Consider the following 72,089-nt stretch of genomic DNA (forward strand, 5'->3'; position numbering starts at 1 on the left):
ATAAAATAACTTATTAAAAGAAAAATTGGATAAAACTTAACGACATAAATGAAAAATTGTAAAAGTGTAATAAGAAAACGAAAACTAAAATAATCTAATAACTAAAAAAAATAATAAAATTTGAAAATAATAAATCAATAAGAAATAAGAAATACTATCCAAAATAATATAGGGTGATTTTACAATGCACCCCCTTAAAAGGGATGTACTGATGCACCCTTAACTTATTTCGGCATCCAAAAAATTTTTTAGTCTAATTTTTTTTCATATTCATGTACGTTATAGCTATTTAAGATATCCTACAAAATTTTAAAAAATTCGAAATAATTTACAATATAGAAAACAATGTTTAAACAGTCTATTTTACACGCGTATAAAATAAAATAGTCACGCGTGCAACACACTGTTTGAACATAATTTTCGGCGTGTTAAACTTTTCCAAATTTCTTAAAATTTTGCAGGATGTCTTAAATAACTATAACGTACATGACCATGAGAAAAAATTTGACTAAAAAATTATTTCGGATGCTAAAACAGATAGGGGTGAATCAATATATCCATTTTAAGGGGTGCATTGTAGAATTTTCCAATAATATATATACCTTAATAACTACCAATACTTATCTCATAAAAATCTACCAACATAAAAAGTATTCAAAAATTGCAAAGATAACTGCATTATTCCATCAAAAAACCAAGTAATGAAATAATATAATAAAACAAAATAATTGCTAAAAATTATATAAAATAACTTTCTTGCTAAAATTAAGCAACAAAAACTGAAAAAAAAAATATTTAAAAGATAAAAATAAATAAATAATAATTAAAAATAAAATGACTGTCGCAAACCGAAAAAGGTTAAAGACACCGGAGGATACACCGCAACCGCCACACCACCACAAAGTCCACAACCTCCGTCGACCACCATCACCACACCACCGCAAAACCACCAACTACACCAGATCAGTAATATTTATCGTCGAAAGCACGTAATCGTTGCTTTGATATTTATCACTACTGCCACTATTTATTCCGACTTTGTAAAGATGACATCGTTGATAGCTTAGATGGAAAAGTGGTTGTTCTTAATTTTAACACTATCCCATTTGAGGGTCTGATCATCATCACCAATCTCCTCGCCTAACGCCACCTTTGCACAAACTATGCCGTACCGTAATCTAGTTCCCATTGTCACTATCTCTCTCTTGCCGGCACTGGAAATTCTCTCCGTCGTTAATGGCGGGTTTTAAGCAAATTTTATGGAAGAATAATAATTGGAAAAAAAAAAAAGAAGAAAGCAGATCTTGGTAAGTTTTTTTTCTGAGAGAGAAAAATGGGAGCAAGATTCGGTTTTTTTTAAAGCAAGTTTGAATGGGTTTTGTTCTTACGAAATAGAAAGGATATTTTTAAGAATAGAGTGTTGTTTTTTTTTGTTTTTTTTTTTTTTTTTTGAAAGAAATGGAGCCCGCTAAGAAGACAGAAAATCAATGATATTACAGGGGTCATCTCCAATCCAAATGGCTACTTCATCTAACCCTAGAGCCCAGTGAGCTAGCTTATCAGCCAGTGTGTTAGCCTCGCGATTGATATGGGAGAGCCGAGCAGCAGGGAACTGAGATAAAGTATTCTTGATTTGTTCAATAATGTCACCAAAAACCGAAATATCTTCTTTATGGCTAGACAGAGCATCAGTAATGGCTTTGCAATCTGTTTCCACCTCATGGACTAAAAAGTGCTCGTTGATACACCACTGAAGCACGGTGAGGAGGGATTTTCCTTCCAAGGTTGGGACCGAGCCTCCTCCTGAGTGAGGTTGGGCAATGGCAGCAACTACCAGACCATCGCTGTTTCTAATGATACCTCCGAAGCCCGCTTTCCGGGTGGCATGTGAAATTGCTGCATCCACATTTAGCTTGAGAAAACCCGCAGCCGGAGGAGACCACGAAGTAGGGGCTGACATCTGGCTAGGGCGAGAGGATGTAGCGGTCCGCTGGGAGGAATGGTAGTCTTCTAGGAAGCTTTGAGCCAAGCTGAGAATCGCATGATCTGGGTCGTGAGCTTGATTCTTTAGAGCTTTGTTCCTGTTAAACCAGACAAGCCAAGCAGTACAAAGAAAAATCTCTACATCTTTTTTGGTCAGAGAAGTGTAAATCATATCAGCGACATCATGAAATAATATTTCTAAAGAATTAGCAAAAATGTAAGGATAAAATTGCGTACCTTTCCAGACTCTTCTAATGCTCCGACAGTAAAACAATACATGAGTGACCGACTCTTCCATTCCTCCACAATGGTCACAACCCAAGGAAGGAATGATTTTCCTATGAGCTAGGTTTTTGGCTGTGGGGAGGGTGGAGTTTGTGGCACGGAAAGCAAAATGTTTTACTTTGGCAGGAAGGGAAAGATGCCACAAATTTTTCCACCAAGGAGAGGGATTAGAGGAGGAGGGGATATCCGGAGGGGGTGAGGAAGACAGGCTGACATGGTAACCTGATTTGGCAGAATAGATACCAGATTGGGAATATTCCCAAATGTACTCATCGGGGCAAGGGTTGAGGGGAAGGGGAATGGAGAGGATCTGCTCAACCACATGAGGCGGAAAGCATCTTTGCAAGCTAATTAAGTCCCAAGATGAAGAAGGCAAAATGAACGAGGAAACTTTGTCAGGGACAGGGGAAAGGGTGGGAACCTGACGGAGACCCGGGATCCAATGATCGCGAGTCGTGAAGGTGTTCTGCCCATTACCAATTTTGGAAATTAAACCTTTGTGCAACAACTCTTTTCCCCAGCAAATGCTACGCCATACAAAAGAGGGAGAGTGCCCGGTCGAGCTATCCAAAAAGGATGAGTGAGGAAAATACCTAGCTGACAAATTTTTTGACACCGTTGAGTTTGGCTACTTGAGGATTCGCCAGGCTTGCTTAGCTAGTAAGGCTTGGTTGAAATGGATCAGGGAACGAAAGCCTAAGCCACCTTCCTTTTTGGATCGACAGAGTTTTTTCCAACTTTGCCAGTGAGTTTTGGGGCGGTTATTATCATTGACACCCCACGAGAAGTTGGCCATTACGGATTCGAGAGAATGACAGGTGGCTACCGGGAGGCAGAAGCACGCCATCGAGTAAGTGGGAATGGCCTGGATGACAGATTTAAGCAGAGTTTCCTTTCCTCCTTTTGAAAAAACTTTATTCTTCCAATTATGGAGATGACCCCAGACCTTGTCATGCAGATAATGGAACAGTTGCTTTTTCGTTCGCCCAATATGTTGAGGAAGGCCCAGGTATTTTTCGAAGGAAGACCGTACCGGGATACCCATAAAATCGGATATCAAAGTTTGGTCCCTAAGCTCAACATTTGGGGAGAAATACAAAGAGGATTTTTGGAAATTAACTTGCTGCCCCATGGCCCGCCCATAGGCCTCGAGCACCTCTTTAATGATATTGCAGGAGCTAATGTTGGCTTGACAAAAAAGGAAACTGTCATCTGCGAATAGGAGGTGAGAGATAGCTGGGGCTCTTCTTGCAACTTTAAAGCCTAAAAGAGTTCTCCTTCTTTCATGTTGGTGCAAAAGGGAAGAGAAGCCCTCCGCACACAGCAGGAAGAGATAAGGGGAAAGGGGATCGCCCTGGCGGATACCCCTGGAAGGATTGACACTGCCTAAGACTTTGCCGTTAAGGTTGAATTGGAAGGAGGCAGTGTAGATACAGGCAAAAATCAGATGGACAAACCGTGGAGGGAATTGGAATTTCCTGAGAATAGCTATTATGAAAGGCCACTCCACACGGTCGAAAGCTTTAGCCATGTCAAGCTTGATCGCCATCCATCCTTTTTTTTCCCGCGTCTTAAGCTTGATGGAATGCGCAACTTCCTGGGCTATAATGATATTGTCAGAGATGAGTCGGCCCGGGAGGAAAGCACTTTGGTGAGGTGAGATAAGGGAATTCAGAACAAGTTTCAGCCTATTGGCTATAGTCTTAGAAATGATTTTATATATGATATTACAAAGACTGATAGGCCGAAACTCGGAGATACACTTAGGCTTGTGGACTTTGGGAATAAGAGTGATGAGGGTGTTATTCAGAGGGGCCACATTTGCATTTCCATTGAGAAATCTGGAGGCCGCTTCAAGCACGTCTTTCCTAACAACATGCCAGTTGGCTTTGTAGAAGTGAGAATTGAAACCGTCGGGGCCAGGGGCTTTGTCAAGGGGAAGTTGAAAGAAAGCTTTCTCAATTTCGTCCTGGGAAAAAACCTCACTTAAGAGGGATTTGTCTGAGTCAGAGAGAGAGCAGCTAATTCCTTCCAGAGCTATATTCACATCAGAATCGGTGGGGTTTGAGGAGGTGAAGAGCTGATCAAAATGAGACTCAATTTCTCGAATAATTCCATCCTCATCAGAGACCATGCCACCATTTGCCGTATGGAGTTGGTGAATTTTATTCGTTTTTTCCTTTGGGAGGCAAATCGGTGGAAGAACTTCGTGTTCTTATCTCCCTGAGCCAACCATTGGGTACGAGAACGCTGTTTCCAGTAAGCTTCCTCCTTGTAGAGTAAAGCATCAAGCCGAGATTGGAGATCTTTAATGGTCTCTATAGTGCGGCTGTCCCAAATAGGAGTGGACCGGGCTAATTCGAGCTCTTTCTCTAGCTTACTGATTTGCTTTTTGAAGTTGAATTTTTTTTTGTGATTCCAAGTGTTGAGCTTCTGAGCGCACAAAGATTGGGTGGCGATGAGATTAGGTATAGCTTCCTCCGCGGTTGAGGGGTTGGACCAAGACTGATCAAAAATTCTATCCCAGTTCGGGTCCTGAAGCCACACATTCTCAAAAAGAAAACGCTTACTATGGGTACTGGGCCCCGTTCCCGGACTGGGAGAAGTGACTAATTCCAAAGCTCTGTGGTCAGACCCGAAGAAACCCAAGTGGTTAAGAGCGGTTTCAGGAAAAAGATTTGTCCAAGAGTTGTTGATGATCCCCCAGTCCAACCGCTCTTGGATATTCTTTGGATGGGCCACATTGTTGTTCCAAGTGAGAGCGGGCCCCACGGGGTCAATCGGGGAAAGATTAAATGAGTCCAATAATTGCCTAAAATCCAAGGAAGGGCCCCTGTCAGGATTACCCCCTTTTTTGTCATGGGAGAAGAGGAAAGCATTAAAGTCACCAATGAGAAGCCAAGGGTCACGAGAATTATCCCGACCGATTCTTTTGAGGATTTGCCAAGTATGAGGTTTAAGAGAATCAACGGGAGAGCCATAAAAGCAAGTGAGGTGAAAGGAAACATTAGTAATGGCACACGACACATAACAATCAAAATGACTAATAGATTGAGAACATAGAGAAACTTTTACATCATCAGTCCATAACAAAAGTAAGCCCCCGCTTCTACCAACCCTAGGAATTTCTAATCCCGAATCAAAATGGAGCTTGGTTTTCACATAATTGATAGCATTCTTTACAAGCCGAGATTCCATAACAAACAAAATAGAAGGACTACTAGTAGATACTAAACGGGAGAGGTTCCGGAATGCACGATCACTCCCAACTCCTCGTGCATTCCAGCTCACAATCTTCATGGGGGCGGGCAGGCCTGCTCAAAGGCACAGCCTGTCATACTAGTAGAGACATCGTTGGCTTGTGGAGTGTCAGGGCGGGAACGCTTGATTTGATGCCTTAGTTCCTCATTGATCATCTCGGTCTGCCTTTTGAACTTGTCTTTTGAATCAGGCTTGTTCCGTTTCCTTGAAGCTTTCGAGCCCGAGGGGGTGGCCGTTCCCGGTTGATAAGTGAGATTCATTGCTTCGAGTTTTTTGCTGGTGTCCAGGACGGGAAGGTTGTCAGGGAGAGGAACTTGACAGTATTTGGAGCTGGTGGAGTTGGAACTGCTAGAGTTTTGGGGTGTGATAGTGTGGCTCGGATTAGAGATAGGAGAAGCTTTTTGGACGCTAGAGTTACTCATTGTGGCATTGAGGAGAGCGGTGTATGAGGGGTTGATGGTCTCTGTTTGGATGCCGATGGTTTGGATAGCAGTATTTGAGCTTGCATAAACATCAGGTTGGGCCATGGGAGGAGGATCTTGGGTGTAGGGTGTGGGGCCGGATTTGTATAGGCCCACTTGTTGGGATTGGCCGTGGGAGGGCCCTTGCTCGAGAGTGGCATAGGTGGGAAATGGAGGGGAGTTCTCCGGGGGGCAACGCAAACAGCACTAGCCGGATTGGAGGTCATGAAAGATGCCACCGGGGGGTTTGTGAAGTTAAGCTGTTCATTGCATAACAAAGCATTAGTTGTAACCTTAACTTTACCCATGATAGTTTTGATATCGTACCTTAGTTCCGGGGGGAACGGGGCTTCATCGTAAGCTTTCATGTAATCCATACACCCTTTGTTGTAGCTATAGCCCATTCGGCCACAGAAAAAGCAGATGTCCGGGAGATTTTCATATTTCAGTTCCAACCAGACCACTTTGTTTATGTCGGAGAAGTGGATAGGTAATCCCCGTGGTAAAGGGTGGGCTACATCAAACATGACTCGGAGCCGAAAGTAGGGACCCCAAGTTTCTCGAAGCGAAGGCCGGTAAATTTCCAAGAGGTGGCCAAGGGAGGATGAGACAAGAACCGCCAGTTCCTCAGAGCGTTTGAGGAAAGGTGTATTAAAAACTTGGACCCATAGAGGAAGTTTCAGAAGGCTATCTCCATTGAGAACATCCAAAGAGTTCGGGATGTCCATAAGGATTGCTTGGTTGAGATAAGTCCAAGGTTGCTGCAGCAAAACCCGGCGCCTATCTCCGTCACAGCCAAACTCAACAAGAAACAAACCATTGGATCGGTCAGTGATGGTCACGGGATTCCGAGAAATGTTATTCCAATCCTTGGTCATTTTTTGCATGAAGTTTTTGCGGTTAAAGGATTTTACCGTATGGACTTTGACAACCAAGAATAAAGGAATGTGTTGGATCTCGGAATCGGGGGTGTTGGTGGGGGCAGGCTCATGGAGAGTTTGAATGGTGCATTCAGTCTCTGTGAGGTTGAGAGCAACAGAAAGAGATTTGGTTAGCTCATCCATGGTGCAAGTGAATAAGTAGTGACTGAGATCAAATGAGATGATATTAATACAATGGAACCGAGTGGGTAAGATAAGAGAACAACTATAGGAAGCCTGAAAAATTATACTGAGCAGGATATAGTGAGTCAGGGATAATGGCAAACCGGTTTGTGGTTGGACAGTGATATTCGAAAGACTGGAAACAGGGTAATTGCAAGATAATGGCCTATGAACTATGGGGAAATATTGGCTAGAAGATTGCAACAACTGAGTAGACTTGAGACTAGTACAATACCATAACTGAAGCCTTGAGATATCAAAGGGAAAGTTTGTGAAGACAGTGTGCAAAACTGGACTCGGCTGGGTTAATTGGCTAATATAGTGACTGTAGTATATATATAAACTGTAGTAGCTATTATTGGAAAGTTTTTGCAGAGAATAAAACTTAGTGATGATAGGGATATATATGCAAAGCCACATGGATGTTCTGCACTTATATAGGAGAGGAATTTTGGGATAGTTATGAACAGATTTGGTAACTATCACATCTATAGCATTTACTATCAAACAGAGTTGCTGCACAAAAGGATTTCGCATAGTACCAGGCATATCACAATTGCAGTCTAAATTTAATGCTGAATTTTGAAAAACTTGGACAAAAAGAATTAAACCCTTTCTGGAAATTAATATAAAAACAATTTTCTTACTCGAAATCCTTTTTTGGTATCGATTTGCCTCAGATAATTTAATGGGAAGCCCAAATTTATATCCAAAGTACCCTAAGAAAAACCCATTTCTCTGATGGGATTTGACAGTGAATAGGGAAAAAGGATCAAAAGAGTTAATACCTGTAAGAGAGTGATTAATGCATGTACGGTTCGATCGTCTGGGAATCTGGCCGGAGTTATGGTTGATACAACTGGAGTGGTTGAGGCGGGTCGTTTTGGAGCAGTTGAGACGGCTTGAACGCGTCGAGCTGCACTGGGTGTCGTTGGAAGATGGATCGGAGCCACCTAGATCGAGGGATCTGGGGATTGGCAAAGGTTCCACAGAGTGGGAACGCGAAGGAGATAGGTGTGAACACATTGCAGAGGAGGAGGGAAGCCTGTTCAGACTTTGCATGTCGAGAGGGAGAAGAAGAAGAGTCTGGAAGTTTCGCCTCTTTTCAAACAGAAGTTGTACATAGAGTGTTGTTTATTACTTAAAGATTTTAACACTAATTTTGACCAAAATAACTTGAAATATAATATTATACTTTAATTAATTTTGATTCTAATGACACTGAAAAAATAACAATAATAAAAAAGAAGTTATAATAGTTTAAGGGCTAACTCAAATAAGTAGTCTAAATAATTAGGCGAGTTAAATTTTTTTTTTAATAAGATGAGTTATAATTAAATTTTCATAACTCGATATTTATATTAGATTGATTAAAATATATTAAATTTTTATTAACTTGATTAAACCGAGCGATATTCATCCTTCCGTGAAAGTTCGTTTATATTTTTGAAGATTATACTATATATGCACCTTATAAGATGTGTTTCCACTTCAAAATATATACTTAGAGTTAGGGTCATCTATATTATTACTATTTAATCAAAATTTTAAATTTAAATAAATTTTATGTTAAAATATTTCAACAAAAAAAAATTAAATAATAAAAAAACAAAAACAGAAGTGTAACATCTATTACTAAATTAATAACAATATATCGTATCCTATGTATTTTAATGTGTTAAAAAACAAGTTTCATAAATAATGAAAATTCTAACAAATATTTAAGTGAAAATGATGTTATTAGGTCACCTAATTACTAGGATAGTAATTTTATGGGCTAGTAATTAGACTATATTTTAAATGGCAATGTATATAAATGTGAGGTAGTAATTAAATACAATTTTTTTTTTTTTATTTTTGTAAAATAGTAGGTAATAATATTATTTTATAGAGGAAATTACAAGTTCTTATGATAACTATGGCACATTTAAGTTTGACCAATTTATATGGTATTTTTTATTTTTTTATTTTTAGGTCTTTTTATGATATTTGATATGCCATATATATGTAAATTAGGTTTTCAAATCCCATGTTAAATGTTTTTATTTGTTTAGGTAGTTTTATTTGTCACTGATATCGAAAAAGTCACCGGAGTTTGCTGTCGGTACCAAAAAAATCATTGGAGTAGCGGTCAGTGTCGGAGAAGTCGTCGGTGTTGCTGCCGACGCCGGAAAGTTTGTCAGAATTGGCATTGTCGCCAGAAAAATCACTGAAAAAATTACCAAGAAACTAGTCTCTTGAAGAAGAAACCGGTTTCTAGATGAAGAAACCGGTTTCTTGATGAAGAAACTACTTTTTTAGTAATTTTTTCGGTGATGATGCCAATTTTGACGACTTTTTTAACACTGGCAGCTACTCCGGCGACTTTTCCGGGATCGACAACAAACTTTGAAAAAGTCGTCAAAATTGGCATAGTCGCTGAAAAAATTACCAAGAAACTGATTTCTTGATGAAGTAACCAGTTTCTTGGTGATTTTTCTGACAATAATGCCAATTTTGACGACTTTTTTGGCGTTGGCAGCAACTCCGTCGACTTTTCCGACACCAGCAACTACTCCGGTGACTTTTTCGGTACCGATAGCAAACCTTAGGAAATTCTTCGGAATTGACATTGTTGCTGGAAAATTACCGAAAAAACCAGTTTCTTGATGAAGAAATGGTTGTTTGGTATTTTTTGTGATTTTTTCGGCAATAATAACAATTCCGATACTTATTCGACGCCGGCAACAACTCCGGTGACTTTCTCGGTGGCGGTAGCAACTCCGGCGACTATGCCGATTCTAATGACTTGTTTCAGTTAACTTTATTGTTTAGCATTTATATTTCGTTATGATTTTTCATAGTGTCAAATCTGGTTTCACAGGGTTCATAAGTTCAAAACTGGTTTTACAGGTTTTAAGGGTTTTGTAATGAGGTTGCTCTATTTTATGATGTTATTGTATATTTTTTATTTTAAGTTTCTTTTTATTATTTTGTTTCTAGGTTTGAAACTGATTTTCACACTTATATTTTATTTTAGATTATTGTTGTGCGTTTTGTATTGTTTGTTTATATTTATGAATATTTTTTTTGTATTTCTTTCTCCATTTGGTTGATTGATGAAATAGGTTTCAATTATTTTTATTATATATCATTTTTATTTTGTTTTCATAATCTTTATTATTATTGTGTGTTCCTTGATGAAGAAACAAATTTCTTAGTGAAGAAACCAGTTTCTTGGTGATTTTTTCGGTGATTATGCTGGCGACAATGCCAATTCTGACGACTTTTTCAACATCGACAGTAACTCTGGCAACTTTTCCGACACCGGTAGCTACTTCGGCAACTTTTTTCAACACCAACAACAAACTCTGGAATAGTCGTCGAAATTGATATTGTCGCCGATAAAATCACCGGAAAAATCACCAAGAAATTTCTCTGTGATTTTTCTGGTGATTTTACCGGCGACAATGTTAATTCGAACGACTTTTTTGGTACTGGCGGCAACTCCGGCGACTTTTTCGGTGCCAGCAGCAAACTCCGGTGACTTTTCCGGTACGAGTGACAACTCCGGCGATCACTATAGTTTCATTTGTTTTATTTTTTTGAAAAAATAAATATGAAGAGAATTTTAATATTTTTTATGGTAATTCAATTAAATTTTTATTTTTTATGAATCTTAAATTCATATTTTCTTTTTAATGTTTTATATGGTTTTTTTTTTTTTTAAAAAAAAAACTATATTTTTAATTTGATTAGTCAAAGAATCTCATATTTAGTGGCATTTACTTTTTATGTTATAGTTCTCATAACCTTAATAATTTTTCTCATACCTATTTTATAACTAATTGATAACTCATAAATAAAAAATTATTTGTAATGCTTTGTGTGTGTATTTCGAGTTATTTTCTTTCCTTTACAGCTGATGGTAAGAAGTTATTGAATTTTGTTTGAGCTTTGATAAGGAACATAAATTAAAAGAGAAATTGCAGTTTTGTGCAAATTTTACTGCAACAAAAGTAGCAAGAGCTGAGGGCTTAAAATAATGTAGGAAAATAGAATGTGAAATCTCATTAATTGAGGTGGAGATAAATGACAGAGGTGGTGAAAAATAAGTGACTTATAGCTTATGTCTATTAAGGAGGAGGAGACCCCTAAAATGCTCTCTAACTGAGCTTTCTTTCTAAGAAGAGAATAGAGAATTGTTTCAATTGCTCTGAGTATCATATTAACTACTCTCTTGCCATGGATCCAACCGGCATCAGTGGCATCTTTGAAGACACAATCCAGCTAACTTCGGAGGACATAACATTCAGTCTAAACCCAGGCGAAGTTGATGAACCTCAAGAGTCAAACAAAGTTCTCTTGGTCAAGATCATCAGTAGGTATAAACTGGGTAAGGCTCCCATACAAGGCTCGCTAAAATTGTCGTGGAATGCTATCAAAGGTTGGAAATGGAAAGAAATAGAGGGTGGCATCATTCAGTTCACGTTTGCCAAACGAGAAGATGCAATGAACGTACTAGCACGTCGCCCTTGGTTTGTTTGTGGTGCACTTCTGGTCCTAATGCCGTGGCCTGCTTGGCTCACTCCGGCCGAGATTAGGTTTGATAAAACCCCTATTTGGGTTCACGTGGAAAGTATTCCACCTTTCTACTGGAACCTATCCAATCTGAAAGAGATTGCTGCGAAATCATCTCCTGTCTATGAACTGCCGCCTGGAATTGACGATGCTATTGGAATGAGCACCTTGAGATTCAGAGCCACCAGTGATTTAAATTAGCCTCTATTCTCAGGTTTCTTCCTGAGAAGGCAGAAACTCAAGGATTTGTGGCTACAATACAGATATGAAAAACTCCCGAAGCTTTGCTTCAAATGCGGCATTCTCACTCACGATCAAAGCACATGCTTCAAGCCACCAACTGTAGTCAAAGACACTATGGGAAACTATTATCCTTTATATGGAACATGGCTCAAGAATGATGCTCAGGAAAAATCTACATTTTCATCCCCTCTACCAAAATGGTTCCAGGACTGGGTACTTCAAAAACAGCTTGGGAAAGATCCGGTTCTCTGTAACCAGTTCAAGATTCAGAAAGCAATTCGTAATGGTGAATCTGATGAGATGAGGGAAAGCAGAATTCAACTCCCCTCTAAACACAGAATCGTCTCCGACGACGACAGAGAAGACCAGGACGGAGGGGAACCAGCGCAAATCATTACCCAGTTACCCTTGGTTTACCTGCCGGGCATAGGAGAAATTGCCCCTTATGGTAATAACAACAAAACGGTACTAATCCAAGACCTCATTGATGCAGCAGAACCCTCTAATCCCATAAAGGACGGCGTGCAAAGCAACACAACAGACTGTACACTCCAGATTACACAGCCTAACGGCTCCAAAATTTGAAATGCTCAAAAAAATATTACCTCTTCAGGAAACACAAAGTCGTATGCTGGGAAAGAGACCCTGCGAAATACTCTTCAAGAGGATCAACCTAGCAGCGAAAACGAATCAAACAGTACTCCCTCAGGAGTGAAGAGTCAGAGTTCGGCTAGTCAAGACAAACCACAAAGAGACTCGACATACTTCAACCCTTCGTATAGTGTCTCCCCTTTGGGCTCCCAAACCCAATTCATAAGCTGGCCCTCCAACGAATGCTGGGCCCAACCGAAGGCCCGCGAGTTGTTAATGGGCTCCCTCACAGTGGATAAGTTCCATAGGGAGCCTACACTTTTCAACCCACTGCTTAGCATTGATGACTTTCGAGTAGAAGAACATCTAAAAGGCCCACGCAAAAGGAAGTCCTCTGATGGTTTTTTATTTAGCCCACCTTCGAAGCCCATAAATCAAACATATCGTGAATGTGCCAAGGAAGGAGCCACGTTGATAAGAACTTCCTGTGAGAGCCTTATCACTGAAGAGCAACATACTGCCACTGAAGAACAGGCAACACAAAACCATGCCTCATTCACGACGGGCCATGATATTGATACAAACATGCCTAAGCAAAGAGGAAGACCTAGGAAGAATTCAACTGGCAATTCGAGCAGTGGGCAATCGCTGAAGAAGAGGGGAAGACCACCCAAAAACCAACAAGTCCTTGCGGCTAATGCAAAACAATTCAAATGGAGAAACTCCTCCAAAGCGAAAAATGGCTACAACTCTACAATTAAACACCATTGGGAGGGCAAAACTATTGACTTGAAGATAGATCTTGACAATCATTTTGTGGTGATAGAGAAAACCAATCCACCAAAACCTGCCTGCCATATCCAAGAGCTGGAAGAAGATGAACATGAAACGACTGAAACACCATCTGTTAGCAACCATGTGGATTTTTGCTTTGGGGCCTCGGAGACTTGCCCGGAAAGGTCTCCACAATCGCCATGAAAATTTTAGCCTGGAACTGTCGTGGTCTCGGGAGTTCCACGACAGTTCGACAGCTGACGGCTTTAATCCGTCATCACAAACCCGAGATGTTACTGATAGCTAAGGCAAGAATACCATTACAGAAATTTAACTTGATCTGTAAAAGACTGCATTTTGAGGAAGTCGTATATGTTCCCCCTGTTGGGCTGTCTGGAGGATTGGGGCTCTGCTGGATGAAAGGAGTCAAGTGCAACATCACTTCATATCACAAGTATGGAATCCTGGGAGAGATTTCATCGGACCCCCCAGGTGTGCAGTGGAATTTCTTTGGTCTATATGGTCCTCCCCATGAGAAAGACAAAGAGACTTTCTGGAAGGAAGTTGGAGACTTCGCCCTAACCACCCCATCCCCTCTTCTTCTAATGGGTGATATGAATGGTACCCTCTGTGACGCGGAATGTATTAATTATGCTAGAAGAAGCAACTCTGCGAGATACGCTTTCGATTTCCGTCGTATGGTGGATCGTGCAGGGTTAATTGACTTGGGATTCATAGGGCCGTCTTTCACATGGGTGAAGAGTAGCAAACAACCCGCAGATGGAAAGTATTTGAAACGAGCCAGACTAGATCGTGGGCTTGCGTCCACAAACTGAAGAATTTTGTTTCCTGATGCTGTACTGAATCATCTATCGGCTTCCTCCTCTGATCATCGGCCAATCCTTCTTGATACACATGGAGGATACAAAGGAAAGCGTCGCCCTTTTAGATATGAGAACATGTGGGTAAGAGACCCAAGATGTTACTGGGTGGTTAAAGAAGCTTGGGCGAAGAGGCTCCATGACAATCCAATGGTGAATTTCCATAGGAAAGCCAAGCACACACGACAGAAACTTAGCCAATGGAACAAAGACCAATTCAAATAGGTGAGTTTCCAAGTGAAGGAGGCTAACTCAAACCTTCTACATACTGAACATTCCACTCCGGATGATGTCAATGCCATTGAGGTGGCCAGGCAATAACTACAGGAAGCTTTGCTTAGGGAAGAGATTCACTGGAGGCAAAAGTCTAGAATTAAATGGATCAAAGAGGGCGATAGATGCTCAAAATTTTTCATGACTTCCACCATAGTTCGTCGAAGGAAAAATTTCATTCAGTGCATAAAGGATTCGGATGGAGGTCAGTGGATTAGAGACCAAAAGGAAATTGCAGAATGCTTCCTTAAGAACTTTCAAGACCTTTTCAGACAAGATCATAACTGCCTGACTCCCCAACTCAGTAATCTCTTCGATAGGGTCATCACACACGAAGAGAACATGATGCTAAATGCCATTCCCAACCCAGACGAGGTGACTGCAGCAATCAATGAAATGGGGAATGATAAAGCTCCTGGACCGGATGGGTTTCCAGTAAGCTTTTACTCTCATCAATGGGACACAATAGGCAATGATCTCTATGAACTGGTAATTCATTTCTTTACCCACTATGATCTCCCTCCTTTTATAAACGATACCTCGATTGTCCTCATTCCAAAAAGAGACAACCCTGTGCACACCAGAGACTATTAGCCCATTGCACTATGTAATGTCACATACAAAGTAATTTCGAAAATTATTGCTACAAGATTTCGGGCCATTCTACCAAAGATTATCTCGCCAACTCAAGCGGCCTTTGTTAAGGGTCAATGCATAGCGGAGAACACAATGATCGTGCAGGAAGTGATTCATTCTATGAAGAAGAGAAGAGGAAAGAGGGGTTTCATGATGATCAAGATTGATATGGAAAAGGCATATGATAAACTTAACTGGGAGTTTATCATTGCGGTTCTAAGTCAAATAGGATTGTCCCAGCCACTAACTAAATGGATAAGGGCCTGCATTTTGACTAAGGAAATTAAGTTGCTTATTAATGGCTCAATAGAAGGGAGAATCAAACCAGAGCGGGGATTAAGGCAAGGCGATCCTTTGTCTCCTACGCTGTTTATTACAGCAGCTGAGACTCTGTCAAGACTCATCTTCCAAAAGGAAAAGTCTGGTGAGATTAGAGGGTTCAAGATGGGAAGAAATGACACTGCAGTGACCCATTTAATGTTTGCAGAGGATATCATATTATTTGGGCAAGCCACTCTAAAGGAGGCAAAAGCTTTCAAGGAATGCCTTTCTACATATTGCCTCTGGTCGGGTCAATCCATAAACTTTCAGAAGTCTTCAATCCACTTCTCAAGAGGATTTTGCCGTGGGAAAGTTAGAACGATATCTCAGTATCTTGGTATGAAACAAATGGTGTCCAATGCAGTCTATCTTGGCCTTCCTTTATTCAAAGCGAATAAAAGAACAGAAGATTATAATCAACTCATCGATAAAGTTTTGGGTCGAGTAAAAGGTTGGAAATCAAAACTTTTATCAAGCGCAGGGAGAGCCTACTTAATCAAATCAGTTGGTGCTTCGTTGGCAAACTACTTAGCTTCCTCTGACATAATCCCGGCCTCCATTGCTAACAAAATAGACAAAACATTAAGGGATTTCTGGTGGGGCAATACGGAGGAAAAGCGAGTTATGCATACAGTCGCATGGGAAAGACTTTGCAAACCGAAGATTCATGGAGGTCTGGGTTTCAGGACAACAAAAGACACAAACACGGCATTCTTAATGAAATGGGCTTGGAAAATTCTAGCCGAGGACAATAGTTTATGGGCTCAGATTATGCATGCCAAGTACTTGAGGAATCACGATTTCCTTGACATAGAAGCGCATCCCTCGGATTCAATCATGTGGAAAGCCATTCTTAATGCTAGACAGTTTATTCATAAAGGAATTTGCAGAAAGATAGGCAATGGGAATAGCACTTCCATTTGGTTCCACCCTTGGGTACCAAGTGGAGAACTGCAGCCTCAGCCTTTGAGAGATGCCACAGAAGGGATTACTTTGGTTAATAACTTCATTCAGAATAACGAGTGGAGGGACGATCTGATTCGGCTTTGGTTCCATCAGGAGGATGCCAAACGTATTCTGAACATAACCTTACCGTCCTATCCTGCTAAGGACTCGTGGCTTTGGCTCCCAGAAGCAAATGGTTAGTTTAGTATCAAATCCGCTTACAGAATTACCAAAAATTTAGAGCCAAACTCCAACAAAAATGTGAAATGGCGTTTGGTTTGGGGCGCTAAAATCCATTCCAGATCAAAGTTGTTGTGGTGGAGAATCTTATCTGAATGCCTACTCACTAGAAGCAGACTCCTCAAAATCTGTAACCTTCAGGACCCTTTCTGCCCTCTATGTTCAATGACAATAGTGTTGGAAATTATTTTACCAGGATCTTAGATCTACTCACAAGTATGTTTATTAACACCCTAAATATGAACTTTCTAAAACGATAAATTAAACACATATAAAGTTAAAGAAACCTTACATTGGGTGCAGCGGAATAATATGACTCCTTCCGTTCAGATATCTAGCCCTTGATTCCTTTCTGTAGCAGAGCATTATCAATATACGAACACTGGATCTCTTTCTCTGAATCTTTGATGCTGAAACTCCTTTGGTGATGATCTTTCTTCACGATCTTCCTCACTATGATTGAGGTATCACTTGATGTGTGTGGGCACTACTCATACACTAAGGATTTTGAAATTATCAAGGAAGAAGAGAGAGAGAGTGGTCAGCTAAAGATAGGGAGAGAGAAGGCTCAGTTTTTCTGAATAGAAAAAGTCAGAAGATAAGTGTAATTTTCCTGAAGCCTTCACTATCTATTTATAGCATTCCTACTAGGGTTAGATTTGAATTATATGGCATTAAAATAATGAAAAAATCAGTTTAAATTTCCTACAAAAGTGGTTGGCCCTAAACTTAGTGGATTGGGCCTTGCTTTTTGCAATTTTGCAATTTTAACACCTTTTGTATCTGATTTTCTCAAAAATGCCAATTTCCTAATTCAACCATTTAAATGCCAATTCTAACTATTTAATAACTATAAATAATTATTAAATAATATTGTCATTTATCATATTTATTAATTGAACCATACAAAGTATCATAATTAACAAATATGCCCCTATAAACTCTTTCTTTACAATTTCGCCCGTACTTAGTGAAAAATTCACAAATAGACATAGTCTAATTTGAGAATTATAATTGATTAATCAAAACCAATTACATGAGTCTTACAAGCAATATTATCTCAACTAGTGGGGGGACCATGGGTCTATATAACCGAGCTTCCAATAAGTAGATCAAGAATTTAACACTAAAATTCACTAACTTATTAATTCTTCGTTGAATCCACGCATAGAACTTAGAATTGCACTCTCAGTATATAGAATGCTCTATATGTTCCACCATATAGACACATCATTAGTTATCCATTGTTATAATCCTAATTTGATCAATGATCCTCTATATGAATGATCTACACTGTAAAGGGATTAAATTACCGTTACACCCTACAATGTATTTATTCCTTAAAACACTTGACCCGTATAAATGATATTTCGGCTTATGTGAAATGAGTACTCCACCATTTATGTTCGTTTGGTCAAGCTCGAAGGAGATTATCCTTTGCTTACTATTCGCCAGATAGAAGCTATAGATTCCATGTTTATGATAGCGCTCCCACTCAATTGCACTACCGTGTTCCCAAAATGTACGTATCACCATGACCTAAAAGTAGGCTTAACTAACAAATCAAAGAACACGAATAGCCTTTCAAGATTGAGCCTAATCATATACGGATTAAGATCATTTGATCTAGGATCAACTAGGCGATATTGACTTGAATAGATATTACGGTAAGTTTAATAAATCTAAGTCAAAGTTCAATATCGGTCCCTTCCGATGCATACTCCATGCATCCAACATGAGCTTTACTTTAACCAATGCTCTGGAAAGAACATAGCACTTCTCCAAATGCAAGTAAACTCTTGTTGTAGATTATCATATCGGTAAAACCACATGTACTGATAAATCTAGGAAACTTTATTCACATAGTCATGTTTACTTTCCAATGTGTTGACGGCACAATAAACGGGATCAAGTATGTGAAAAGGGTTTCGAGATGAATTTATACATTATGTACATATAATCATGAAATAAATCATGTGAACCATGCAACATTAAATGTTATTTACGATCTATATTAATAAACAAATCGATTATATTGAAATGAGTTTTATTTAGGGCATAAAACCCAACAAACTCCCACTTGCACTAATATAAAACAAAAAGTGCGTTTCAAATAATCTCAACACCTTGATATGCAAATCAAGTGTAGTAGTAGTAAACTCCTCGTAATAGGATGCGAAAGGTTGAATTAACCACAACCTTTTCTCCACTATTACTCTTCCTTAATCACAAAATCATTGATAATGTGAAATTCCTCTCTATATGTTTACTCTCTTGGGATACCGGATTCTATATCTTTGGCAACTACTTTTGGTTAATCGGGAAATTAACACTAGTAGTTTAAGGCAATTTGGAATGGTGCCAAAGATGTATAGAACTTTCCTTAGGCTGAATAAGTACCTTTCCTGACTTTAACATTCGGTCTCTCTCTGGTAGACCTAGAGACTTCGGATAGGTTTTTACACTTCTCCAAAATCACTATTCCACCCCCCGGAAGTAACCACCATCTTATCGAAATATTTACTTAGCACATAGGCAAATTTCGAAATCGATATGGTGTAGTCTAAGAGTTTTAAACACACCCTTATAGACTAACATATAGTTCCTCTTCTTTATCTTAGGATTTACTTGATTGTCTTCCAATGTTCTTCTCTGGATTAATCGATACCTACTCATTACTCCCACTCAACGGCAGTGTCTGGTCTAAGGCATACAAAAGCATATCTAAGACCTCTCACTTGTTGATGTAAGAAATTCTTTCATGGCTTTATCTTTTTACGGAATAGTTAAGACTTTTCCTTAGATAAATAAAATCTATACCTAAGAAGTTGTGAAGCTTCTATAGATTGCCATTAGAAAGAAAATGCTTGACATCTTACTAAAGTAAGTTGCTTGCATTAGAGTAAGTAATTACCCGGTATACCACAAGCCATAGGTTTAGATAATCTCAAACCTATAATACTAGGAACAGGAAGTTTTGTTAAGTCCATAGAATAGACTTATTAACGAAAATTTCCTTTTATGTCCTTGTAATAGAAAACTTTAGGTTATTCCATGTGAATGGATTAAACCATAGTTCTATTGGCTTTCTTCTTAGTTTCTTATCTTGACAATCCATTACTTGTTTAAACTCACAATGGATTTTAATCACTTGTGTCTCCCAAGTCATAAGAAGGTGAGTTCCTAGAAACTCTCCCACTACGACAAGGTACTGTGAATTATGTCGAAGAAAACTAAATGGTATTGATCTCTTCGGTTGTGACAAGACAACAGAGGCAGTGGGATCATCATATGTTATATAAGATGATAGAACACTTTTGGAATCAAGAATAAATATCTCCTTTATTTGCTACTTGTTTTTCAGACTTAGTCATTTTCTTAGAAAAGTAGTATTTGTTTGAACAAACACTTTCTTATCTATTGACAATGGGATGGTCCACCCCTAATCACTTAGAAAAGCTAACAAACCATGGTTAACAGTTCTAGCCTTTCTTAAGATTTTGATTAGGTCATCCATGAATCTAGTAATGATTTACATTAAGTATACAACCATTACATCATTCCGAAATTGTATTACCATAGAAGGACTTAGGCAACGACTAGTAACTAATCATCAATATGCAAATCGAAATTTACGGGGAGGTAAGTTTGGATATAATTCAAAAATCAATTTAATGATCTTTGAAGCTGCATATCTACTAACTATTTCTCCACCCCTATCAGTTCGCAAGATCTTTAACCACTTACCTTAATGGTTTTAACCATTGCTAGAAATTAATGAAATTTTTCAAACATTTCAAATTTCTTTGCTAAAAGGTATAATCTAGAGTTATCGTCTTAAGAATACAACGAAAAACTCATATCCACCCCTGAATGTACATCCATCTGCGAATGAGATGAACTACTTTCAGTGGATATAGGCATATTATCTCTTTGCAGAGATTGATCATGTCAAATTCACTATGAACAAGATACAAATGCCATAGATTAAAAAAAATGTGGTAGTGTCTTTTGATGACATAGGTTTAGTTACATCAAAGAGTTCTTAGAATAGTGCAAGTGGATCCTGGTCACGTAATACCTAACTCATATTCCATACGAGTTTGAATCCATTAATAAAAGATGGATATTAAACACTTGAGAAAGTGTAAGCTGTATTGTATACGGAATTAGAAATATAAGAAAATCTGTTTGGATTCTAAAATTAAAGTCAAAGACTTAAATTCAACCAAATATAATGAGTAATTCTTTCTTGGACCACCACTACTAATACAAACTCTAAGTCAGATTTGCCCATACAAGTAGGAGATTTCTAGGATTGAGGATTTATATCAATTGGGAATAGAATTTCGGGATTATAATCATATACATCATTTAATTTCTTAAGAGAAAATATAGAATGACATGAAATGATTTATAGACCATTCATCCAATGATATGTTTTGAAGCTAATTCAAAATGAATAAGCTAAGAGGAATTAGGATAATTTCGTTTATAAATAAGAATCCAACGATGCTTCGATTAGCGAAAGTCAAAGTAATCTTATTTATACAATCTTCTTGTTTCATATCGTAAAAATACTAGTCTAAGGTGTCATCAATTGATGAACAGCTAGATGTCGCATATACAATATTTATCTTTTGAGATCTTACACTATTATGTATGTCTAATGGTGAAAATCCACTAGGGATTTATCTCATTAGATAAACAAACATGTTGGACCAACAATGAAGATTCGAAATTAAACTACAACTTAATAACAGAAAATAACATGGTTCAATATAAATTCATACACAATTCAGAAATTATAAACATATAGCAAGTAGGAATGACTAGTGAAAATACTAAAACATACAATCCTAAATAATTTCCAAGGTTTTCAATAAAGGCGATACGGATGTCCGGTAGGCGAGAGTCAAAGCATCATTTATTGAATAGAGTTGTCGACTCATCTAAAATAGAAACCATTCTAGCAACCTTTTATTCGATCAAAATAAGAATCCAACGTTGTCCCGGTAGGCGAGAGTCAAGGTTATTCTCATTTTATGAGCTTCCACCATTGTTTCATGTTTCATAAGTTTATCTCTAAGTAGTCACCGTAGGGGAGAGTCTAATAGAGACGAAAACTTACAAAACACTTATCAAATGAAATCTTACGGTGTTAAATGCGTTCAACGAATAACCATCCATAGGGGGACGAAGTCTAGCGTCTCGAGGTTATATTGAAAAAATTTAACTTTTGTAAGACCAACAATGGAGATCGAATATCTTATAATAAAGCTCATTATTTGAAAAGAGTTGTATTTTCTTTTATTCTCTTTATTTATTCTATTTATTTTAAATATATATTTATTTAATTAAAATCTTCAATTTAGAATGAAAAATTCTAAATATAAATTTTAATTTAATATTTATAAATTTTACTTAGATGGATATGAAAATAACATGAATTATTTCCATCTTAGTAATAATTTCCAATAAATATTTAGAAAAAAAATATTTAAGTTGTTACAAAATTAATTTAAATTAATTTACAACTCAAATTTAATTTTCTATAAATATATATTGCATTTCGAAAAATTAAAGTATATAAGAATACAATTTTCGAAAAATGCATATTAAAATAAAAAATAATCCTGGAAAAATTATTCTAATTTAATGTTGGCCCAAAATTAATTAATAAAATTAATTTACAACAAAAAATATAATTTTCCTATTTAATTAAATATATAAGAAAAATTACAAATATTTAAGTATGATGATGAAAATCAACTTAAATATTAATTTTCTATTTAATTAAATACACTAGAAAAATACTTCAAGCAAAAATATCACCTATCTAGATTTTCCTTTGACTAATTAATTCTATTTCTAATAATATACTTTAATTCAATTTATTTTAAATTAATCAATAAATGAAAAAAATCATTGATTTAAGTTGATCCAAGAATTAATTAAAATAAATAATTAATTTACAACTTAATCTATTTTTCAAGATAAAATTCGAAATTCTAGCATTTAAGAAATGCAATTTCGAAAAATTGATTAATAAAATAAAGAAAAAATATATTTTGAAAATTATTTAAATTTAGTTGAAAAATTAAATTTCAACTAAAAATAATTTTCTTTATAATTAAATGTCATGAAAAAGAAATATTTAAGTATGATGATTAAATCAACTTAGATATTTTATTTTCAAATTAATTAAATGTATTAAATTCAAGAAATAAATAATTAAGTGTAGAGAAGGCTTAATTATTAATCTCTAGTTTAATACTAGGAAAAATATACTTAAAATAAATTGTACCAAAATTAATTATATAAATAATTAATTTCACAATTTATAATATTTTCCTATTTAATATTAGAAATAATAAGTAGTCTAGAAATAACTATCTAGAAAATATCTTATTTGACTAAGTATCTTTTCCACAAAATTTGAAAAAATATCTAATTTAAGTTGTATTAGAAAAAAATCTAGAACTTAAATATTTTCAAATTTAAATTTAATTAAATATCAAAAATTAAGTTGTAACCACTTAATTTGAAAATATTCCATTTTAAGTTAATATTCGAAAAAATATTAACTTAAAAAATATCTAAAGAATCTTAATAACCAATGCCTAAAATTCCTCAACTTAATTTTGAAATTTGAAATTCAAAAGATATTGATTTAAGTTGGTTAGTTGTAGATAACTAAATATCAACTTAAATAGGAATATTTAATGAAAAATTTAAATTAAGCTCCAGAAAGAATCTAGATGGTTATAATTCTATATTTAATTAAATACAAGAAAATACATATAGTTTAGCTTAGAATAAAAAAAAATTCTTTAAACTATATTTTTCTTAAATTAATTTCAAAATAAATGAAATTAATTATGTTGCTAATCAATTTTTATTAGGTTAAACTAGTGTAATTAACCTAGTACAGTTATTCAAATCAGGCAAATGGGCCTTCACAATTGGGGTGGTTTGTGTGAGGGAGTCTTGGGTTCAGTATGTCGTACCCACTTCTATGGCTCCCAACTCTCACACAAGGCCCAAAAGAGAGGAATTTAACCTTAATAAGAACAACTGTTATTCATTGAGTAAGCCCAATAACTAAATGGGCCTAAATAAATTCTATCAAGAACTATGATAATTTATTTTAGCAACAACAACCTATATGTATCTATAATCAAATTAAACACATAGGCTCACACAGGCACACTTTGGATGGGTCCTATCATGTTGCTAGGTCATACACAGATGAAAGAAGATTGTAAAATTTACCTGTTACAAATTATTAACTTGACCAAGGGAGCCATCAGATCATTAGATCTGGCAAAAAGTAACCATGGCTATTTGCAATCAAGTAATAATAGGTTTTGAAAACTTACAAACAAGCTAAAACACATACTCCTGCAACAGGGTTAGCTGGATAGTTGGAAGTAGGATTTATTTAATTTTAAATAAATAATTTCGAATAAATAAATAATTAAATTAAAAAAAATATTCGAAAAATAATTTAAAAAAAATTAATTTCGGAATTTAAAATTAAATTTCGAAAATAAAAAAAAATTAAAATTAAACCTACTTTTTATCTTATATCTATTTAAAATTACATGATTATAAATATCTATTTTAAATTTAAATAAGGTCAAAATATCTTAAAAAGATTTAAAAAAAAATCTTAAAAGATAAGATATTTTTAAATATCTTAAAAGATAAGATATTTTAAAATATCTTAAAAGATTTTATAAATATCTTAAAAGATATTTTTTTAAAATATCTTAAATATCTTAAAAGATATTATAAATATCTTAAAAGATATTACAAATATCTAAAAAATCGACGCTTAAATTTTAAAAAAATATAATCAAATTTAAAAATAAGATAGATTTTTAAGCAAAAGATAAATACTAATTCTATTCGAATTCAAATTACACTAATATCTTGAATTAATTTAAAAAAAATTAAATTAATTCAAAATGATAATTAAATTGAATTAGGAATAGTAATAGTATATATACAAAACCATACAAAAAATTGGAAGTTAATTCCATGAAAAAGTATGAAAAATTGAAGAAAAAGGAAAAAAATCCGAAACTGTACGGACAGTTCTGCGATCGTGTGAAACTATCAAAGATTTGGAATTTTGTCAAATCTTCAAAAAATCATAACTAATTCAAATAAAATCCAAATTGAGTTCTGTAAAAGGCTAACTTGCTTAATTTTTTCCATACTATCCAATAAAAATAATTCCAGAAACGAAATCACAATTATTGTTCACGAAAATTTCACAAACATCAATCAATCATCAAATAACACTCAATACAACATGATACCATCCAAAGAACATACAAACAATCGTTTTAAAGTCCAAATTTCTTGCAAATAAATCAATTACCATGGCTCTGAGGCCAGTTGTTGGAAATTATTTTACCAGGATCTTAGATCTACTCACAAGTATGTTTATTAACACCCTAAATATGAACTTTCTAAAACGATAAATTAAACACATATAAAGTTAAAGAAACCTTACATTGGGTGCAGCGGAATAATATGACTCCTTCCGTTCAGATATCTAGCCCTTGATTCCTTTTACGTAGCGAGCATTATCAATATACGAACACGGATCTCTTTCTCTGAATCTTTGATGCTGAAACTCCTTTGGTGATGATCTTTCTTCACGATCTTCCTCACTATGATTGAGGTATCACTTGATGTGTGTGGGCACTACTCATACACTAAGGATTTTGAAATTATCAAGGAAGAAGAGAGAGAGAGTGGTCAGCTAAAGATAGGGAGAGAGAAGGCTCAGTTTTTCTGAATAGAAAAAGTCAGAAGATAAGTGTAATTTTCCTGAAGCCTTCACTATCTATTTATAGCATTCCTACTAGGGTTAGATTTGAATTATATGGCATTAAAATAATGAAAAAATCAGTTTAAATTTCCTACAAAAGTGGTTGGCCCTAAACTTAGTGGATTGGGCCTTGCTTTTTGCAATTTTGCAATTTTAACACCTTTTGTATCTGATTTTCTCAAAAATGCCAATTTCCTAATTCAACCATTTAAATGCCAATTCTAACTATTTAATAACTATAAATAATTATTAAATAATATTGTCATTTATCATATTTATTAATTGAACCATACAAAGTATCATAATTAACAAATATGCCCCTATAAACTCTTTCTTTACAATTTCGCCCGTACTTAGTGAAAAATTCACAAATAGACATAGTCTAATTTGAGAATTATAATTGATTAATCAAAACCAATTACATGAGTCTTACAAGCAATATTATCTCAACTAGTGGGGGGACCATGGGTCTATATAACCGAGCTTCCAATAAGTAGATCAAGAATTTAACACTAAAATTCACTAACTTATTAATTCTTCGTTGAATCCACGCATAGAACTTAGAATTGCACTCTCAGTATATAGAATGCTCTATATGTTCCACCATATAGACACATCATTAGTTATCCATTGTTATAATCCTAATTTGATCAATGATCCTCTATATGAATGATCTACACTGTAAAGGGATTAAATTACCGTTACACCCTACAATGTATTTATTCCTTAAAACACTTGACCCCGTATAAATGATATTTCAGCTTATGTGAAATGAGTACTCCACCATTTATGTTCGTTTGGTCAAGCTCGAAGGAGATCATCCTTTGCTTACTATTCGCCAGATAGAAGCTATAGATTCCATGTTTATGATAGCGCTCCCACTCAATTGCACTACCGTGTTCCCAAAATGTACGTATCACCCTGACCTAAAAGTAGGCTTAACTAACAAATCAAAGAACACGAATAGCCTTTCAAGATTGAGCCTAATCATATCTGGATTAAGATCATTTGATCTAGGATCAACTAGGCGATATTGACTTGAATAGATATTACGGTAAGTTTAATAAATCTAAGTCAAAGTTCAATATCGGTCCCTTCCGATGCATACTCCATGCATCCAACCTGAGCTTTACTTTAACCAATGCTCTGGAAAGAACATAGCACTTCTCCAAATGCAAGTAAACTCTTGTTGTAGATTATCATATCAGTAAAACCCTGTGTCTGATAAATCTAGGAAACTTTATTCACATAGTCATGTTTACTTTCCAATGTGTTGACGGCACAATAAACAGGATCAAGTATGTGAAAAGGGTTTCAGATGAATTTATACATTATGTACATATAATCATGAAATAAATCATGTGAACCATGCAACATTAAATGTTATTTCTGATCTATATTAATAAACAAATCTGATTATATTGAAATGAGTTTTATTTAGGGCATAAAACCCAACAAATAGAGGATTCTCTCCATCTCTTTTGGAATTGTCACGTTGCCAGGGCGGTTTGGTTCGGATGCAATTGGCATATCAAGACAACAGAGGTTCAGGTCACAGATTGGAGTGATTGGATAAATTGGTTCAGAGGAAAGGATAAAAGACCTCCACTTATCACCTTTGATATGCTACTAGAAGGTGCGGCAATTGTTATGGAAAAAATTTGGCAGCTCCGGAATTCTGTAATACACAACAACAACCTGACTCCGCTCAATGTGGTTGTGAACAACATCAATTACAGGTTAATTGAGATGGAAGGAAAGCACCAATCCCACCACCAACTCCATACTGAGTGGCTGCCCCCTCCCAACAATTGGCAAATGTGTAGTACTGATGTAGCTATTGGCAAAAAAATCTCAACTAGTGCTGCTGTCTTCCGTAATGACCAAGGCACTATAACTAATGTGTTCACTAAGAAAATTAATTACAGTGACCCACTTGCTGGTGAAATTGCATCCTTGTGTCTTGGTGCAGAGGCTGCGATCCAACTTGGCCTGAAGCTAATGATCTTCCAAAGTGACTCTGCTGGGGCGGTTGAAGCTGTGAAAGCTTCAGGTATTAGCAATCCCAATCTTCATCATAACATCCGGGACCTAGCTGCACAATTTCATTCGTTCATGGCACAGATGGACCTTTGGGAGATCAATTGGATTCCTCAGAATCTCAACGGTGTGGCCCATGATGTGGCGCAATGGGCAGTCAATTCTAGCATTTTTGGTAGAATTAGACTACCCAATTTTGACAGTTCCCTACTGAGTGACTCGGTGGATGGCTGATTTCCTTTGGTTCTTTCGTTTTATTGTGTTTTTTTTCTGTTCTGTTCTTAGGTGTTTCATTTTCTTTTCCTGTTGTTTTGTTTCGAACTCTGTTTGTTTGTTCTGGGTGCTTTTGGCACGTTTTAATCCAAAAAAAAAAAGTGACTTATAGCTTATATATATTTTTGTGAAGAATTTCAACAAGGCTAAAAAGGATACATGTGGAATTTATTTTTTGGGGATTGTAGGAAGAAAACTAGACCCTAACTAAAAAAAAGAGGACCTCCAATTACTTTCTTAGCAGCCATTACTATTAGAGAGAATACCTAAGAGAATGAATAAAATGGTAAGGGTAGAAATAAAGGATGTTGACGCTGAAAAAATGGCCAATACTAATTCGTTAGATTGACGAGATGAATAATAAGTTTAAGCAGGACCGATCCTGAGTTGAAATGGGTCATATGCAAAAAAAATTTTGAGCCCTTACTATAAAAATAAATGATATTTTTAAAAATTATTAAAAAAATATGTATATTTTTTAACATGTATTTTTTTATTTGAGCCCCTAAAATGAGTAGGCCCTAGGCGCGGGCCTAGCCGACCTTAGCCTAGGGCTGACCCAGAGTTTAAGTTAATAATATAGAGAGCGAGAGACACACAAAATTTATAGTAGTTCACTCTCCATGATGTTGTGATGGTAATGAAGCTACGTCTACTTCGAGTTTTTATTTCTCATGAGAATTACAAAAGAATTGACTAAGAAGAGAGCTCAAATTTCTAGAAAGAGAAAGTAGAAAGAGACACTCTGACCTTATAGAGACTTAATAAAATGTGAAAAATAAACTAGAACAACTCTCCTTTTATAGTGAAGGGGTCCTATTAAATTATTAATAAAATAATACAAAAGAGAAAAAATTACTTTGGGCTGATCTTGGCCATTGATGGTTATTTAACGTTACAAAATTGACTCTTAATAAAAATTGTCAATTTTCAAAGTTTGAATCTCGTTCGTCAAATCATTTTCGAGTAATGTGTAGAAAATAATTACAACTATCTTGGGAATAGATTTTGGACTTGAAATCTTCAGAATTGTGATATGAATATCTCATTCGTAGTTTTTATGTTCTTTTTTTCATTCAAGTACTCCATATCATATAAAAATGATATACCTTAAAGATGAATATATGAAAAAATTAAACTAATGCATTAAATTTTTTTCTTTCCTTTCGTTATATACCGTATCACATAAAATAGATATACTACTCTTTTCTTCGTTATCTGTTTCACCAAAAACAAATTGAAGTTTGTTTCATCCACCAATCATTCAGTCACCAGCAAATAAGAAGGCAAGATGGTCGGGAAACAAGAGAATAAGAAGAAAGTAGAAAGTTAAGGTTAATTATCAAAAATTTTAATTGTAATTTTATCATCAAAATTTTAAGTGATATATTATTTTACTAAATATTTATAAAAAGAGACATTTACTCACTTAATTTTATATTTAAGTGGGCCAAAATAATCCTAATAACTATCATTTATTGACTTAAATATGTACCTAAATTTTGAATATGCTTAATTACAAAATCATCCAGGCTCAACATATTAATAATAAGGAAAGATAATCAACGTCAGTGTTGTCGCCGGATCAAGCAAGACTACCAGAAGGTTCACTCCCAGAAACTGTTTATTCGTTTGCTGGTTTTCACACTGGAAGTGGCCATTGGGACCATGCCAAAGAACGTGGAACAATTTGTTCTCCTTTTCGATGCAACATCATTGACAGAAAGTTAATAGAGGCTCTTCTCAAGACTTCTTCCTATCAAGGTAACAATTAAATCATCATGATTTTAATCCTCCCATTCCATCTCTTTCCTCCATTCAAAGAAGAAATATTTCTGGAAGAGGTAAGATTGATGGAGATAAGATGACCAGCGGCCATAGAGATAGAGAGGTAAAGCTTATATATGATTTCTCTTACATTTATGTTTATATTTCGTGTCTCATGCCTTTGTATATATATTAACTTATTCTAGTCCATGTAAGGCTTCAGACTTCATGTGTTTCCGGTGCCTGATCTGAATATACTGTTTATGAATTACTCTCAAACCTTGATCGGGATATTTCTTTTCATTATTATTATTCTTTCGGTTCCCAGTCCGTGTGAACTTTGATAGCCTTTGGACTATTTTTATACACATAATATATATATATAATTATTACATTTGTTTCTATATTTCATAAGTCTCTAATAGTTCATAAGTTTTCTTTTTCGAATCAAAATTTGTTTCTATATTTCTTCGGCAGTCAAGGCGCTCATTCCACCGTTGTCTCTCTGTTAGTCTTCAAAGGGAGTTTTCTTTTTCTTATATTTAAATTATTATTAGTTTCTAATTCTCTGTGACTAAATTTCTAGGAACAGATGATGTTTTGCAAAGTCGTTACCAGAAAAAAGTTAAAAGAGTTTCATTTTCCGATGACGAGGGTGGTGGCGGAATAACCAGAGACATGATTTGGGTTGTTTTGGTTTAAGCTTTATTACTTTTTATGGTAATTTATATATTATATTTATTACATTTATTATTTTCATATATAGTTATTACATTTATTATTATATTTATATAATTTTGACTTTTGTTATTAATAGTATCTTTTCTTGATTTTTTCCTTTTATACGTTTAGCAGTAAAGTTTGCTTCTTTTCATTTATTGAATCAGAAATTTCTAAATTTCTTTCTTTAATATTTTATTTTAATAAATTTTATTATTATTCTTAATTTGTAGTATTTATTTTATTTTAATATCTTTAGAAATTTTTATTTTAATATATTTTAAATAATTAAATAAATATTTTTTTCTTTTAATTTATTTTCCTTGATTTAAACTATTGTATTTCTAGTTTATAAATTTATATTTAGCAGATTATTATTACTTAATTCAGTGCCAGTTTGATAGTTGAGTTGCGCCATTGATAATGGTTTTGGTGCCTTTCAAGGCTTTTGCGCCTATTATATGGCTGGCCCCTAATTATTTAGGGTAATTTGGTTAAAACATCAGTATTTCATGAATTTTAAAATATGTTAAAAATTAAATAAGAAAATATTAAGTCATAATACTCAAATTGGATTGTGAATATTAATTAGTTCATTTTAATTCATTTTATGGGAATTTATATTGACAATAAATATAAGGTTCATTATATATAACATCATTTTTTGGTGTAAAAATTATAAATGTGGAGATTTTATAATCAATGGGAGGTGGAGACATTAAAAGTGAATTGGGGATATTTTTGATTTTATTCTATTATTAGGAAGATATTAAAATAAATGGATAGTAAAGGTTAATGAGTATTGATTTTATTATTTTTTGTTGTTCAGATTGATACGAATATAAATAATTTCTAGTAAATTGAATGGCTAAAATAATTAGAAGGTTTAGTACTGGTTATGACAACCCATCTTTATAGATAATAAATAAGAATAATTAAGCTGAATTGATTTGTGATTATATTAGTTAATTTTAATTTGTTTATATTGTCTATAAATATGATTTTTACCATAAATAGATATATAAAATAATATAATTTTATTGTATAAATTATAAATGTGGGGATTTCGTCATCAATAAGAGAGAGGGGACATTAATAATGAATTGGAAAATTTTGTTTTATCCTATAAGATGCTGAAATAAATGGACAATTAAGCTTAATAAGTTTGAGTTTTATTTTATTGTATTGATAGATAATAATAAAAAATAGCTATATATAGTATTAGGAAAGTATTAGATATACATTATTTTTTCATTGACATCTATCTATCTTAATACTACTAGTAGTATATTATAATTTATTGAAAAAGTAGTTAATTCCAATAGAGTCAAATAATAGTTTTATCCTGTTGGAAATATTAATCAAAAAGCTTAGATTTTCCAAGGTTGTTTTTGGAAGATCTTTTTCAAATATGGCAGTCAACTTCTATAATTGATATAAATAGAAATGGATCAAATTATAGTTTCATTATATATATAGTAGGATTTAGGTTCATTGTTTTTTACTAAATTACATACTAAAATTTATTTTAGATGATATGATCTTAGTAAAGGATGGTGACTTTAAGAAGGTTATGAAGTAGAGTGCTATAATTCAGTTGCTACTAGCCAAAGGGTAATCCCTTTGGCTAGTTCTAATAATTTTTAGTGGGGTTCTGGTTGCTTAGTTCTTGTTGTTTGATAAATTCTGGTCAATTTGATAATTTTCTAATAAAAGTTTTATTCTGGTTTTGTGCTTTTTTCAGGTGTATTTCAATGAGCTAGGAGCGGTGTTTGAAGATGTTATAGCTTTATTGTCTAAATTTCCGGGGGCAGTTTTGTCCTATGTGGCTCGCTTTGGATATTTAGCGGCCCATGGTTTGGCAAAGCATGCTCTACGGTTAGACGATGAGCTATCCTAGTTCGAGGAGGTTCCAGCGCCGGTGGCAGACGTCTGCGTCGTAAATTTATGAGTGATTCTAATCATTTTGTAAAAAAAGAAAAAAAAAAATCATCCAGGCTCAAACACCTACAATTTTGGTATTGTTTACTAGTCTAAAGCTCTAGTACTCGCAATTTTGCCATGTTATAAATTGCTCCAGAAATTATAATATTAAAATTTAGAACATATATTCCATTAATAATAATAATAATAATAATAATAATAATAATAATAATAATAATAATAATAGCATTGCTATTAAGCATCAGTGGTGCCTAGCACCTTCTCGACATGTCGCGTTACGATTGGCTAGCGATACTCCCTAAAAGCTATTATATTAAATTATATAGGACCCAATACTTAGTTGGACCAATAGCGATATTAATGCATAAGAGGGTGCTACCCTTTAGCATTTCTCTAATAATAATAATAATAATAATAATAATAATAATAATAATAATAATAATAATAATAATAATAATAATAATTATCTTATTCCCCTTTCCTTCTTGGTTTTTATTTTCCCTAAATGCGTAAGATAATCTTTTCTTTTTCAAAGAAAAGTCATTATAAGCTTGTTGTAATAATAAATTAAAGAAAAGTAAATTGCATTATTGTATGAATACATTTTACAATATTGCATTAAATTTTAATATCAGCCTCATATATGAATTAGCCTTAAATCACGAGGACACTTTCTTTCAAAAGGAAAAATAAAAACAAAACAAAACAAAACATAGTTTTGAAATAAAATATGTAGTTGAAACTTGAAGGAAGGAAGATGCAGACAGCACCAACTAAAAGGCCAAACAACTTATTATTATTTAAGATTGTGAACACACAGGCAGTCTCATACACCCATTCACATCATTCTCCTTAGTCCTTCCTATTATCCTACACACCCTCCTTAAATATTACACTATCTACCAAGTCAACCTTCTTCAATTCCCACCCAAAACCATCTTTATTTTTATCATTTCATAAGTAACAACTTGATTACATCATTTCTTATAAAATTAAACCAACATTAACTTATTTTAATCCACCACATCAACTCACCCAACTTCCCAAATGCTACTCTAGTCTTTGTATAACATTACTCATTTTATAATTAACATGCATCTAAATGCATAAAATTTATGATTGGTATCAATTACACGATTAAAAATAATATGTTCTCTACCTAATTTTTTATTATTTCATATTAAAAAGATAATCACATTATGTTGATCCCTGCACCCCGTTTTACATCTTAAATGAACTTAAGGATGATGTGTCAACTCTAAAAAAATTATTTAGGACATTGTTATTGAACTACACCAGTAATACTTAACACTTTTTATAAGTGGCTTTTTACGATGACTTAGTAATATTACTTAAAAATTATTTTTTTTTAAATTATATAAGACCCGATACTTTAATTACACCAATAACGATATGATACCGAATTTTTTTTAACAATTCTAAAAGTACTTATACCTCATTTCTTTTGGAAATCTTTCGTAGCTGCTACAACATGCTACTACTTAAAAGATCAAACATGATTCATCTTCATAGAAGTTATGATGAGATTCCAACTTTTTCAATCAAAGATGTTATAATTTATACCTACTACTACACTACACACAAAAAGTAGTTTATATGATTTTAAACGAAGAGAAATACTAAAAAAATCTTAGTAATACTATATCATAATTATTATTAATTATTATTAATGCAATTAAATATTAATTATTACACAGAGTCGATTTTGAGGTTATTGAGCTTGGCATGCGCCTTGGACACCCGAATTCTCAAGATCTTGAAATTGTAAGAAAAAAAATCATCAGTTTATAAATAAAATATTAAATAATAACAAAAATATAATAAAATAGTATTATTATAGAGAATGTTATTTTTTTTTTTTATTGTAGCTTAATAGTTATACTTATTTACTAGTAATTTAGAGCATCTCCAAATATGCTCTCTAAACACAATCCTTAGTTAAAATAGGGAGTAAATATTTTTTTTAAAAAAGAGCTCCAACCATAAAAACAAAAAGGACTCACTATAATAGAGAATGGATAGAGAACTTCTTCTTTTTTTGCAAATTCTTTTTTGTATTATTTTAATAAAAATATTATTACTTTTTTAATTATTTAACAAATTAATTTATATTTAATAAATTAAAAGAATAAAATATTATTAAAATAATTAAATACCGACTAAAATAAGATGCATAATTGGGGCAAGAATAATAAAATTAACTCTCTATTCTAATTTTTTTAGCTATTTTAGCTCAAATTTGGATAAAAAAATAAAGAACACCTTAGAGATACTCTTTGGGGTATTGAGTTTGAGTGGTAGTAACATCTCTAATGGTACTCTCTATTATAGGTAAATAATGTGTTTAGAGAACATGAGAAATGAGATCAATTCTAAATCTCAAATTTTATATTTTTTTAGGGTAAATATTATTTTGCAAAAGTTACAAATTGAATCCTCTATATTTTTCAGAATAGTACAAATAGGACTTTGAATTAATTTTTTTTGTTAAAAATACTTCAATTTAAATGTATTATGACAAAAATGTTTACATTTTCTGTATCTATTTGTGTTAGGAATTATCTTCAAGTTGGTTATATATATATATATATAAAAAAAAAATTGTTAAAATTAAATTTGGAATCCTATTTTTACTATTTAAAAAATACAGTATCTATTTTATCATTTAATAAAACAGAAAGTTCAATCGGTAACATAAAGTCTAATTAAAATGATATTTACCTTTTTTTTAAAAAAAAAATTAATATATAGCTAAAATTATTAAATAATTATTATAAATAAAATAACCACTAATTATTAGCATGTGAGAGACTACTAGTATTAGTAATAGTAATGTAGCATTTTATTAATGTCGTACGTTACACGTAGTGAAAGCGCGTGGGAGGAATTTGATGGTATGTGGCAAAAGAGTCCACCAATACCCTCATTTGAGCCAGTCCAACACGCTAAGCCAACAAAAACTCGTGACGAGCCCCTCCTTAGCTCTCGGCCTAACCAACCCCCCCAAACCCCAACCCAAAAAGCCCCCACCACCACCACCACAACTCACTAACCAAAACCCATCCCAACAAGAAAAAAAAAAAGAAAAAAAAAAAACTTAGCTCCCTAAACCCCACCTTTCCCAATTTTGATGGCTTCTCACCAAGACGACGTCGTTTTGCCCGGAGAAGAAGACCTCGACTCCTCCTCCCAAGACGAGGAGGAAGACGACGTCGTTGATGAAGATGAAGACGATGATGACGAGGAAAACGACGACGTTTTACCTGAAGCCTCCTCTCCTCCTTCCACCTCTTCCGCCGGGGCTGACCGTTTCCATGTCGCTGTTGCTGTTCCTCCTTCCTCTTCCAATTCCGTTACTGTTGCTCTTCCGGCTGTTACAACCAACGGCGAGCCTCTCCATCTTCATCATCGCCATCCTCCTCCTCCTCCCCCTCCTTCTAGCCTTGTTACCACCGTGATCGCTGCTGCTTCAGCTGCCGATCCTTCTGCTGTTTCTGATCGGCATGGAAACGACATCGTCTTGGCTGTCCAACCGGAGGAGAAAAAGCCTGCTGCTTTTGATGACTCGAGGAAGCTATTTCAGAGGCTGTGGACTGACGAGGATGAGATCGGACTGTTGCAAGGGTTTCTTGACTATACCACGCAGCGTGGGAAGACGACGCATCATGGTCAAAACGACACCGCTTTGTTCTATGATCAGATCAAGTCTAAATTGCAGTTGGATTTCAACAAGAACCAGCTCGTTGAGAAGCTTCGAAGGTTGAAGAAGAAGTACCGGAACGTGCTCAACAAAATCTCGTCTGGAAAGGAATTCTCTTTTAAAAGCCCTCATGATCAGGCCACTTTTGAGATCTCTCGCAAGATCTGGTGCGACTTGGGCCGTATTGGTCCCGAAGATAATGCCCTGGAAGACGAAGATCCAAACCCTAACAATCCCAATTTTCACATCGAGGTCAAGGCCGAGGATGCCGGGGGTTTCATTCTCGAGAAGAAAACACCACCGCCGAGGTCTCGTAAGCGATCACGGCCGAAACCTGCCGTGGCAGCAGCGGACGACCGACGCTGTACGAATGATGGCTCGCCTCCGAAAAAGGATAACAGTTACAATCACGGCAGCGGCGGCGGCGGTACTGCTAACACCCCCATTAACATTAACGGAAATGTCCAAGGATTGATAGAAGAGACCGTGAAGAGTTGCTTATCGCCATTATTTAAGGAACTATTGGGTAGCGCAATGGCCGGCAGCGGTCCGGGACCGTGTGCGGCGCCGAGGGTGTTTGGTGGGCTTGCATTGAATCCAATACCGTTGAACTTTGGCGGGTCGTCAATGAATTTCGGGTGTGGGGAAGTGGTGGACGAGAAGTGGAGGAAGCAACAGATTTTGGAGTTGGAAGTTTACTCGAAGCGATTGGAATTGGTTCAGGATCAGATAAAGACTGCTTTGGAGGATTTGAGGTCGAGAGGAGGGCCTTAACTCTTCAAATGGCGAGGTTTTTGGAATCAAAGATGACAACTTTGTTGGTAGAGCCTCAGAGGGGTCTTCGAGTTTTTTTCTTCTTCTAATTTAGCCTTCTGGTTCGTATAAATTTCCTCTGATCACTTATTAATGGTTGATAATATAGTGTAGCTTAGTATTTGAATTTGGAATATTTGTTATCCTTAAATTAATTGATAAAAACCCGAAAATCCAAGCTGGTTGAATAATGATTCTCCTTAATGACTGTGTAGTCATTTGATAGTTTGTTTATAGGTTTTCTTCTTTTTAGATTCTCCTCGTGACTGAATAATGATTCTTCTTCTTTTAGATTTGTGTGGATAATAGATAATTTTATTGAAACCTTAATTTTTTCGTTTCTGTCTTGTGGCGATAAACCCTTATTCTTGTTTGTGTTTTTAACATTTGAGTCTGTGAATAGGTGATCTATTCTAGAACATACCAAAGAAGAAAACAAATACATGCTTTAGCATTTTCAATTCAATGATATGCCTTGCAATTCATGCTGTAGATGAATTATGTGATTATATATAATGTAACTTAAATGGAGTGGATCTGTCAAGTCAGAAACTTTAGACTCAAGAATCTGAGTTGCACCTTCTTTTTTATAGTAATGACTCTATGAAATTATTATTCTTTAACCCCAACAACTTTTCAATTTATAAAAACAGAAAAAATCTTTTGATATGAAGTTCTGAACCAGTGCTGTGTTCCTCTTACTTTGACTAGTTGACAACATTTGAACTGCAATATTAAATTGAGGGAGGTGATGTTTAATGCCAGGACGATCTTTTTCATGTCTCATTATGTTTATGTTACCTCTATTCATCTAGTTAGTAAATTTATGGTGATGAAAACATGTCTTCTGGGTTTTGCTTTTAGCTTTTGTAATATGGTTAACTAGAACAAAAGGATGGTCATTATTGTAATTGGAAAAAAAAAAAAAGAGATACTTTTTGTGTTGATATCATCAGTCTTATAATCGAGGTGAGTGTCACTACAAAAACGGTTCGTGAATCGTGACATGTCACATTCATTCATCTTTTCTTTGCCCTCCTTTCTCACGGGTCTTGACAATTATTGTATTTTCAGATACGATTAATTATCACAGTTATGATTTCAACTTGGAGGAGAAAAGAAAACAAGCCAAGAATAACATGTTACATTTTTATTCAACACTTGGCCATGGCTTTATTAACTATTTATATAAGATTGAACTTCTAATATACTTTTTTATATGCAATAAAAAATGTGTAATTCCTATCCCAACATGTGACTCTAGTCTGAATGCTGATTTAACAAGTACAGTTTTGAAAGCAAAATTCTATTGTCTAAACGATTCAATTCATTACAATATAATGAATAGGGTTTTTTTATATATAGATTTAAGTTTCATCTAGAACTATGGAGTCTATAATAACCATAATTATGCGACTAAAAGCATCAGAGTTTCTATTAGACAATTTTTTTTGCCCCTTTTGAAAAGTCGAGCACTATCCTCATCTGGTTGTTTTGCTTAATTGATTTTGTGTTCCCAAACAATTAAAACAACTCTAAGCTTGCTGACATAAGAGGAGGATAAGAAAGAAAGGAGAAGGCTTTTGAAATGATATTAGCCAACCCAAATATCCTCAAAATCATCTCTTTAATAGTGGCCATATGTTTTTTCTTCACATTTCAAGGAATCTAACCTGTTATTTTGTGAGAATGCATTTCTATCAATTCAAACATAACCAAGAAAAGAATGACACCGAAGTTAGGTAAATACATTGGGATCATATCTAAGTTAGAAGTATACACTTTTTTGAAAGAAAAGAAAGAACTTCGAAATATACACTTGATTTCAAAGAAGTCGGTTGAGCTGTAGAATGATAGATACTGAAATAACTTTTGACTTTTCATTTTCCATTAATAGTTCATTAAAATGAAAGTCTTCAACGAAGTACAAAGATGAATTTGATTATTTCTGAGAGCTCCCCATAATTAAAAAAAGAGAAGAAACAATCAGTACATTGCGAACTTTGCCTTGGTCTTCTCGAACACTTGTTCAGCAATAACAGCACCAGTTCCATCAGCTTTCTTGATTTCCAAGTGAGCTTTTTGATAAAATCCAGTGCCTCTCAATGCATCTGCAATAAAATCATCAAACCCGATTGCAATGGCAGCCTCAGCTTTCGCTCCATAAACCAATCTCTGTTTCAAATGGAGTAGAGAAAATGAACTTGTCAGGAAATTTTGTATTGTTCAACATGGAGCAATTATGATGACAGAAGACAAAATGTGTAAACCTTAATTCTTGAGAGATGAATAGCTCCAAAGCACATCGGACATGGCTCGCAAGATGCATAGATTTCGCAGTCCGAGAGCTCAATTTGATTCAGCTTTTTGCAAGCCTGCAAGAAAGTTCATTCCAAGCATGAGAGTAACAACAACAATAGAAGAATCACTAACAATGAGCTAAATCCAGGGTAGTTCAGTTCAATCAAAATTAAAAAATGCAAACTTGACCATTGAATTTAATTCTCAGAACAAAGTAAAAAAGAACACATCTCTTCCAGACACTTGTCTAGTCATTCTCATCAGTTGTGTGCTATATTATTATCCCAGTATGCCCAGCATGAGCAAGACCCCAAAAAATTAGTGTTTGGAATAATCAATAGAATAGACAGAGCAGAACAATAAGTTTTGGGAAGCAATTCAACAAGAAGTGTCCAATAAAATCGAAACAAAATTCTCCACACAGCCACATAAAGAGATATTTGGTCAATAAAATTCAGGAGTCAATTATCCACAGAAAGAACTCTGAGACATGTCACATTTTGCACAACTATGAATCAAGGAACCAGTTTACAATACAGAAATTCATTAGTTTCATAGTCTAACCTCTCTTATTGCAGTGACCTCAGCGTGAGCAGTTGGATCAGTGTTATGCAAAACCATATTGTGGCAGCTCACTATTACTTCATTGTTTCGAACAACAACAGCACCAAATGGGCCTCCATGTCCACTGTCAACTCCTTTGTATGCTTCTTCCACAGCTTTTGTTAAGAATTCATGGTCTCTATCCTGTACAACTAGTTACACAACATCCAAAAATAAATCAGACACAAACTATAAAGGTTCGATCTGTTTACAAACTCATGCTTCAATAGAAGAAACTAAACCAATAACTGACTAGTTTATGGTAATGGTCAATGGATTAGTAAAGCACAATACCTTCATGGTGAGCAGCAAATGCAGATGCGACAGAAATGGTTCCATCAACTACAAAGGAAGAAAATCAATCAATAAAAATGCCAAACTGACATCAAATTCTATTTTCCAATCAAATGGGAGTTTCAATAACCACAACATTATCCTAAATTTCTAGTTGATCCATTACTAAAATGGCGTGCTAAAGGGCAATCCGTATAAAGCAAAAGTAAGCACTTTTTATAAAATCAAAAGGGAACATTAAGCTAACAAACTAACGAGTCTATATCTGATATATTAGCAGAAAATCCAAATCTTAAGAGTTTCAGATAGGAACCTTCCTAAAAAAAGTCTTCAATTTGATCATTTCAGTTCCCATCAAAAGGCGATCTCTCATGAAAACATAAATATATAGAAGAAAAACGATAAGTTCTATAAGAAAATGGAGGAAACAAAAAGACTTATAGCAGAAACAAATCCAAGACGTAGAAAACTTGTAATTCAACACTATAATCATATTGTACACCAAATCGCGACAAAATTATGTTGATAAAGTACGGATCTTGAGAAACTCCCCCAAAGGCTAATTCCTAACTATAATTAGCACACAATTATAAGAAAAAAAAAAAACAAAACAAAAAAGAAAATCGAAATGGCATGGCACAAAAATAGATGCAAAAGAGAAATACCCAGATACTAAAATGACTACAAAGTAGAGAAATAATGACAAAAACTAATACCTTTAGCGTCCTCCATGATGGGAATTGAAATGAAAATGAAGAACTGAGAAATGGGTGGAAGAAAAGATGGACAAAAGAGAGAATAGAAAGGGGAAACGTAAAACGTGAAAATGGAATGGGAAGAGAGCTGGTCCACGAGTCTTATATTTATAGTGTTGGCATTTAGTGAAGAGAGCTTACGAAAGGAAAGAGAGAGAGAGAAAACACTAGCGAGAAATAAATAAATAAATAAATAAATGAAATTGAAAAGATGAAAGAAATGACGTGTTAAAAGCTGTTAGACAAATGGAATGGTTATTCAGCTTCCAGTTCGATCATATATTCATATTCACTCTATATATTGGTTCTTTTACAAGGGAAAGAAATCATATGACATTTGACTAAATTCTATATGAGCACTCAAAAACATGGATTCGTTTAGCTTTGATTTAGGATAAAAAGATTTATGAATTTGATTCATTAAATACAAAATTTAGTATTTTAAAGTGTAAATATTTAAATTTAATTTTTAGTTATAAGATAAATATATAAATTTAATTTTTAGTTGTAATAATACTTAACTTATTTTTAAAAAAATTTTGTGATATTAATATTTAAATAAAAAATAAAAATTTAATAACATAGATCAATCATAAATTATCAAATAGTCATTGACTTGTCAGTTATAAAAGTTTCACAAATATAATTGAAGCATTAAAAATTAAACTTAAATATTTATAACTGAAAGTTAAATTTAATTTTTTTTTTTGAAAGAAATTAAATTTAATTATTTACACTATAAAGTACTCAAAAAAATTTCAAACAAGAATTTATTCTAATTTATATATTGTACAAGAAACAATAACAAAAAATAATCCCAAGAAAAAAAGTGAAAACTATGTGGCATTTAGTTAGGAGGAATAAAAATAATGAAAATGAGAATAGGCATAAAAATAAAAATAGAATGGAATTAAGTCAAACTAGAAATATTTTTTTTTCTCTTTTCTTGATAATTAGAATTTTATCCTTGTGTTTGGATGGTAATAAGGCAGAACATTCTTTAGTCTATAGTCTTTTAGAATAAAAATTGCTTTTTAATGAGAATCTATTCTGTATTATATATCTGTCATTAAAATGTACTCTTTTTTATATTAATTTTTTCTTCTTCCTGCAAAAATTTCAATCAAAGTGAACATTTTTCATTAGAGAAAAAAGTCATATTGAAGAATCGAATATTAGAGTAACTTGTAACTAATTATGTGACTGAGAATTTGGGAAAATGCTAAAAAAACATATTATTATTATTATTATTATTATTATTATTATTATTTGCTGAAAAGAAGGATTTATTCAAAACAAAGTAAATATAGAGAGTGTGCTAACTAGGAGTGTTCATCAAACCGTTCACATTGTACAAATCGTTCTCACCACACCACACTATACAAAAAATGCAGTTTAAAATTCTTTGTGATTGTGTTTGCATTTTCTCCAAACCGCACAGTGCAGTGCAATTTGCGATTTCGAATTTAATTATTGCAGTTCGAATCGCACCGAATTATACATTACAAAAATATTAATTTTTACACTAAGATTTGTCTTTTTTGTATAAGAACAACTCATATGCTTACAAAACTCAAGCCATACAATTAAATTTAAAGAACATCCATATAAATTATTCTTATTTTTTATTTTTCATTACTTTCTTATTGTTAACATATTATTATTGATATATATATAATATAATATATATGTACATTATATAATTTTTTAGAGACAATTCAATACAATAACTTGATTAGTATATATGTTATGACGTTAAAAATTTGATAAGATATTTTGTTTCTTTTTTAATTGTTGAAACTTTATTAGACTAATCTTTTAATTTTTATTTCAATGTTTGATAGTGTAAATCGTACCACACCACACCACATTCTTGCGGTGTGATTTTCGCGATTTTAAAGTCATGCGGTGCGGTTACAGTTTGAGAAAAACTGCATATGTAGTTTGGTTTGAAAAAATAGGCTAAACCTGCACCACCCGAATCGCGAACACTCCTAGTGCTAACTCCCTTACTGAAGGATAACCAGAAAAAGCAGGCACTCTAGCCCACACCGCTAGCTCATTAGAAGCCACATTACGAGATCTCGAGATCTAACAAAACACATAATCTATAGAGAGAAGAAGATTAAAAGCAAATCATACCAGTATGCCACCAACCAACTAAGCCAAACCATGCTTTTAGTAGAAGCACAAAGGACATGGTAGTCTGATAAAAACACATGATGCATATGGACCGGTTACTCTCTAGGACAAACTACACTGCAAGAATCCCAGCCCGAACCTCAGCTTAAAGAGTTGAAGAAGCATTGAAAATCTCAGTTTTAAGCCCAAAGACCTTACCATCTATATTGTAAATGATTACACCAGCAACCCCCTTTCTATCTACAAAAGAACTACGAAGTTAACCCGAACTTGATGCCTGTTAATCTGGGGAAGAACCACGAGGTTGTTGGACTTTGTGTCCTAAATAAAACTCTATTTCAATGTATTCTTTTCTATTCAATTATCAATAAAGAAACAGATTTAATTTCATTACTTGTTTAATGTGTTATTTGGTTCATGAGATCATTTATTTATTTGATTTGATTAATAAATTTATTCAAATCCTTATCACACTGATATTCTTGTTTATTGTGTTGTCAACACAGTGAAAAATAATCAAGATTGTGTGAATAAATGTATTCCTATGATTTATCAGTACACAGAGTTTAACTGATATGATAATCTACAACGTAGTTTTCATGCACTTGGATAAGTGTTATGTCATTTCCAGGGCATTGGTTAAAGTAAGCTTGGGTTGGATGTATGGAGTATGCATCGAAAGGGACCGATATTGAACTTGGATTAGATATGATAAACTTACCGTAATATCTATTCAATTCAATATCACCTAGTTGATCCTAGATCAAATGATCTCAATCCTGAGATGGTTAGGTTCTAGTTCAGTTGCATTATTTGTGTTCTTTATGTTGGATTTTGTGCCCTAAATAAAACCCATTTCAATATAATCAGATTTACTTATTAATAAAGATCAGAAATAACATTTTATGTTGCATGGTTCACATGATTTATTTCATGATTATATATATATAATGTATGAATTCTATTTAAGTCCAGAACATATGAATTTATTAATGATTATAGTGTTGTCAGCACAGTGGAATATAATCTTAATTATATGTTTGAAAGTTTATTCCCTGATTTGTCAGTTCACTGGATTTAGTCTAACATGATAATCAACGATAGGTATTCTTACACCTTGGATAAGTGTTATGTCCTTTCCAGGGCATTGGCAAAGTTTACCATTATCGGATGTATGGAGTATACATCGGAAGGGACCGATATTGAACTTTGATTAGATACATTAAAATTTACTGTAATATCTATTCAATTCAATATCACCTGTTGATCCTAGATCAAATGATCTTAATCCTGATATGGTTAGGTTTCGATCTCAAGAGTATTATACATGTTCTTTGATTTGTTAGTTAAGCCTACTTTTGGGTCAAGGTGATACGTACATTTTGGGAACATCATAGTATAATTGAGTGGGAGCGCTAACATAAATATGGAGTCTATAACTTCTATAGGAATTTACAAGTGAAACGATAATATCCTTCGAGCTTGGCTAAACAGGGATAAATGGTGGAGATCTCATTTCACTTCGCTGAAATATTATTTATACGGAGCTAAGTGTTTTAAGGATAAAATACATTGAAGGTGTAACGGTAATTTAGTTCCTATTCAATGTAGATCATCTATTAGAGGGCCATTGATCAAATTAGGATTATAACAATGGATAACTAATAGCGTGTTGGGTTTTGTGCTCTAAATAAAACCCATTTCAATATAATCAGATTTACTTATTAATAAAGATCAGAAATAACATTTTATGTTGCATGGTTCACATGATTTATTTCATGATTATATATATAATGTATGAATTGTATTTAAGTCCAGATCATATGAATTTGTTAATGATTATAGTGTTGTCAGCACAGTGGAATATAATCTTAATTATATGTTCGAAAGTTTATTCCGTGATTTGTCAGAACACTGGATTTAGACTGACATGGTATAATCAATGATAGGTATTCTTACTCCTTGGAAAGGTGTTATGTTCTTTCCAGGACATTGGCAAAGTTTACCAGTATCAGATGTATGGAGTATACATCAAAAGGGACCGATATTGAACTTTGATTAGATATATTAGAATTTACCGTAATATCTATTCAATTCAATATCACCTCTTGATCCTAGATCAAATGATCTTAATCTTGATACTATTAGGTTCAATCTCAAGAGTGTTATTCGTGTTCTTTGATTTGTTTGTTAAGCCTACTTTTGGGTCAGGGTGATACATACATTTTGGGAACACGGTAGTGCAATTGAGTGGGAGCGCTAACATAAATATGGAATCTATAGCTTCTATCTGGCGAATAGAAAGTAAAGGATGATTTCCTTCGAGCTTAACCAAACGAAAATAAATGGTGGAGTACTCATTTTACTTAGCTGAAATATCATTTAACAGGGTTAAGTGTTTTAAGGATAAAATACATTGTAGGGTGTTACGGTAATTTAATCGCTTTACAGTGTAAATCATCTATATAGAGGATCATTGATCAAATTAGGATTATAACAATGGATAACTAATAATGTATCTATATTGTGGAACATATAGAGCGTTCTATATGACTGAGAGTGCAATTCCAAGTTCTAAGAGTGGATTCAATAAGGAATTAATAAGTTAGGGAATTTACTTGGTGAATTCAGTTCGATTTATTGGAAGCTCGGTTATATAGACCTATGGTCCCCATACTAGTTGAGACCATACTGCTTGTAAGACTCAGTTAATTGATTTTAATTAATCAATTATAATTCTAAAAGTTAGACTATGTCTACTTTATGAATTTTCACTAAGCAAGGGCGAAATTGTAAAGAAAAGAGATTCTAGGTTTATTTATTAATTAAGATACTTTATATGTCTAAATTAATAAATATATAAAATGACAATATTATTTAATAATTATTTTTAAGTTATTAAATAATTAGAATTGACATTTGAATAGTTAAATTGGAAAATTGGCATTTTTGAGAAAATGGGAATGAAAAATAACAAAATAGGAAAGTTGCAAAGTGAGGCCCAATTTCCTTATATGGGCCGCCCACTATGCATAGGCTTTTACCATTTTATTTTTTCATTATTTTAATGCCACATAATTCTAACCTAAACCTATAGGGCATTCTATAAATAGAAAGTGTTGGCTTTAGGAAACTCATGACTTTGCACATTTATTTCTTTCAGAAAAGCCTACACGCCCCTCTCTCTCTTTTCTTCTCTCAAATTTCGAAATTCCCTTGAGTGATAGAGTAGTGCCCACACACATCAAGTGGTACCTCAATCATAGTATGTAAGACTGGAAAATCAGCATCAAAGAAGCAGAGAATGAGATCCAGATTCAGATCTTGATAATGCTCTGCTACAAAAAGGAATCAAGGGCTAGAGATCTGAATGGAAGGATTCATAATATTCCGCTGCACCCAATGTAAGGTTTTCTTAAACTCTTATGTGTTTATTTTCATTGTTTTAGAATTCATATTAGGTTGTTAATGAAACATACTTGGTAGTAAATCTAGATCCTGGTAAAATATTTTCAATAACTTGCACCAGAGCCATGGTAATGATTTATTTTCATGTAATATGAATTAAAACAATATTTTATATGTTTTGTGTTGATTTGGATGGTTTCATGTTGGTTTATGTGCTTATAAGATGAATGTATATGTTGTACGAATTTTTTCCATGAAAAATATTTTTTTTCTATTTTTTAAAATATTTTATTTGGATTCCTTGTGAAAAATTAAGCAATTTTTGTTTTTACGGAACTTAATTCCGATGAAAAACGAAAAAGATATGAATTTTTAAAAATTGGGATTTCATGGTGTTGAGGGTGGTGCTCATGCACACCAGACCCTCAGACACTTTCCCCATCCGCGCGCGTGACTGGCCCTGACGACCCTGCAGCACGCCCGTGCGTCTCGCCCAGGATCCCTGCAGCCCACCGAGATTTTCTTGGCAGATAGGGCTGCACTCCACCTGCTCCGCGCGCGCCCTGGCGTCTTTTGCAGCCTCTGGAGGCTGCACGTGCAGCCTCCTGGGCAGCCAACCCCATATTGCGATTTTTTGTGGTTTTTCCTCAAAAATCCAATTTTTTATGGGATTGTTTCCCAAATTTCATTTTTTCCAATTTTAAATATTTCCAATTTTAAAATATTTTCAATTTAGAATTTTTCCAATTTTAAATATTTCTATTTTGGAATATTTCCAATTTTAAATATTTCCTATTATGGTAAGATTTAAAAATTTGTTAACTTCTTTAATATTTATATATTATTTAATTATAAGATTAGATATTTTAATATTTAACATATTTTAAATTAAAAGATAACCTTGTCTTTTCATTTAAAATATTATATTAAAATTATCTTATATGACAAATTAAATAATTAATAAATTTAAAATTAGCATAGATATTTTTACAGATACACTTAACATAATATTTTCAAATTCAAAATTTGTTGTTTTGTTAAATATTTAATTATTTATAAATTATAAGTTTAAAAATGATATTTTTCTATATATATCATTTTTTTCCTTATTGGAAATTTATAAATCATATCTTAAATATTTAAATAACTTAGATATTTTGTAGAAATTTGAATATTGCTTAATTTGAGATATTTTGACATATAATTATGGCAATTATTATTTATTTATTATTTTCCTAAAATAATAATTATCTAACCAAATCTATTTTAAAATTGGTTTATTTTATTATTTTAATTATATTAAATTATAAAATCTGAAAGTGATATTGAAGATTGTTTCTTTCAAATCATTGATCTTATTTGATATTTAATTTAATTCAAATAAACCTAGATATTTTAAAATTTGTTTCCTTTTTTTGAGATTTTTAAGATTTGTTTTAACAACCCTAAATTTTCAAAATTTAATTGGTTAGTTTAAGAATAATATTTTAATTATATTAATATCTTATTTCACATCTGTTACATGGACAATGTTTGTTTATTTATTTATATTGTTTATTCAAAATTTTTTAACAAATCTATTATTTATTTGATCTAAATTGCAATGATTAACTTGTTGACAGATCCAATGATCTGATTTTAATCATAGTCCAATTGTCAATAGATTTTATAAATAATTTGTAACAGGTAAATTTTGTACTTCTTTCATCTGTGTAAACCTAGTAACATGATAGGGCCCATCCAAATCATTTGACCTGTGTGAGCCTATATGTTTGCTATTGGGCTTAGATGCATATAGGAAGCCCATTTAAGTTTTACTAAGTAAATGGACTAGGTTGCTAAAATAAAATTTGACACAAGTAATTTTATTTATGCCCAATTAGATTTGGGCTTATTCAATGAATAACAGTTGTTTATTTTAAGGTTAAATTCCTCTCTTTTGGGCCTTGTGTAAGAGTTGGGGGCCAATAGAAGTGGGTACGACATACTGAATTCAGCTCCCCCTCACATGAACTACCCCAATTGTGAAGACCCATTTGCCTTATTTAAATAATTTTATTAGGTTAATTATATTAGTCTAACCTAATTAAAATTGAATTAGCAACATAATTAACTTTTAAAATATATGAAATTTATTTTTCATTTTAATATTTTAAAGTTAATTTTAGAAAAACACTTAGTTAATGATATATATTCTAGATAGTTATTTCTAGTACTAGTTATTATTTCTAATATTAAATAAGAAAATATCATTGATTGTGAAATTAATTGTTTCATAATTAATTTTGGTACAATCTAAGTTTAGTATATTTTCCTAGTATTAAACTAGAATTAATAATTAAGTTTCCTCTATACTTAATTATTTATTTCTTGAATTTAATACATTTAATTAAATTGAAAGTTTCAATATCCAAGTTGATTTTCATCATGATACTTAAATATTGTTATTTTCATGTCATTTAATTAAAGTTGAAAATTATCTTAAGTTTGGAATCTTATTTCTGAATAACTTAAATTTGAATAATTTTCAAAATATATTTTTTATTTTATTTCATTAATCTTTTTCCCAAAATTTCAAAATTGCATTTATTTAATGCAGAAATTTCAAATTTTATTTGAAAAATAGATTAAAGTTGAAATTATTTATTCTAATTTTGGACAAACTTAAATCAATGATTTTTTTCATTTAATGATTAATTAAAATAAATGAACTGAAATATATTATAATTAGAAATTGAATTAATTAGTCAATGAAAGTCTAGATAGATATTATCTGTTTTGCTTGAAGTATTTTTCTAGTGTATTTAATTAAATAGAAAATTAATATTTAAGTTGATTCTTAATCATGATACTTAAATATTTGAAATTTTTCTTAAATATTTAACTAAATAGGAAAATTATATTTTTGATGTAAATTAATTTTATTAATTAATTTTGGGCCAACATAAAATTAAGATAATTTTTCGAGGATTTATTTTTATTTTATTTTAAAGTATTTTCGAAAGTAGTATTCTTATACACTTCATTTTTCGAAATGCAATATATATTTATAGAAAATTAAATTTGAGTTGTAAATTAATTTAAATTAATTTTGAAACAACTTAAATTGAATATATTTCTAAATATTTATTGGAAATTATTACTAAGATGGAAATAATTCACGTTATTTTCATATTCATCTAAGTATAATTTATAAATATTACATTAAAATTTATATTTAGAATTTTTCATTCTAAATTGGAAATTTTAATTAATTAAATATAAATATTTAAAATAAATAAATTAAAATAAGTTTCAGAAGAAAATATAACTTTCATTAAATAATGAGGTTTATTATTAGGATCTTCGATCTCCATTGTTGGTTTTACATAGCTATTGTTTTAGTGAGTAATCCTCCCTAATGGAGGATCGTTCATTAGCAAGTTAGCACCGTTTAATCTCGAAAGATAAGTAATCTTGTAAGTTTTTTATATAGTATTGATCACCCTAATGGTGGAGACTGTATATGACTTGCAAGAGTATGAAACAATGGTGGAAGCTCATAAGATAGAATAGCCTTGACTCTCGCCTAAACGGGACAACACGAATTCCAATCTTGATCGAATAAAAGGTTGCTAGAATGTTTATCATTTTAGATGAGCTGACAACTCTATTCAATGGATGGTATCACTGACTCTCGCCTAAACGGGACACTGATATCAGTTTGTTGAAGACCTTGGAAATTATTTAGGATTGTATATTTTTAGTATTTTCACTTATCATTCCTACTTGCTATGTGATTAATAATTTCTGAATTGTGTATGAATTTATATTGAACCATGTTATTTTCTGTTATTAAATTGTAGTTTAATTTCGAATCTTCATTGTTTGTCTAACTTAGTTTGTTTTTCTAATGAGATAAATCCCTAATGGATTTTCACCATTAGACTAACATAATAGTGTTAGATCTCGAAAGATAAGTATTGTAAATGCAACATCTAGCTGTTGATGACACCTTACACTAGTATTTACAATATGAAACAAGAAGATTGTATAAATAAGATTACTTTGACTCTCGCTAATCGGAGCATCGTTGGATTCTTATTTAAAACGAAATTATCCTAATTCCTCTTAGCTTATTCATTTCGAATTAGCTCAATGACATATCATTGGATGAATGGTCTATAAATCATATAAAGTCATTCTACATTTTCTCTTAAGAAATTAAATGACGAATATGATTATATTCCCAAAATTCTATCCCGAAATGATATAAATCCTCAATCTTAGAAATCTCCTACTTGTATGGGCAAATCAACTTAGAGTTAAATTAGTAGTGGTGGTCCAAGAAAGAATTACTCATTATACAGTTACACTTTCACAAGTGTTTCATAACCATTTTCTATCAATGGATTCAAACTGTATGAGTTTAGTATTCTGTGACCAGAATTCGCTTGCACTATTCTAAGAACTCTTTGATGTAACTAAACTTAAGTCATCAAAAGATACAACCACATATTTTATAAATCTATGGCATTTGTATCTTGTTCATAGTGGTTTTGACAAGATCAATCTCTGTAAAGAGTTAATATGCCTATATCCACTGAAAGTAAGTTCATCTCATTCGCAGATGGATGTACATTCAGGGGTGGATATGAGTTTTTGTTGTATTCTTAAAACGATCACTCTAGATTTTACCTTATGCAAAAGAAATTTGAAATGTTTGTAAAATTTCATGAATTTCTAGCAATGGTAAAAAACCATCAAGGTAAGTGGTTAAAGATCTTGCGAACTGATAGGGGTGGAGAAATAGTTAGTTGATATGCAGTTCAAAGATCATTAATTTGAATTTTGAATTATATCCAAACTTACCTCTCCAGAAATTCGATTTGCATATTGATAATTAGTTACTAGTCGTTGCCTAAATCCTTCTATGGTAATATAATTTCAGAATGATGCAATGGTTGTATACTTAATGTAAATCATTACTAGATTCATGGATGACCTAATCAAAATCTTAAGAAAAGCTAGAACTGCTAACCTTGGTTTGCATGTTTGTTAGCTATTCTAAGTGATTAGGGGTGGACCATCCCATAGTCATTAGATAAGAAAGTGTTTGTTTAAACAAATACTACTCTTCTAAGAAAATGACTAAGTCTGAAAATAAAGTAGCAAATAAAGGAGATAATTTTTTCTTGATTCCAAAAGTGTTCTATCATCTTATTTGACATATGATGATCCCACTGCCTCCGTTGTCTTGACACAACCGAAGAGGTCAATACCATTTAGTTTTCTTAGACATAATTCACGGTACCTTGTTGTAGTGGGAAAGTTTCAAGGAACTTCACTTCTTATGACTTGGAAGACACTAGTGATTAAAATCCATTGTGAGTTTAAACAAGTAATGGATTGTCAAGATAAGAAACTAAGAAGAAAGTCAAGAGAACTATGGTTTAATCCATTCACATTGAGTAACCTAAAGTTTTCTATTACAAGGACATCAAAGGAAATTTTTGTTAATAAGTCTATTCAATGGACTTAACAAAACTTCCTGTTCCTAGTATTATAGGTTTGAGTTTATCAAAACCTATGGCTTATGGTATACCTGGTAATTACTTACTCTAATGCAAGCAACTTACTTTAGTAAGATGCTGAAGCATTTTCTTTTTAATGGCAATCTATAGAAGCCTCTCGACTTCTAGGCATAGATTTTATTTATCTAAGGAAAAGTCTCAGCTATTCCAGAAAAGATAAAGCCATGAAAGAATTTCTTAAATCAACAGTGAGAGGTCTCAGATATGCTTTAGTATGCCTTAGACCAGACACCTGCTGTTGAGTGGGAGTAATGAGTAGGTATCAGATTAATCCAGGAGAGGAACATTGGAAGACAATCAAGTAAATCTTAAGATTAAGAAGAGGAACTATATGTTAGTCAATAAGGGTGTGTTTAAAACTCTTAGACTACACCAGATCAGATTTCAAGACTTGCCTTTGTGCTAGAACGTCTGCTGATAAAATGGTGATTACTCTTGGGGTGGAGTAGTGATTTTGGAGAAGTGTAAAAACCTATATGAAGTCTCTTAGTCTACCAGAAAGAGACTGAATATTAAAGTTGCAGGAAAGGTACTTATTCAATCTAAGGAAAGTTCTATACATTTGTGGCACCGTTCCAACTTGCGTTAACTACTAGTGTTACTTCATGAATAACCAAGAAGTAGTTGCCAAAAGTATAGAATCCAGTATCCCAAGAGAGTAGACATATAGAGAAGAATTTCACATTATCAAGGATTTTGTGATTAAGGAAGAGTAATGGTGGAGAAGAGGTTGTGTTTAATTCAACCTGTTAGATCCTATTACGAGGAGTTTACTATTATTACACTTGATTTGTATATCAAGGTGTTGAAATTATTTGAAATGCACATTTTGTTTTATATTAGTGCAAGTGGGAGTTTGTTGGGTTTTGTGCCCTAAATAAAACCCATTTCAATATAATCAGATTTACTTATTAATAAAGATCAGAAATAACATTTTATGTTGCATGGTTCACATGATTTATTTCATGATTATATATATAATGTATGAATTCTATTTAAGTCCAGATCATATGAATTTGTTAATGATTATAGTGTTGTCAGCACAGTGGAATATAATCTTAATTATATGTTCGAAAGTTTATTCCGTGATTTGTCAGGACACTGGATTTAGACTGACATGGTATAATCAACGATAGGTATTCTTACACCTTGGAAAAGTATGTCCTTTCCAGGACATTGGCAAAGTTTACCAGTATCGAATGTATGGAGTATACATCGGAAGGGACCGATATTGAACTTTGATTAGATATATTAGAATTTACCGTAATATCTATTCAATTCAATATCACCTCTTGATCCTAGATCAAATGATCTTAATCCTGATACTATTAGGTTCAATCTCAAGAGTGTTATTCGTGTTCTTTGATTTGTTAGTTAAGCCTACTTTTGGGTCAGGTTGATACGTACATTTTGGGAACACGGTAGTACAATTGAGTGGGAGCGCTAACATAAATATGGAATCTATAGCTTCTATCTGGCGAATAGAAAGTAAAGGATGATTTCCTTCGAGCTTAACCAAACAAAAATAAATGGTGGAGTACTCATTTCACTTAGCTGAAATATCATTTATACAGGGTTAAGTGTTTTAAGGATAAAATACATTGTAGGGTGTTACGGTAATTTAATCCATTTACAGTGTAAATCATCTATATAGAGGATCATTGATCAAATTAGGATTATAATAATGGATAACTAATGACGTATCTATATCGTGGAACATATAGAGCGTTCTATACGAGTGAGAGTGCAATTCCTAGTTCTAAGAGTGAATTCAATAAGGAATTAATAAGTTAGGGAATTTAGTTGGTGAATTCGGTTCGACTTATTGGAAGCTCGGTTATATAGACCCATGGTCCCCATACTAGTTGATAGCATACTGCTTGTAAGACTCAGTTAATTGATTTTAATTAATCAATTATAATTCTAAAAGTTAGACTATGTCTACTTTATGAATTTTCATTAAGCAAGGGCGAAATTGTAAAGAAAAGAGATTCTAGGTTTATTTATTAATTAAGATACTTTATATGTCTAAATTAATAAATATATTAAATGGCAATATTATTTAATAATTATTTTTAAGTTATTAAATAATTAGAATTGGCATTTGAATGGTTAAATTGGAAAATTGGCATTTTTGAGAAAATGGGAATGGAAAATAACAAAATGGGAAAGTTGCAAAGTGAGGCCCAATTTCCTTATATGGGCCGCCCACTATGCATAGGCTTTTACCATTTTATCTTTCCATTATTTTAATGCCACACAATTCTAACCTAAACCTAGAGGGCATTCTATAAATAGAAAGTGTTGGCTTCAGGAAACTCATGACTTTGCACATTTATTTCTTTCAGAAAAGCCTACACGCCCCTCTCTCTCTCTTTTCTTCTCTCAAATTTCGAAATTCCCTTGAGTGATAGAGTAGTGCCCACACACATCAAGTGGTACCTCAATCATAGTATGTAAGACTGTGGAAAATCAGCATCAAAGAAGGAGAGAAGGAAATCCAGATTCAGATCTTGATAATGCTCTGCTATAGAAATGAATCAAGAGCTAGAGATCTGAATGGAAGGAGTCATAATATTTCGCTGCACCCAATGTAAGGTTTTCTTAAACTCTTATATGTTTATTTTCATTGTTTTAGAATTCATATTAGGTTGTTAATGAAACATACTTGGTAGTAAATCTAGATCCTGGTAAAATATTTCCAATAACTGGCACCAGAGTCATGGTAATGATTTACTTTCATGTAATATGAATTAAAACAATGTTTATATGTTTTGTGTTGATTTGGATGGTTTCATGTTGGTTTATGTGCTTATGTGATGAATGTATATGTTGTACGAATTTTTTCCATGAAAAATATTTTTTTCTATTAGTTAAAGTCAACCAAATGGTTCTTCCCATGATGTACAGGTTAAGAACATTATAGTTCAATTGAGTGGGAGCGCTAATCATAGATACAAAATCTATAGCTTCTATCAGGACATAGAAGTGAAACGATGATTTCCTTCGAGCTTAGCGAAATAGAGATAAATGATAGAGCGCTCATTTTAGTGATTATATTAGTTCACTGAAATATCATTTATAGGTTGCTAAGTGTTTTAAGGATAAAATACATTGAAGGGTGTAACGGTAATTTTGTCCATACTCAATGTAAATCATTTATAGAGGATCATTAATTATTGGAATTATAACAATGGATAATTAATAGTCGTTGCCCTTAATTTTGCCTAAAATACGTGGACCAACGCGACTACGACACGTGCATCTGAGAAACATGACTATTAGATAAATCAACTAAGTCTTTTGGGATCAGGAGTATCAATGAGAAAAATACATCTTGGAGGAGACATGGAGGCTCCACATACTCCTGGAGGTCAGAGCCGTGGTAAGGCACCTCCGAGAGATATCAGACTCCATTTGAACAGTCACCTCGCATTTAATGTCGCATGGGAGAAGACGTATTGGAACTGCCATAAGCAATAAGTCTGACGGCATAACCCCTCTGCTGCAGCTATTACGCTATGATTAATAATCTTAGTGACAGCTACTTTATGAGGGATCACATCAATCAAGAATGGATAAAGGATTATATCCACCTAACCCCTAAGATACCTATGGTATAGGTCATGTATTTTCTATTTTGTATGTGCTAGGAATATGTGCCCCTACTGAAACTACACAGAAAGACAAGTGGTTCAATTCTAGGGATTACCACAGAAAAATACTATAAATACCCCCCAAACACACTAAGACAGGGGTCGAGAATTCTGGGTTTGTAAGAATTAAAGAGAGCCATTAAGAGAGAAAATCACCAAGAACATTCTCTATAATAAATACTCTCGAAAATAAGAAAGACTCGTGGACTAAGGCTCATTAATGCCCCAACCACGTAAAAATCTCATGCACTAAACTTCCTACAACTTTCTCCTATATTATTATTAAATTGGTTGCCGAAAACCTCGGTCAACATTTTGGTGCTTTCATTGAGAGCTGAAGGAAGCGTCTACAAGTAGGCAACAGTCTTGTAAGCTAAAGCAACAATGGTGGAGCAGGGATCCACATACACCCTAAAGCCATCCCTGCAGGACTTGAAGAAACACCGGAAGAGTCCTCACCAAGCACTCAAAAGCATAAGTCCAGGGAGCCTAGCCCCATACGGTATCCCTCTGAAGGAAACCAACGGAAAAATCCTACTTCCATCCCGGGGAAAAAGAAAAAGGCGCAGGATCCGCGAAAGTTCCGCTCAGATTTCCCAAAAGGGAAAGGTCCACAGAGGGGCAAACTCCAAAAAGGGAGTCTTGGCCCTCGGGATTGAGACGACCGAAAAAGCGTTTCTGTGCACTAGGAACCCGGAGAGAAAGGAAGAAGGAACCGGAGATACCCTCCCGTCGATCCAAGATATCAGATCAACGGAAAACATGGTGACCTACGGGATCACTTGGACCAAAAGAAACATACACCGGCGGTCTCCACAGGAACGCTGAACGAGGGAATTATGACTGAACTTGCCATACTACGCAAAGATATTGCTCGAGTCTCCCGGAGACAAAAAGAGGATGAATCACACTCTGACTGTGAGGACCGGGAACCGTGCGCTAGGCACATTTTGGAGGCGGAACTCCCCAAAAAGTTTAAGATGCCCGAAATGGCAGCTTACACCGGGGATTCGGACCCCAGCGATCATTTATCTCGGTTCAACCGAGTAATGACGGTCATGAGAGTTAACAATGACGCAAAATGTTTATGCTTCCCACTAACATTAAGTGGGTCCGCGGAAGAATGGTTCAAAAAGTTGGAACCAGGATTGGTGGACTGCTGGAACAAGTTGCAAGTTAGTTTCCGGAGACAATTTGGCACCGCGAGAAAGATTAATCTCGAAGTTAGGGCCCTGACCAACATCAACTAACTACTCATAGAGACATTGAAAAATTTCATAAAGAGGTTCAAGGAAGAAGCCTCAAAGACTAAGAAAGTTGATGATGGGCAACAACTTGCACTTCTTCAAGCAGGAATCCGTAGAGGGACTCCATTCTGGAACGAATTACAGTAAGAAGGAGCTGCGAACCTCCAAGATTTCCAGAAAAGGGTCCAAAAGTACATCAACTTAGAAGAAGCCCAAATAGTGGCTTATGGAGGATACTATCCGACCGGAGTGGCATGATACGTGTCCGGAGTCCAACTTCCGGGAACCCTACCTTCGGCTACTCCACAAATGAGCGGTATACAATTCTCCGCTACCCCAGGATATAATCAGAGCCAGGCATTGGCTCCTGCATCTTCGCTCTACGGGAACCCTTCAGGAATGGGCGGACAAGTCCCATCTCACTCTGCTCCCGCTGCAAGCCTGGCCGGACCTTCTCAAGGCTCCCGGAGTAAGAAGTCCTCGAAAGGTAGCAACCGGACGGAGGACAAGCGACAGAAAAGGGGGTATACTCCCCAATACACCCAGTACACAGAGCTGACGGAATCCCAAGAGCGTGTGTATTTTGCCACAAGGTAAAATACGCACTACCGAAGACCGCCTCCATTGTATAGAGATAGCTCCCGAAGGAATCCCAACAAAGATGTGAGTACCACAACGACATTGGACACAGCACTAATGAATGCAAAAACCTTAAAGATGAGATCGAGAACTTGATTCGATTGGGTCATCTCTATGAGTGGATCAAGAATTGGCTGCCCCATCTCAACCCGATTTCGGTAGGGGGACCTTTGCCCCAAGGGACGCCAGGGGTGTGCCCAGAGCATTAGCCCCAGTCGCTCCCCCGGGAGAACCTCAGCAGACTCCCGGCCTGCCACCAAGACCCAATGGAAGAGTGGCTATGATCTCTGGAGGGCCCCATATCGGAGGGACCACTCGAAAGGAATTAAACCGCTACGCCGGGGTCGTCAAATAGAGCGAGGTTTGGGAAGTCACTCAGCTCCCAGCTCAAAGGCCCCAACTCATGGATCAACCAATTACATTCACGGAAGAAGACGCAAAGACGATGCATTTTCCTCACCATGACCCCCTGGTCATAGAGACTCCCATCGCCAACAAGATTGTGGCTAGAATACTGATCGACAATGGGAGTTCGGTGAATTTATTATTTAAAGAAGCCTTCACGGCGATAGGCCTCACGGACCGGGATCTTTCGCCAAGCGGTTCCCAACTCACGGGATTCAATGGAACTACACTTATACCAATGGGAAAAGTAAGGTTGCCAGTCACCTTGTGTCCGTACACACCCCATAGCACTTTTAAATACTAGACATTCGTGGTGGTAGACTGCCCAACTGCTTACAACGCAATCCTCAGCCGACCGGCCCTAGTAGACTTTGGTGTAGTTACATCAATCCGGCACTTGTGTCTGAAATTCCCTACTCAGGAAGCTGGAGTAAGGACCGTGAGGGGTAATCAAGGAGAGGCCAGGCAATGTTACAATGTTGCGGCCCACTTACCAATATTGATGGTCCGTGAAGTTATCGAGCCGGGAACAGCGGAAGAAGATGAGTTGGATCCCCGTGTGGGATCCAAAAAAATTGTAGAACCTATGGAAGATGTTGAGGAAGTGCCAGTATGCGACCTTGACCCTAGAAAGGTCCTCCGGCTGAGAAAGAGCCTAGAGTCGGAGGAAAAAGAAAAAACAATTAAAGCACTAAGGGCAGCCACGGATGTTTTTGCGTGGTGCCAAGGAGACATGACTGGCATAAGTTCCCATGTCATAACCCATGTCCTCAACGTTAACCCGGATATGCCACTAGTTCAGCAGAAGCGACGTCCCCTCGACCCAGTGAAGGCGGAATCCCTAGAGAAAGAGGTGGACAAACTACTAACTAGTGGCATGATCCGAGATGTGTATTATCCAGAATGGCTGGCCAATCTGGTGCTGGTGCCTAAACCAAATGGGACATGGCAGGTATGTATAGATTTTACCGATCTAAACAAGGCCTGCCCAAAAGACTGCTTCCCCCTACCGCGAATCGACCAAATGGTGGATGCCACCTCCGGATTCAAGCTATTGTCCTTCATGGACGCCTATGCCGGTTACAACCAGATCAAGATGCACATTGCGGATCAAGAATGCACTAGCTTCAGGACCGATAAGGGGGTATACTGCTACCTGGTCATGCCTTTCGGACTAAAAAACGCTGGTGCAACATATCAACGGATGATTAACCGGATGTTTAAAGGCCTTCTGGGACGAAACATGGAGGTTTACGTGGACGACATGTTGGTCAAGTCAAAGGCATGTGCAAGCCACACAGATGACCTCGAGGAATGCTTTGAAGTGGTTCGGAGATATGGAATTAAACTTAACCCGAAGAAGTGCACTTTTGGGGTTAAATAAGGAAAGTTTTTGGGATTTATTGTCAGCCAGCGGGGGATAGAGGCAAACTCAGAAAAAATTCAAGCCCTCCTAAATATGCCTTCTCCCAAGAAGCACAAATACGTACAAAGCTTAACCGAAAAGCTCGCCGCCCTGAGCCGGTTTATCTCTCGATCCACAGACAAGTGCATTCCCTTCTTCAACATCCTGAAGAAATGCCAAAAATTTGAATGGACAAACGAATGCGAGGAGGCATTCAAAAAACTAAAAGAACACATGGCTAAACCTCCAATCCTATCAAAGCCCGTCCTCGGAGAAGACTTGTTACTATACTTGGCCATCTCTGAGAATGCGGTTAGCGCGACCTTAGTCCGGGAAGAGGAAAAGACTCAGCACCCCATGTACTATGTCAGCAAACGCATGATAGGGGCGGAGACACGATATCCAGTGGTCGAAAAACTAGTTTTTTGCCTCCTAATAGCCTTAAGAAAGTTAAGACCCTACTTTCAAGCTCACCCAATTAAGGTATTAACTAATCATCCGCTCCGGCAAGATAGAAGCTATAGATTCCATGTTTATGCTAGCGCTCCCACTCAATTGCACTACCGTGTTCCCAAAATGTACGTATCACCCTGACCTAAAAGTAGGCTTAACTAACAAATCAAAGAACACGAATAGCCTTTCAAGATTGAGCCTAATCATAACAGGATTAAGAACATTTGATCTAGGATCAACTTGGCGATATTGACTTGAATAGATTTTACGGTAAGTTTAATTAAATCTAAGTCAAAGTTCAATATTAGTCCCTTCTGATGCATACTCCATGCATCCAACCTGAGCTTTACTTTAACCAATGTTCTGGAAAGAACATAGCATTTCTCCAAATGCAAGTAAATTCTTGTTGTAGATTATCATATCAGTAAAACCCTATGTCTGATAAATCTAGGAAACTTTTTTCACATAGTCACGTTTACTTTCCAATGTGTTGACGGCACAATAAACAGGATCAAGTATGTGAAAAGGGTTTCAGATGAATTTATACATTATGTACATATAATCATGAAATAAATCATGTGAACCATGCAACATTAAATGTTATTTCTGATCTATATTAATAAGTAAATCTGATTACATTGAAATGAGTTTTATTTAGGGCATAAAACCCAACATCCTTTGAATTGACAATTGATTCATTCAAAGGTAGAATTCAGCATGGGATTTTAATGGAAAATAAGAAGGCAGAGAAGGGAGGCCAGTATGATAGTTGGTATAGGGCTTTGGGATGTCCATGGGTTTTTACGGTTTGGTTTTATGAATATTGTCCTTCTATGGTGAACTCTTTCTGTAAAAGAGTTTCATCTTCTATTCCAAGGATTCTAAACTGGAGCAACACCATTGTCACCAAAAATCCAACTCTTCGAGACTTGAAGGGCAAGATTTTTGATTTGCCGTTGAACAAGGTAAAATAGAGTTTCTTTACTGTTTCTTTTCAGTTTTATTTATGTTGTTAATTTTTAGTTTTTTAAATTGTTTTTATATTTTTCATATTCTGATTGATTATGCTGTTCAGTTGAAGATCAAAAACATTTGTCCTACTGATGAAGAGAGGCAGAAGCTTCAACTTGACGGTTTATTTCTTGACGACTCTATTGATGACCGTGGTGTAGCAAAGTAATCCTTTGAGAGTGGGTCATCTTCAAAGAAATCTGATTCAGCAGATATTGATTTGATGAAATATAAGTTGGAGATGGTCATTTCGAATCAAGCATCATTGGCCGAAGACTTCATATCCTTGAGGTGTTTTGTTGATCTTAATTTCAAGTCCGTAATGACTGTAATTAAGGATATTCAAGAGAAGGTTAATGCCATTCATCCTCGTCCTTCTGATGAGGTATTTATTCATATTTTATTGTTTATGTTTTTTCATATTTTTTTTAGTTTCTTTACTGTTTCATTTAAGTTGCATTTATGTTGTTTGATTCAGGGAAAGTCATCTAATGAATTAGTAACTCAAGATTCTGATGATGATGGTGATGATGATGATGATGATGATGAGGATGATGATGATGATGCTGAGGATGATGAGAAGGAACTGCCTGATCCAGAAAATATTGATTCCGACTCCAATGATGGTGGTGAGTTGGTTAAAGTTGGTGGTGATGTTGATGATGCTGACAAGGTTGTTACTAATGTTGCCCCTGCTGATTTGAATCCATCTGAGGTTGTTGGAGGGAGTGATGAAAATGCTAAGGATGTTGAGAAGCCAAAGGGTGATGAGTCTCGATTAAAGGGGGACGATTTCTTTGATGGGTTAAGCCAGCTTGAAATAGATGATGATCAAGTTGTGTTGGCTGGCTTGGAGGCTGTTGGTAAAATCCATGTAAGTGTATTTTTAATTGGTTGCAAGAAAATTAGGTTTCTTTTTGGTTGCTCAATAGTTTTTAGATTGTTTTGCAACTGTTTAAATTCAGTCTTTCTTTTTTAGGTCCCCGCACCCAATCCAGATGTTGTTCGGAAAAAGTCTGTTGCCCTTCATACTAATGAAGAAACTGAGGACACTGTCTCTGATACACCTCTTTTGGATAAGAGGAAGCGTGCTCCGGCCTTGAAATCTCCTTTTGTTGATTTCGGGTCTGCTGATGTGGGGAGCACTCCAATGGAGCTTATGTCCTCAGATTCTCAATCAACTAGGGATGATAGGGATTTTAAAATGGTGACTTATGTGAAGGGCCTTTATGCTCTTAATGATGCATTTGCTGATCCCGTATCTCCCGAGATTGAGGCAAAATTTGACGCGTGGATTGGTCAAGGCTTGCTTAAACATCCTAGGTGTCTGTTTTTATTAAATCTGTATTTGTATTCTGTTTTATTTTTCAGTTTTATTCTGGTTTTTATGTTGTTTTTTTGTTGTTTCTTTGTTGTTTTAGGCATTACAATTGTTATGTTGATGGCGCAAAGAAATTTACCCCGGGTTTTAGGCTAGGTGTTGATTATGTGGAGGATAAAACTTGGTTTTATCATTTGGCTAGGTCATCCATGAATCTAGTAATGATTTACATTAAGTATACAACCATTACATCATTCTGAAATTGTATTACCATAGAAGGAATTAGGCAACGACTAGTAACTAATCATCAACATGCAACTCGAAATTTCTGGGGAGGTAAGTTTGGATATAATTCAAAAATCAATTTAATGATCTTTGAACTGCATATCTACTAACTATTTTTCCACCCCTATCAGTTCGCAAGATCTTTAACCACTTACCTTAATGGTTTTAACCATTGCTAGAAATTAATGAAATTTTTCAAACATTTCAAATTTCTTTGCTAAAAGGTATAATCTAGAGTTATCGTTTTAAGAATACAACGAAAAACTCATATCCACCCCTGAATGTACATCCATCTGCGAATGAGATGAACTACTTTCAGTGGATATAGGCATATTAACTCTTTGCAGAGATTGATCTTGTCAAATCCACTATGAACAAGATACAAATGCCATAGATTAATGAAAAATGTGGTTGAGTCTTTTGATGATTTAGGTATAGTTACATCAAAGAGTTCTTAGAATAGTGCAAGTGGATCCTGGTCACAGAATACCAAACTCATATTCCATACAGTTTGAATCCATTAATAGAAGATGGATATTGAACACTTGGAAAGTGTAACTGTATTGCTTCCTGGAATGAGTAATTCTATCTTGGACCAGCACTACTAATACAAACTCTAAGTCAGATTTGCCCATACAAGTAGGAGATTTCTAAGATTGAGGATTTATATCAATTGGGAATAGAATTTTGGGATTATAATCATATGCGTCATTTAATTTCTTAAGAGAAAATATAGAATGACATGAAATGATTTATAGACCATTCATCCAATGATATGTTTTGAAGCTAATTCGAAATGAATAAGCTAAGAGGAATTAGGATAATTTCGTTTATAAATAAGAATCCAACGATGCTTCGATTAGCGAAAGACAAAGTAATCTTATTTATGTAATCTTCTTGTTTCATATTGTAAAAATACTAGTCTAAGGTGTCATCAATTGATGAACAGCTAGATGTTGCATATACAATATTTATCTTTCGAGATCTTACACTATTATGTATGTCTAATGGTGAAAATCCATTAGCGATTTATCTCATTAGATAAACAAACATGTTAGACCAACAATGAAGATTCGAAATTTAACAGAAATTAACATGGTTAAATATAAATTCACACACAATTCAGAAATTATTAAACATATAGCAAGTAGGAATGACCAGTGAAAATACTAAAACATACAATCCTAAATAATTTCCAAGGTTTTCAACAAACTGATACAGTGTCCCGGTAGGCGAGAGTCAAAGTATCATTCATTGAATAGAGTTGTCAGCTCATCTAAAATGCAAACCATTCTAGCAACCTTTTATTCGATCAAAATAAGAATCCAACGTTGTCCCGGTAGGCGAGAGTCAAGGTTATTCTCATTTTATGAGCTTCCACCATTGTTTCATGTTTCATAAGTTTATCTCTAAGTAGTCACCGTAGGGGAGAGTCTAATAGAGACGAAAACTTACAAAACACTTATCAAATGAGATTTTACGGTGTTAAATGCGTTCAACGAATAACCATCCATAGGGGGACGAAGTCTAGCGTCTCGAGGTTATATTGAAAACATTTAACTTTTGTAAGACCAACAATGGAGATCGAATATCTTAATAATAATCAAGCTCATTGTTTAAAGTGAGTTGTATTTTCTTTGATTCTCTTTATTTAATCTATTTATTTTAAATATATATTTATTTAAAATTTCTAATTTAGAATGAAAAATTCTAAATATAAATTTTAATTTAATATTTATAAATTTTACTTAGATGGATATGAAAATAACATGAATTATTTCCATCTTAGTAATAATTTCCAATAAATATTTAAAAAAATATTCAATTTAAGTTGTTACAAAATTAATTTAAATTAATTTACAACTCAAATTTAATTTTCTATAAATATATATTGCATTTCGAAAAATTAAAGTATTCAAGGACACAATTTTCGAAAGTGCATATTAAAATAAAAAATAAATTCTGGAAAAATTATTCTAATTTAATGTTGGCCCAAAATTAATTAATAAAATTAATTTACAACAAAAAATATAATTTTCCTATTTAATTAAATATATAAGAAAAATTTCAAATATTTAAGTATGATGATGAAAATCAACTTAAATAATAATTTTCTATTTAATTAAATACACTAGAAAAATACTTCAAGCAAACATATCATCTATCTAGATTTTCCTTTGACTAATTAATTCAATTTCTAATAATATACTTTAATTCAATTTATTTTAAATTAATCAATAAATGAAAAATCATTGATTTAAGTTGATCCAAGAATTAATTAAAATAAATAATTAATTTACAACTTAATTTATTTTTCAAGATGAAATTAGAAATTCCAGCATTTAAGAAATGCAATTTCGAAAATTGATTAATAAAATAAAGAAAAATATATTTCACTTCATTTATTTTAATTAATCATTAAATGAAAAAATCATTGATTTAAGTTGGTCCAAAATTAAAATAAATAATTTACAACTTTAATCTATTTTTCAAATAAAATTCGAAATTCCAGCATTTAAGAAATGCAATTTCGAAATTTGATTAATAAAATAAAAAAAATATATATTTTGAAAATTATTTAAATTTAGTTGAAAAAATAAATTTCAACTAAAAATAATTTTCTATTTAATTAAGTGTCATGAAAAAGAAATATTTAAGTATCATGATGAAATTCAACTTAGATATTTAATTTTCAAATTAATTAAATGTATTAAATTCAAGAAATAAATAATTAAGTGTAGAGAATGCTTAATTATTAATCTCTAGTTTAATACTAGGAAAAAGTATAATTAAAATAAATTGTACCAAAATTAATTATTTAAATAATTAATTTCACAATGTATAATATTTTCCTATTTAATATTAGAAATAATAAGTAGTCTAGAAATAATTATCTAGAAAATATCTTATTTGACTAAGTATCTTTTCCACAAAATTTGAAAAAATATCTAATTTAAGTTGTATTAGAAAAAATCTAGAACTTAAATATTTTCAAATTTAAATTTAATTAAATATCAAAAATTAAGTTGTAACCACTTAATTTAAAAATATTCCATTTTAAGTTAATATTCGAAAAGATATTAACTTAAAAAAAATATTTAAAGAATCTTAATAACCAATGCCTAAAATTCCTCAACTTAATTTTGAAATTTGAAATTCAAAAGATATTCAGATTTAAGTTGATTAGTTAGAGATAACTAAATATCAACTTAAATAGGAATATTTAATGAAAAATTTAAATTAAGCTTCAGAAAGAATCTAAATGGTTATAATTCTATATTTAATTAAATACAAGAAAATACACATAGTTTAGCTTAGAATAAAATTCTTTAAACTATGATTTTCTTAAATTAATTTCAAAATAAATGAAATTAATTATGTTGCTAATCAATTTTATTAGGTTAAACTAGTTTAATTAACCTAGTACAGTTATTCAAATCAGGAAAATGGGCCTCCACAATTGGGGTGGTTCATATGAGGGGGTGCTGGATTCAATATGTCGTACCCACTACTATGGCTCCCAACTCTCACACAAGGCCCAAAAGAGAGGAATTTAACCTTAAAATGAACAACTGTTATTAATTGAATAGGCCCAAAAACTAAATGGGCCTAAATAAAATCTATCAAAAACTATGATATTTTATTTAGCAACAACAACCTATATGCATCTATAATGAAATTAAACACATAGGCTCACACAGGCACACTTTGGATGGGTCCTATCATGTTGCTAGGACATACACAGATGAAAGAAGATTGTAAATATACTTGTTACAAATTATTTACTTGACCAAGGGAGCCATGAGTTAAAATCAGATCATTGGATCTGTCAACAAGTTAACCATGGCTATTTGCAATCAAGCAATAATAGGTTTTAAAAACTTACACATAAGCTAAAACACATACTCCTGCAACAAGGTTAGCTGGATAGTTGGATGTAGGGTTTATTTAATTTTGAATAAATGAATAATTTCGAATTAATTAATTAAATAAATAAAATATTTTCGAAAATTTTATAAAATTTAAAAAAATTTCGAAATTTAAAAAAAAATTAAATTTAAAATTAAACCTACAATTTTGAAAAATTAGGTTTCAACCAACCTAAATATCATTTCAAAATTTTGCTAACTACTTTTAAATATTTAATGTTATTTTATAAATAAAAAATTAAAAAAGATAAATGAATATCTTTTTCAGATTTTAAATGTAATTTAAATAAATAAAATAACAAAATTTAAAAATTAGCAAAATATCTTACAACTATTTAAAATTACATGATTATAGTTATCTTATTTTAAATTTAAATAAGGTCAAATTATTTAAAAAAAAGATGTAATTTAAAAAATTTAAAATCTGACCTTAAATTTAAAAATAAGATAAGAATAATCAAATTTAAAAATAAGATAGATTATTAAGCAAAAAAAATACATACTAACTATTTTAAATTCAAATTACACTAATATCTTGAATTAAATTTAAAAAATATTAAATTAATTCATAATGATAATTAGAATTGAATTAGGAATACTAATAGTATAAATAAAGAACTACACAAAAAAACGGAAGTTAAATCCATGAAAAAGCATGAAAAATCGAAAAAAAAAAAATGCGAGCTGTACGGACAGTTTTCGCGCGCGTGGGGCAGTGACACCATCCCGATATTTTTCAAAACTTCAAAAAATCATAACTAATTCAAATTAAATCGAAATTGAGTTCTGTAAAAAAGTAACTTGCTTAATTTTTTCCATACTATCCAATAAAAATAATTCCAAAAACAGATATTAAACTATTTTTCACGAAAATTCACAAACATCAATCAATCATCAAATAACACTCAATACAACATGATACCATCCAAAAACATCAAACAATCGTTTTAAAGTCTAAATTTCTTACAAGTAAATCAATTACCATGGCTCTGAGGCCAATTGTTGGAGTTTATTTTACCAGGATCTTAGATCTACTCACAAGTATGTTTATTAACACACTAAATATGAACTTTCTAAAACGATGAAATAAACACCTATAAAGTTTAGGAAACCTTACATTGGGTGCAGCGGAACATAATGACTCCTTCCGTTCAGATATCTAGCCCTTGATTCCTTTCTGTAGCAGAGCATTATCAATATCTGAACCTGGATCTCTTTCTCTGAATCTTTGATGCTGAAACCTCCTTCTTGCTGAAAGTCTTTCTTCACGATCTTCCTCACTATGGTTGAGGTATCACTTGTTGTGAGTGGGAACTACTCATACACTAAGAATTTTGAAATTGAAGGAAGAAGAAAGAGAAAGTGGGTTCGGCCAAAGATAGGGAGAGAGAGAGGCTCAATTTTTTCTGAATCAGAAGTGTAGAAATTTTTTGTGTAAATGTCCTGAAGCTTTCACTATCTATTTATAGCATTCCACTAGGGTTAGGTTTGAATTATTTGGCATTAAAATAATGAAAATATCAGTTGAATTATTTGCAGTTTTATCTTTTCTGCATTTGATTTTCTCAAAAACGCCAATTTTCTAATTCAACCATTTAAATGCCAATTCTAATTATCTAATAACTATAAATAATTATTAAATAATATTGTTATTTATCATATTTATTAATTGAACCATACAAAGTATCAAAATTAATAAATATGCCCCTAGAACTCTTTCTTTACAATTTCGCCCTTACTTAGTAAAAATTTCACAAATAGACATAGTCTAAATTGAGAATTATAATTGATTAATCAAAACCAATTATATGAGTCTTACAAGAAATATTATCTCAACTAGTGCGGGGACCATGGGTCTATATAACCAAGCTTCCAATAAGTAGATCAAGAATTTAGCACTAAAATTCACTAACTTATTAATTCTTCGTTGAATCCACGCATAGAACTCAGAATTGCACTCTCAGTATATAGAATGCTCTATATGTTCCACCATATAGATGCATCATTAGTTATCCATTGTTATAATCCTAATTTGACCAATGATCCTCTATATGAATGATCTACACTGTAAAGGGATTAAATTACCGTTACACCCTACAATGTATTCATTCCTTAAAACACTTGACCCCGTATAAATGATATTTCAGCTTATGTGAAATGAGTACTCCACCATTTATGTTCGTTTGGTCAAGCTTGAAGGAGATCATCCTTTGCTTATTATTCGCCAGATAGAAGCTATAGATTCCATGTTTATGCTAGCGCTCCCACTCAATTGCACTATCGTGTTCCCAAAATGTACGTATCACCCTGACCTAAAAGTAGGCTTAACTAACAAATCAAAGAACACAAATAGCCTTTCAAGATTGAGCCTAATCATAACAGGATTAAGAACATTTGATCTAGGATCAATTTGGCGATATTGACTTGAATAGATTTTACGGTAAGTTTAATTAAATCTAAGTCAAAGTTCAATATCGGTCCCTTCCGATGCATACTCCATGCATCCAACCTGAGCTTTACTTTAACCAATGTTCTGGAAAGAACATAGCATTTCTCCAAATGCAAGTAAACTCTTGTTGTAGATTATCATATCAGTAAAACCCTATGTCTGATAAATCTAGGAAACTTTTTTCACATAGTCATGTTTACTTTCCAATGTGTTGACGGCACAATAAACAGGATCAAGTATGTGAAAAGGGTTTCAGATGAATTTGTACATTATGTACATATAATCATGAAATAAATCATGTGAACCATGCAACATTAAATGTTATTTCTGATCTATATTAATAAGTAAATCTGATTATATTGAAATGAGTTTTATTTAGGGCATAAAACCCAACATCCTTTGAATTGACAATTGATTCATTCAAAGGTAGAATTCAGCATGGGATTTTAATGGAAAATAAGAAGGCAGAGAAGGGAGGCCAGTATGATGGTTGGTATAGGGCTTTGGGATGTCCATGGGTTTTTACGGTTTGGTTCTATGGATGCTGTCCTGCTATGGTGAACTCTTTCTGTAAAAGAGTTTCATCTTCTATTCCAAGGATTTTGAACTGGAGCAACACCATTGTCACCAAAAATCCAACTCTTCGAGACTTGAAGGGCAAGATTTTTGATTTGCCGTTGAACAAGGTAAAATAGAGTTTCTTTACTGTTTCTTTTCAATTTTATTTGTGTTGTTAATTTTTAGTTTTTTAAATTGTTTTTATATTTTCATATTCTGATTGATTATGCTGTTCAGTTGAAGATCAAAAACATGTGTCCTACTGATGAAGAGAGGCAGAAGCTTCAACTTGACGGTTTATTTCTTGACGACTCTATTGATGACCGTGGTGTAGCGAAGTAATCCTTTGAGAGTGGGTCATCTTCAAAGAAATCTGATTCAACGGATATTGATTTAATGAAATATAAGTTGGAGATGGTTATTTCGAATCAAGCATCATTGGTCGAAGACTTCATATCCTTGAGGTGTTTTGTTGATCTTAATTTCAAGTCCGTAATGACTGTAATTAAGGATATTCAAGAGAAGGTTAATGCCATTCATCGTCGTCCTTCTGATGAGGTATTTATTCATAGATTATTGTTTATGTTTTTTCATATGTTTTTTTAGTTTCTTTACTGTTTCATTTAAGTTGCATTTATATTGTTTGATTCAGGGAAAGTCTTCTAATGAATTAGTAACTCAAGATTCTGATGATGATGGTGATGATGATGATGATGATGATGATGATGATGATGATGATGATGATGATGATGATGATGATGATGATGATGATGATGATGATGATGATGATGATGATGATGATGATGATGATGATGATGATGATGATGATGATGCTGAGGATGATGAGAAGGAACTGCCTGATCCAGAAAATATTGATTCCGACTCCAATGATGGTGGTGAGTTGGTTAAAGTTGGTGGTGATGTTGATGATGCTGACAAGGTTGTTACTGATGTTGCCCCTGCTGATTTGAATCCATCTGAGGTTGTTGGAGGGAGTGATGAAAATGCTACGGATGTTGAGAAGCCAAAGGGTGATGAGTCTCGATTAAAGGGGGACGATTTCTTTGATGGGTTAAGCCAGCTTGAAATAGATGATGATCAAGTTGTGTTGGCTGGCTTGGAGGCTGTTGGTAAAATCCATGTAAGTGTATTTTTAATTGGTTGCAAGAAAATTAGGTTTCTTTTTGGTTACTCAATAGTTTTTAGTTTGTTTTGCAACTGTTTAAATTCAGTCTTTCTTTTTTAGGTCCCCGCACCCAATCCAGATGTTGTTCGGAAAAAGTCAGCTGCCCTTCATACTGATGAAGAAACTGAGAACACTGTCTCTGATACACCTCTTTTGGATAAGAGGAAGCGTGCTCCGGCCTTGAAATCTCCTTTTATTGATTTCGGGTCTGCTGATGTGGGTAGCACTCCAATGGAGGTTATGTCCTCAGGTTCTCAATCAGCTAGGGATGATAGGGATTTTAAAATGGTGACTTATGTGAAGGGCCTTTATGCTCTTAATGATGCATTTGCTGATCCCGTATCTCCTGAGATTGAGGCAAAATTTGACGCGTGGATTGGTCAAGGCTTGCTTAAACATCCTAGGTGACTGTTTTTATTAAATTTGTATTTGTATTCTGTTTTATTTTTCAGTTTTATTCTGGTTTTTATGTTGTTTTTTTGTTGTTTCTTTATTGTTTTAGGCATTACAATTGTTATGTTGATGGCGCAAAGAAATTTACCCCAGGTTTTAGGCTAGGTGTTGATTATGTGGAGGATAAAACTTGGTTTTATCATTTGGCTACATGCGACATGTTTATAAATGACTTGGTAAAGTTTCCATTTTCTATTGTAGTTATGATAGTTTGTTTTCAGTTGCTTTTTAAATGTTTTTAAGTTTTGATACTGTATTACAGTTTTTTAACAGTTGTTCAACATTTTCATTTGTGTTTCTGTGTTGTTTTTGTTTCAGCATATGAACACCATATTCTATTACCTTAGGAAAAAAGGTAAATATTCTTCCGTTGTGACGTTGAATTTTGCGACAACTGATTGTCTCTTTGATGATTCCATCCAAGCTTTGTACCATAAATATAACAAAGCCAAGTCAATGAAGACTAAGATGTCACACATTCACGCTGCCCACCCAATAGTGCATTACATTCGAGGTTTGCGCATTCCGTGTTCTAAGCCTTGGTATGAAGCCGATCATGTGTTATTCATCATCAATCTAAGGAGGGAAAGTCATTGGGTGTTTGGTCGTCTTGACTTGAATGAAGGGATTCTGTTTCTGTATAATTCTCTGAGGACTGCGAAAATAAATGCTGCAGCTAGGAATGCCATGAAGGCTTATTCTGTGTTGCTGCCTTTGTTTTTTGATCTACTTAGTTTCTGGAAGAATAGGTCACATGCTCCTGCTTTAGGTTCTGACCCTACAGCTCCTTTAAGAATCGTAGAGATTAGTGGTCTACCGTCTCAGCACAAAAGTGAGTGTTTCTTTTAAGTTTATTTTATGTTGTTTTTTAGTTGCTAAACTGTTTATATTTTTTCTGTTTTAATAGTGATTGCGGAGCATATGTTGCTGCATTTGACGAGTTCTTTATCCACGGAACGGATGTTCCTGCGGACTTTGATATCGAAGTTTATCGTACTCGGCTTGCTGCACTTTTCTTCTCATATGGCCAAAGGAAAATTGATGAAAGCATTGATAGTGAGGATGAGAAGCAAAGCAAGTCTTCTAAGGCTTCTAAATTGAAAAAATAGGATCTTTTATTTTGGTGACTATTTTGTGTTATTGGTTGAATCTATTATCAGACAATAGTTAGTGTTATTGGTTGAATATAGGTATTATATTTGGTTTTATACTCTGGATCTGGTTTAAAACTTTTAGGATATTTGACATTTAGTCCTTATAATATGTTTACTGTATAGGTTTGTATCAGCAAAAGTTGTATATTTTTCTAATTGTTCAAGTTTTTATATACAGT

At 33.7% G+C, this 72,089-nt stretch overlaps 5 protein-coding genes and 1 long non-coding RNA gene across 6 annotated transcripts in view; 5 read left to right on the forward strand and 1 right to left on the reverse strand.

Moving 5' to 3' along the window:
* Nucleotides 1–13,461: 13,461 nt before the first annotated feature.
* On the forward strand, nucleotides 13,462–15,009 carry LOC133034260 (uncharacterized). The gene is made up of 3 exons (XM_061109312.1): nucleotides 13,462–14,048; nucleotides 14,100–14,295; nucleotides 14,470–15,009. Exons 1-3 carry the CDS (start codon nucleotides 13,462–13,464, stop codon nucleotides 15,007–15,009), a joined length of 1,323 nt encoding a protein of 440 aa, XP_060965295.1.
* A 135-nt stretch (nucleotides 15,010–15,144) lies between these two features.
* On the forward strand, nucleotides 15,145–16,518 carry LOC133034262 (uncharacterized). Its single transcript, XM_061109313.1, has one exon. The coding sequence runs from the start codon at nucleotides 15,145–15,147 to the stop codon at nucleotides 16,516–16,518; it is 1,374 nt and encodes a 457-aa protein (XP_060965296.1).
* A 12,551-nt stretch (nucleotides 16,519–29,069) lies between these two features.
* Nucleotides 29,070–32,309, forward strand: LOC115713698 (uncharacterized). The gene is made up of 2 exons (XR_009686239.1): nucleotides 29,070–30,205; nucleotides 31,950–32,309. It is a non-coding gene; the product is annotated as an uncharacterized LOC115713698 (long non-coding RNA).
* A 2,690-nt stretch (nucleotides 32,310–34,999) lies between these two features.
* Nucleotides 35,000–37,025, forward strand: LOC133034932 (probable transcription factor At3g04930). Its single transcript, XM_061110480.1, has one exon. The coding sequence runs from the start codon at nucleotides 35,301–35,303 to the stop codon at nucleotides 36,642–36,644; it is 1,344 nt and encodes a 447-aa protein (XP_060966463.1). The 5' UTR covers nucleotides 35,000–35,300; the 3' UTR covers nucleotides 36,645–37,025.
* A 1,385-nt stretch (nucleotides 37,026–38,410) lies between these two features.
* Nucleotides 38,411–41,027, reverse strand: LOC133034933 (guanosine deaminase-like). Its single transcript, XM_061110481.1, has 5 exons — nucleotides 40,598–41,027; nucleotides 39,882–39,929; nucleotides 39,549–39,739; nucleotides 38,954–39,058; nucleotides 38,411–38,858 (listed from the first exon to the last, which is right to left on the reverse strand). The coding sequence occupies exons 1-5, from the start codon at nucleotides 40,611–40,613 to the stop codon at nucleotides 38,670–38,672; spliced, it is 549 nt and encodes a 182-aa protein (XP_060966464.1). The 5' UTR covers nucleotides 40,614–41,027; the 3' UTR covers nucleotides 38,411–38,669.
* A 27,952-nt stretch (nucleotides 41,028–68,979) lies between these two features.
* LOC133034930 (uncharacterized) overlaps nucleotides 68,980–72,089 on the forward strand; it is a 4,293-nt gene continuing 1,183 nt past the window's right edge. Inside the window, exons 1-2 of the mRNA XM_061110475.1 lie at nucleotides 68,980–69,245; nucleotides 69,355–72,089. The exon at nucleotides 69,355–72,089 is cut by the window's right edge and continues 1,183 nt beyond it. Of these exons, the coding sequence (XP_060966458.1) occupies nucleotides 69,647–70,363 (717 nt within the window). The 5' untranslated portion in view covers nucleotides 68,980–69,245; nucleotides 69,355–69,646 and the 3' untranslated portion in view covers nucleotides 70,364–72,089. The remainder of the gene's footprint in view (nucleotides 69,246–69,354) is intronic.

Source organism: Cannabis sativa, chromosome 2 (assembly GCF_029168945.1).
Source record: "Cannabis sativa cultivar Pink pepper isolate KNU-18-1 chromosome 2, ASM2916894v1, whole genome shotgun sequence".
Taxonomy (NCBI): domain Eukaryota; kingdom Viridiplantae; phylum Streptophyta; class Magnoliopsida; order Rosales; family Cannabaceae; genus Cannabis; species Cannabis sativa.

Excerpts from the sequence above, each read along its gene's own strand:
- LOC133034932 (XM_061110480.1), top strand. The coding sequence starts at position 35,301 with ATGGCTTCTCACCAAGACGACGTCGTTTTGCCCGGAGAAGAAGACCTC.
- LOC133034260 (XM_061109312.1), top strand. The coding sequence starts at position 13,462 with ATGAAAATTTTAGCCTGGAACTGTCGTGGTCTCGGGAGTTCCACGACA. Across the intron at positions 14,049-14,099 it reads AAACAACCCGCAGATGGAAA|AATTTTGTTTCCTGATGCTG; the intron begins GTATTTGAAACG and ends CACAAACTGAAG. Across the intron at positions 14,296-14,469 it reads GGCTCCATGACAATCCAATG|GAAGCTTTGCTTAGGGAAGA; the intron begins GTGAATTTCCAT and ends CAATAACTACAG.
- LOC133034262 (XM_061109313.1), top strand. The coding sequence starts at position 15,145 with ATGATCGTGCAGGAAGTGATTCATTCTATGAAGAAGAGAAGAGGAAAG.
- LOC133034933 (XM_061110481.1), bottom strand. Across the intron at positions 39,740-39,881 it reads ATTTGCTGCTCACCATGAAG|TTGTACAGGATAGAGACCAT; the intron begins GTATTGTGCTTT and ends TTGTGTAACTAG. Across the intron at positions 38,859-38,953 it reads TTCATCTCTCAAGAATTAAG|AGATTGGTTTATGGAGCGAA; the intron begins GTTTACACATTT and ends CATTTGAAACAG.